Source organism: Perognathus longimembris, chromosome 16, assembly GCF_023159225.1.
Source record: "Perognathus longimembris pacificus isolate PPM17 chromosome 16, ASM2315922v1, whole genome shotgun sequence".
NCBI classification, from domain to species: domain Eukaryota; kingdom Metazoa; phylum Chordata; class Mammalia; order Rodentia; family Heteromyidae; genus Perognathus; species Perognathus longimembris.
Window position 1 is genome coordinate 58,822,528 of NC_063176.1, and position 71,662 is coordinate 58,894,189.

General features: G+C 43.4%; 2 protein-coding genes across 7 annotated transcripts; one reads left to right on the forward strand and one right to left on the reverse strand.

Annotated features, from left to right (window-relative positions):
* Positions 1 to 1,022: 1,022 nt before the first annotated feature.
* On the reverse strand, positions 1,023 to 33,711 carry Pigg (phosphatidylinositol glycan anchor biosynthesis class G). 6 transcript variants are annotated; one of them, XM_048363901.1, is made up of 13 exons: positions 33,455 to 33,711; positions 31,946 to 32,151; positions 30,957 to 31,166; positions 29,488 to 29,676; positions 28,332 to 28,473; positions 18,906 to 19,118; positions 15,631 to 15,848; positions 14,865 to 15,146; positions 12,501 to 12,955; positions 11,793 to 11,984; positions 8,325 to 8,634; positions 5,125 to 5,288; positions 1,023 to 1,550 (listed from the first exon to the last, which is right to left on the reverse strand). In XM_048363901.1, the coding sequence occupies exons 1-13, from the start codon at positions 33,603 to 33,605 to the stop codon at positions 1,310 to 1,312; spliced, it is 2,973 nt and encodes a 990-aa protein (XP_048219858.1). In that variant the 5' UTR covers positions 33,606 to 33,711; the 3' UTR covers positions 1,023 to 1,309. The 6 variants fall into 6 exon arrangements, 5 of the variants coding, with proteins under 5 accessions (XP_048219858.1, XP_048219859.1, XP_048219860.1 ...); XM_048363902.1 differs by having other exon boundaries at positions 33,268 to 33,598; XR_007213514.1 differs by lacking the exon at positions 8,325 to 8,634 and having other exon boundaries at positions 1,422 to 1,550.
* Positions 33,712 to 39,118: 5,407 nt separating this feature from the next.
* Positions 39,119 to 51,479, forward strand: LOC125364395 (zinc finger protein 717-like). The gene is made up of 5 exons (XM_048363906.1): positions 39,119 to 40,079; positions 46,550 to 46,676; positions 46,896 to 46,988; positions 48,570 to 48,659; positions 49,699 to 51,479. The coding sequence occupies exons 1-5, from the start codon at positions 40,023 to 40,025 to the stop codon at positions 51,132 to 51,134; spliced, it is 1,803 nt and encodes a 600-aa protein (XP_048219863.1). The 5' UTR covers positions 39,119 to 40,022; the 3' UTR covers positions 51,135 to 51,479.
* Positions 51,480 to 71,662: the final 20,183 nt, after the last annotated feature.

The following is a 71,662-nucleotide window of genomic DNA, read 5'->3' on the forward strand; positions in this document are numbered from 1 at the left end:
ATTTGAAGTCAGGCATGACAGCACACACTTGTAATCCCAGCACTGGGGAAGCAGAGACAGAAGGATGTCAGTTTGACCTAGCCTGGGAAACATAGTGAGATTGTATCTTTTTTTTTTTTTTTTTCCAGTACTGGGACTTGGAATCTGGACTTTGTGCTCATTTGACTTTCTTTGCTCAAGGCAAGTACTCTGAGATTTTATCTTAAAAAGAGAGGGAGAAGTATCATTTGTCAAGTTTTTGTGTTGTATCAAAACTGAGTATCTGGCTGGTACTGGTGGCTTATACCTCAAGCATTCTATCATTTGAACTATATCCCCAGCCCAGGCTACTTTTAAATGAAGACTTTTTTTTCTTTGTCCTGCTCCTGGAGCTTGAATTCAGGGCCTGGATGCTGTCCTTGACCTTTTTTTCCTTTTCTCAAGGCTCTTACCACCTGAGCCACAACACTACTTCCAGCTTTTTGGTCATTAATTAGAGACAAGATTCTCAGACTTTCCTGCCTGGTCTGGCTTCAAACCACAATCCCAGGCTCTCAGGCTTCTGAGTTGCTGGGATTATAATAGGTTAGAGCCATTGGCACCTGGCCACTTCCAGCTTTTTGCTAGTTAACCGGAGGTGAGTCTCAAGGAATCTTTTGCCTGGGCTGGCTAGCTTGGAACCATCATGATCCTCAACTCAGCTTCCTGAGTGAGTAGCTAGCATTACAAGTATGAGCCATCAGGGCCTGGCTAAATAAATGCTTTTATTAAAAAATGATTTTTCTTTTTCATTTCAAATGCCATCAGTACTTCTAGACACAATCCATATTAAACTGAAGAGCCCTAGGGCTGTCAGTGGTATTTAGGGACTGAGCTGTAAAACAGATCCTGGTAGATGTGCTTCTTCCACAGGCTCCTGGGCTCTTTGAGATTCATACATACCAGTACAAAGGCCAGAATCTTAATATACAAATTCATAACTTACCCAGAAGAGATGAAAAGTTCAGAAGTTTCTGGAATGATTGTCAACACAGAAAATATGATACAGTATACTTTAAAGTAATCTTTTATTAAACTGCTTACTATTTAGTCTAAATTCCAGTGCAACTGAATCTTTTCATCAACTTCATAAGCTTCAATGTTTTTTTTTCCCCCCAGAACTTGACATGGCAGATTTTTCTTTTCTTTGTAGGTCGAGACTGGGACTTGAACTCCGTACCAGACACTTTCACTCACTGGCGAGTGCTCTACCAACTGAGCCATGTCTCCAACCCAGGGGCAGATTTTCAGTACTCAAATCCATGACTAAAACAAGAACTGTAGAAACACATCAGCTACAGGTGTCTGTCTTCAGGCAAACCCTTGTGGGGCCAGACTGGTCCATGGCAGTAAATAGAACACAGAGGGCAGCTGTAATGAGCAGATGCATCCCCTCATACAGAAGCTTTGGAGAAAATACACTCCATATGAATAAGTGATAGCGCAGGGATGTCACCAGAATGATATACGTGGCAACTGGAACAGAGCAAATCAGTGCATAGCAGAAGCACGCACAACGTAGTGCTGAGCCACTGTGAATAAAGCAGAAAACATACATCAGCACACACAACAAGAACATACATCACCGGTACTTTTACTTTGAAAATGATTGTGACACTTGGCTTCTGGATCACAGAGGAAATTGGGTGGGGCAGGAGACGCCTGTAATCCTGGCTACTTGGGAGGCTAAGGCAGGAAGACAGGAAGTTTGAGGCCAGTTTGGGAAATTCAGTGAGACCTTGTCATAAAATAATAGAACTAAAATAAAATAAAAATAATAGTAATTTTAAAAAAGGGCTGGGGAAACCAGCTCTGTGGTAGCGCACTTGCCTAGCATGTGTGAGATCCTGGGTTTAATCCCTGGCTGAAATGTTGTCAACTCACTTAAAAACATGCTTTTACTGCCAGAACCTTTAGCTTTTTGGTGGCAGAAGGAGTAGGGATTAGCATAACTTCAGTTGGTCTATCTCATCCACAGATCAATTTCAGCCAATTCCTGTCCTCAGAAAGCTTACATTCCAGCTAGAAAAATGAAGTTATTGTCCTTAAAAAGCTAAGTGTCAAGCCGGGCACCAGTGGTTCACGCATATAATCTTAGCCTACTGAGGAGGCTGAGATCTAAGGATCACAGTTCAAAATCAGGCTGGGCAGGAAACTCCATGAAACTCTCATTTCCAGTAAACTACTCAAAAATCTGAAAATGGAGCTGTGGCTCCACTTTTGCTAGCCTTGAGCAAAAAAGCCCAGGGACAGTGCCCAGGCTCTGAATTTAAGCCCCAGGACTGGCACACACACACACAAAAAGCTGTCAGCGGGAAGAGATTTGTCTGTCTCTGTGACCCTCATGTGAGTCCTGCAGAGCAGGACATCTCATTCCATGGATGGGGCTCTCAGTTTTCTTAGTCTAGCTTGACATCCTCCTAGAGCTAACATCACCTTCACTCCTAACAAATGCAGAAACAGGGAGGAAATGCATGTCTAGTCTGGGGTTTGCTGGATCCAACACTGTCTAGATACATTCATAGAGATGTCATTTAGAGCTTAGAAAAGAATCTGGATCAGACATGAACTTGAGGACCTGTTATTCCGGAGATCTAGGCAAAACAGAACGTGGGATGAGACTGAGAAATTAAATTCTTTCCACAAAGGAGGTAATGGGACAATGCCAGAGGAGGAGCAGAGACAGAGATAACTCTAGCAGGTGATACAGATTCCAGAGGTCACCTAAGTTAGGGGGGGGCAGCATTTGCTGGTGGCCCAGCAGAAGGGCAATGACTGGTAAAAACATAGTCCTTTATTTGAATAAGAGATGCCATGACTAGTAACAGAGACTGTGCCATGATCGGTGCAAACACAAACCTTCCTTTGCTTAAGAGGATTGCTATGATTGCTGTAAAAGCCTTTGTCCTATCCCCTTTCTGGCTTGTATAACCAAGCTATATGGTTTACTTCTGTGAGCAGCTGGGAGACATTTCCTAAGCTGCTTGTTGGTGTTGTAAAAGCAGGTCTGATAAGAGTTCTCTTGAGTGGCTTTCCTTGCCACTCAAGATTGATTCTCATCATTAGTAGAAAGGCTGTACTGGAAACATGAACAGAAGAAGCAATGGTAAACCCAAAAGCAGCTGTGGGGCAGCTGTGCAGCAAAAGGAGCAGTGGAAGTGAAAGCAGTAGGGACTGTCAGCAAGAGAAAGATGGGGGCTGACTGTGGCTGTCGGGCCTGCCTGTGGCCACAGAAACATCTTCAGACAACCAGGTCCTCTAGCAGTGCACAGGAGAGGCTACAGCAGAGCTGATGGAAGTAAATGGAGAGTAAGTGACTGAGTAGTATCTGTCATCAGAATGGTCATTCTGGGACCTGAGCCCAAGAGCACTAGAGCTGAGATACTAACTCCTGTCATGGGCTGTCAATGCTCTAGGACCCAACCCCAGACTGCAAGAACTGTAATACTGTATTTATCTCCACCAAAAGCCAAGTGCATCAGGTCTTAACCCACAGTGTGGAAGCTCATGCTGCAGCACTAGCTGTCAAAGCACCTCAGGCCTGACACCCCTGTCCCCACTGCCAACCCTGAAAGCAGATGCTAGAGTACTCTACCTTCTGCTGTCTGCTATTAACTGCTGCTACTGCTTACAGAAAACAAAAAACCAAAGGCTTGGAATAAATGCAAGAGGTCTGGGACAATTTAGGTATGGTAAGAAGTGCACAGGCTCCAACAGATCTAGCAGTGGCATCAGTGGCTCTGTACCTCCAGACAACTGGCAGCTTCTCTATGTGATGCTTTATTTCCTCCAGTCATCAATAGTTTGTTTTTGCCAGTCCTGGGGCTTGGACTCAAGGCCTGAGCACTGTCCCTGGCTTCTTTTTTGCTCAAAGTTAGCACTCTACCACTTGAGCCACAGCGCCACTTCCAGCCTTTTCTGTTTATGTGGTGCTGAGGAATTGAACCCAGGGCTTCAAGCATGCAAGGAGAGTACTCTACTGCTAAGCCATATTCCCAGCCCCCAGTCATCAATATTTTACAGAAGGGAAAACCAGGTATAGATGATGCTAGCACCTTATCAGGCCTGGGAGGTACATAACTTAGTGTGGACCATGTACCATTTACTCTATGTCTGACTATGCCAGGCCAGTAGGTAACAGGGCCACCTGGAGAACAGAGATGGTAAAGTCCCTGCCCAAGAAGCCCCTTTTCATAGAGGAACAAGATATATAAATCAATGAGTAAAGAGGCATTGAATAGAGGGTGGGATGCTGCAGGAAAACTAGGCAAGGAGCACGGAAGCAAGCTGGACAGGCCTGGAGGGCTCCATCTGTTGAGAGGCACATCTGTTGAGGGTACCAAGAGAGGTGAGCTCATGAGCAAACTGGGTCCTGAAAGGGTTTTCCAGACTGATGGACAGGTAAGGTCCAAGACAGACTAGGGCAGGGGATGATGCTCACTTGTTCCTGAACTTAGCTGTCAGCTCCTACGGATGGATGGTAGCCCCAGGGGCTCACAGTGACTCAGAACCTGCATGGCTAACAGCTCCTTCTAGGGCCTGTCTGAGTATCTCCGCTAGGGTTTCTAGAAGCCAAACATGAGTACTTTTTATCTCCTTGGACCAAGAGGGGAAAAACTACGTTGACCCCCACTTCTCTGTGATTCTGCTACTTTTCCTAATCCTAATCATAGAAAAACTTCAGCTAGAAGGAGAGTACATTTCTTCTTGTGTAGTTTGAACTTGGTCCTGAATCTGGCACACATGGCCCATCAGACCAGGACACTCTATCTAGAATAAAGGACTCTTCATTAATTTTTACTTGTAGTTTATTTTTTGTTGGTTGTGGGGCTTGAACTCAGGGCCTAGGTGCTGTCCCCGAAGTCTTTTGCTCAAGATTAGAGGTCTGCCACTTTGAGACACAGCTCCACTTCGTTTTCTGGTAGGTAAATGGAGGTAAAGAGTCTCATGGACTTTCCTGTCTGGAATGGCTTTGAAGTGTGATCCTCAGATTTCAACCTCTTATGTAGCTACAACTAGAGGGATGAGACACTAGCACCCAGCAAGGTACTCTTTAAATCTGTCATTCTGCCATCAGATTTATGGTAAAAGACAAAGATACCTCACCTGCTTGTCTCTGAGCTCAGGAAGTGTGCTAAGTGGCTGGCCCATAGCACAGGTCCCACATATGTCCCGAACACTGTCAGGAATGTGGCTGGAACTTCCATGTAAGTGTCTAAGCCCACAAAGCCTGCTGAGACGTCAATGGTGGCGATGTTGTTAGAATTACCCTGGAATACAGGAAGACAAGCTGACAATCATGTGGCCCCAACCACTACTATGTTAGTGTGAAGCATGCACAAGAGTCAGATGATTATGACATTGTAAACCCATGGTCAGAGGCAGGCACCTGGCTCTTCCTTCCTATCACTGTGCTAGCCCTGGATCAATCACCTACCTAACTACTGTGTTACTCTAGACAAAGAAGTTATAAGAAGCACCCTCTCTGCAGAAAGATGCACATGCCAATCTCATGACCAGAAACTTCTCTCAAGTCAAGTGCAGCCATCTCTCCTTGAGGACCTCTGCTTGAGTAGTTCAGAGGGCTCTGGTAGGCAATTGCTTCATGGTCTGGACAAGGGGCAGGGACAAGGGCTGCCGATATAGCAAGTCCCATGGATGCTGCTGTGAATTACCTGGTTGAAAATAGTCAAGCTCTCATAGATTAGAAATTGCTCATTGAGGACTGACTTTTCTACTGATATCGAGAGACTGATTGATTACAACCAAACCCTGACAGTAAACTGAATGTGGGCGAGAAGGGCTGATGCCACACCTGTGCTGTGTGGTGGTATTTGGGGTTGAAGAAAAGGATCTCTGAAGATCCAGCCCACTGACTCTGGTCTGTCAGCTGCACACGCAAACTTTACTCTGATGCTTATTGGTCAGTTACACTCTGATGGCACATGAGTCATGTGATGACACAGGTCCAGCTAAAGCCTTTCTGGAAAACCATTTACACAAGGCTTGGCAGGGTGTTTACCATAAGGCCTGGCTCTGCAAGCTCAGTATCAATCCCATTCCTTTCTGCCCCTCCCTGTGGCAGATGTGGTTCAAGGGTACCTGTGGGGTCAGGCAGACATGACATCTACAATGCCACCTCTCTATATACCTCTATCTCTCTATTGCACCTTTGAATTCACATTTACCCCAGCCTTAGGCTTACCATAGAATTACCCTGAAATCACTATGCTCAGGACTCTCCTTTTCTCACTCAAGATCTTCTGGTGAAATGGTAGAGAGGCCATTAGAGTAAGGGAGGGCAGGGTACAGGGATGGGGTGCTGGTGAGGATGAAAGTAGGTTTGGCTCCTGAAGCTTGATGGCAGCCCCCACATAATATAGACCAGTAAAAATGGGACCAGGTGACTAAGCACATGCTGAGGCTTGAGTCACATTGACTTATCACCTTCAACCATGCTAACATGATACATTATTACTATACAGACTAGAGACTTAGCACATGAGGAGGCCAGCAACCAGAGTGGAGCATCCATATCTAATCCCCATGTTGTTGAGGAAATTCAGCACTAAAGGCAGAAACCAGTAGCAGCAAGGCCACAGTTCATCCCTCAGGAAAACTGACAGTGAAAGGAAAGGGAATCAACCTGAGGAAAGGGGCCTTTGGGAGCTGAAGGCTTGGGGGCTGGAGAAAGAGAGGGTACTAAGCACACAGCTCATTTGCATGAGGCCCCAGTCTTTGCTGATTTGGTGTCTGTCTGATCTCTAGCACCTAGATGGATCCCCACTACAACTAGACTACTGGCCATTTGCCTGACGGTACACAGTAATGCAAGTATGTATCACAAACTGATCTGCACTTTATCTTTTAACACATGGAAACGGGACCATTCCTTGTGGCAAAGTGAACTCCAGAAGTTATCTCTTTGCCTAGTATCAAAATGGCTTCTGACCCTACCAAAACCCAGGAGAAGGTCACTGTTTGCCATTCCCAGTTGCCAGAAAGGAAACTGAAACATAGCATGCACTTATCAAAGACCATCTGGTGGAAAATGCTGGATACCAGAGTCTAGGCTGGTAGCCACTTACCTTCTAATGATGCTTGTATGTTTGTGACTTCCACAGATACTAATAATTTATGAGGGAGTTGAGCGGGTCCATAGGGAGACCAGGGTGGAGACAGTGGAGAAGGTCAGGGAGAGCCTCAACAGGCTGAGCCTAGGGCCACATCAGTTTGGCCATGCTATTCAAGGGCTTAGATATTTCTTCTTTCTTTTGTGCTGGTGCTGAGGCTTGAACTCAGGGTCTGGGCACTGTCCCTGAGCTTCTTTTGCTCAAGGCTAGCACTCTACTACTTGAGCCAAAGCTCCACTTCTGGCTTCTTTTGGTAGTTTAGTGGAGATAAAGAGTCCTACAGACTTTCCTGCTGTCTTCAAACTGTAATCCTCAGATCTTAGGCTGAGTAGCTAGGATTACAGGCATGAGACACCAGTAGCTAACAGGATTTACATGTTTCTTGAACTTTACCTACCACTATTTGGCCTTGGGATCAGAAGGATAGACAAGGTAAGTCATGCAATTATGGGCTGTTCAAGGATAAGAATTCCAAGAGTAAAAAGGCTACTCTCTTCACCACAGCTGCAAAAGACCCTGGACCAGACAGGTGGAAAGGCTGGTGCACATGGAGAAGCATTCCCAAAGTTGGTAGTTACTCAGCTGGGAGTCCAGCTGAGAAGGGATCTATGGAGAGTTTCATTCTCTCTGTGGATACTGGTAGGAACTGAGTTTCTTCAAGGCCTACCACTGGTGCTAAGACATCTTCCTATGTACCATAAACGAGTCAGGTTTCCAGGCTTCTTGCAATGAGTCTTTAAACACTAGAGAGAAGTGGCAATCCTTTTGGCCCTGGGGAACTAGTAGCCACACAGGGATATCAGATAGCGGAGATAGCTCTGACAATGACATAAAGGTATAAGGGAACAAACTCTTATAGTCATAAAGAACATGGAATACTTGAAGCATTTCCTTAACTGCTTGAAATAAATCAATCTTCACCTCACCCTGCAGTGCAACAATCCATTGTCTCATGCACCAATCCACCCATACTGAGAATGTCTTTCTTAAATGACTAACTGGACTTGATCTCATTAAAAACACATGAGACTTAAGCATAATTCACGCTTACTCACAATTCTTTCCCTGAGCAAATACAACTTTCTAACTTAGGAAATTGTTTCAAAGAAATACTAAAAGGTAAATGATTGAAAAGTTAATAGCCTTCTACCCATGGTAATAATGAAAACCTACCTGGAAATAGAAGAATGCTTGGCCAAACCAATAATGCATTACAGTGACTTCGGCTGCATTATGTTTCAGGGGCTTCCAGATGAACTTAGTCATTACAGTCTGAATCAAGAGGCTAAATGCTAACACCGGAAGATTATGTGGCCTCAAGAGCAATGCTGCCAGAAGAACTAATCCAGTATATATCTCCCATAAGCCTGTAGTCTTGATTTTGAGGTCTGCAGCAATGACTTGAGATTTAAGCAAGTCTTTGGTACCCGTGAATAGAATGCCAAGGATAAAGACATAAACAAAACGAGCTTCAATAGTACCCCTAAAAAAAAAAAAAGCAAAACAAGTTAGATTCATATGTACAAGCTAGAAAAATAGAAATATGTATTTTCACATGTGAAAATGTACTTAGTTAGGGAGGACCTAAATGTGCCAGTGTAGCTAAATGAGCCACAGTGTACTCCTGCCGACAGCTGGCATCACAGCTCTTCACCTGTGGCGTTGAGGAGCACCCTGTGAGGCCAACAGGTGTATCCTTGAGTGTACTTTCCTAGTGGAGGTCTCTTTGAAGAAACCTTGCTAATATGGTCAAAACATCACTTAGTTACAGGACCAGAGCTATGCCCTGGCAGTATGCCAGGGAAATCATCTACCTGCTTTGCATAGTTAACATGAAAACAATTATGCTAGTATAAAACCCAACTGTCTGAAAATTCTGTAGGTGTGTATATGCTCACTGTGCTCACCAAGCACATTTGCAGCCAGAGAGATTTTTAAGAGGGTGTGACTATTCATAAGTGTGTACACGGACAACATGCAGTGGTCCAAATTGTTCAGTCTGGGCTCTCTAGTTTATTCTGGTTGCTTAGGGTAACTTAATTAACACCTCTGACAATGTATTTGGGAAAGGAACAGAAGGCAAAATCTACACCTCACACAATTATTCTAGGAAAAATGCACACTGTTTGCCACACAACAAATATTCAGTAAAATCGAAGTGCTATTATAAGTACTTTGGTACTTCATTTGAGTCTGTGAAGAGTACAATTCAGAATATATGCCCAAGAATTTTATCGTATAAAACACATATATTCCTAAAGCATATTTTAAACAGATGTTTTAAATGAATATTTTAAAAGACTGTCATCTAAAATAATGTTAAGTAAATTTTAAATGAGAAATCAACTTAATAATGTGTCTGTTTCGAAAAATGATTTATTTATTTTATTGGTTGTGGGGCTTGAACTCTGGGCTTGGGCCCTGCACCTGAACTCTTCAGCTCAAGGCTAGCACTCCACCACTTTGAGCCACAGTGCCATCTTCAGCTTTCTGGTGGTTAATTGGACAGACTTTCCTGCCCGGGCTGGCTTTGAACTGTTATTCTCAGATCTCAGCCTCCTGAGTAGCTAGGATTACAAGTGTGAACCACCAGTGCCCAGCTCAAAAAAAGATTTTTCCTATAGCTTATTTTCTTGTGTTTATAATTTAATTTAAAAAATTCCTTTCTTCAGTATGAACAGTTTGATTAATACAATGTGGGTGTTATGTACCATATGTGGTGCAGTGTGGCCCTGGCTGAGAAGCTAGAATCAGGTATTTGACACCCCAGGCCATGTGTCCTAATGTGAAAGCTAAGGACAGGACCACATGGTTCCAATAACGTAGAAACCAGCAAAGGTTGGAGCCACGAAAGACATTACGGGGAAAAAAAGACCCTATGCTCTGAACCAGGAGATGCTGCCAGGGTCACTGGATGGAGAACGGGAGGGAGAGCATCATCAGACATCTCCAATAAGTTCCCACTACTCATCCTTCAGTGCAAGCCATGACTGGGGTAAGAGAAAAAGAAAAGAGATATAGAAGGCAAAGGCTCTTATAATGCTAATTGAACCTAGAACCAAAGTAGATCACAATTATGTAGAGTTGGAGCCAGGATAGTTCCAGAACCTTGACAGATCCAGAACCAGGATGGATCCAGAATTGTAGCGCATCTGGAGTCTGGTGGATCTGGAACAAGGACATATTTAGGGTGAGAATGGTTGAAAAGTGGAAGAATTTTACTGACAGAAAGAACACATTGAGAAAAAAGGCACATGGGCTATTTTTTGGAATCTAACAAAGGATATGCTGCAGGAAAAGCAGGGAAAGCAAAGTAAGATGATCAGTCTTGAGAAGATGCTCAAATCAAGTCTGAGAGATAATGAGGAATTTGAGATATCATACTTAGAGATGTCCTCAAATATAGTATCAAACTATGACAACTGCCTTGGCTCATGCCCTAAAGCCAAGAGCCTGCTGGGCACTGAAGGCTCATGTCTGCCATCTTAGTTACTCAGGAGGCTGAGAGGTAAGGATCAAAGCTCAAAACCAGCCCAGGCAAGAAAGTCCATGAGACTCTTAACTCTAACCATCAAAAAGCCAAAAGTAGAATTGTGGCAAAAGGGATGGAGCACAAGCCTTGAGCAAAAAAGAGAGCTAAAGAACAGTGCCTGGGCTTTGAATCCAAGCTCCAGGAACAGCAGGTACACACACACACACAAATCAAACAGCCTCTGAGATGTCTCTACTGAATGTCCATTTTGCCTTTTTCTTGTTCCCCTGGCCTCCTACCAAAGTTGAAGGTCACCACATTGCTGTTACCTAAGGCAGGTACTGGACACCACTTCAACCCTAACTCCCCACAGCTGTCAGCAGCTGTTTCCTGGTATATTCCCAGTTCCCAGCTACATGGCCTAAGCCACAGCTCTTGGTTGTCACCTGGACCTTTGATTTGACTAGAAAAGCAGTATTTGCTCATTCTAGACATTCATAAGGTACAGAAATGAGTACTGGCTAAAAAAAAAAAAAAGGTACTGGTGGCTCAAACCTACAATCCTAGCTACTCTGGAGGCTCAGCTCTGAGGATCACAGTTTTGAAGCCAGTCCGGGCAGAAAAGTCCATGAGACTCTTATTCCAACTAAGGACCCAAAAAACCATAAATGGGTTGTGGCTTTGAGCAAAGATGCTCAGTAGGAGTATACAGGTCTTGAGTTCAAGCTCTAGGCCTGGCTGGCGCACATGCACATACATGCATGCACACAAAATCCTGCATGCACTTAAAATCCTGGGTCATAATCACCAATATTTTATCTCTTTAGTCTTTCATATCAGTTTGAAAAATAAAATACATTTGTCAAGATGGAGTCATCCAACAGTTCTAAAGCTTATTGTTCACCTTCTGTTCTCTGAAAACTCAAGTCTGACAGCAGTGAATGCCAGGGTGGAGCTTCAACGGAACTGCAAGTGTCACATCCCTATTGCTGCACTGTTTAAGGTTTTCTTAATCAGACTATCATAATTGCTAATAAAATCACCATTCACAAAAGCCAAATTCAGTTGTTCTAAAGACTGGTATGGTATTTGGGGGGGGGGCATCGAATTTTTTAGTACATAAAAGACTAAGATCTAAAAGCAGACCCTCATATCTCCAGTGTACTTACTTTGTAATGCCTTTGTTGTCTGGTTGCCATGGGAATAACACATTCCCTATGGCAGCCCTATAGCAGAAGACGCCCAATAGCCCCAGCGCCAGGGCTGCCTTGGACACAGTGGAACAGCCCCTTTGGACCAACACAAAGATCACAAGCAGGGAAAGGGTGGCCAGGCCTGAAAGCTGCATTTTGTGTTCAGAGCTGAAACAAGATGGAAAATACCAAAATGATGACAAAAAGGAATTGGTGATCTCTGAATCTATACTGATTTTTCTGGGAAGCAAAGAAAAAAATGTGGACTAGAGTCCTAAGTAAGTCTAATTCCTTACTCACGGATGCACTCAGAATCAGGGCAGTGTAGTACAAATAGTCCTGCCCCTGGTAGCCCTCATCTGCACCCTGGCCCATGCTGTTTCCTTACATATGCATCACCTTGCTTGGCTAGCCTCAACACAATTCACCTTTCAACACCTGGCCCATGCTGTTTCCTTACATATGCATCTGGCCCATGCTGTTTCCTTACATATGCATCACCTTGCTTGGCTAGCCTCAACACAATTCACCTTTCAACAATGGCTCATGATCTATGGTTTATCTTTCTATTTCTTCAGATCTCAAATATTATCCTATCCTTAATATGAAAACCAGCACTAAATGTAGAAAAAGGAAAACTTGATTTGTAACCATTCAGTCAGAGCGAGTCCAGCCCATGCTTACCTGGTGAGCCAATGGCCAAAATCAGGTCGGTGGGCCCCCTGCACACCTGTCTGGTTCAGGGATCGCAGTAACCGGCAGCAGATCAGCACCAGCCATGGACTTGCAAGCACTGTCCACTGCTTGTAGCTTCTAAATACTTTGGATGGGGAGGGCTCTTCACCCTCTCTGACAGGCTCAGGATCATCATAACTTGTGTTGTCCTGCAGTGTGAAAGTGGCACCCTCATATTGTTGTTCCATGTGGATGGGATGCTGAGACTCACAGTTGTCTCCCAGAAAGTAGCTCCTGCAAGATTCTTGGCTCAGAGTCAGGCACAGGGTGTTGACAAGGAAGTACCAGGTCTGGTGCTCCTCTTCTACAAAGCTGCTGGCTCCCAGGCTCAGGACATGCCCCACTGTGCCAAGCAGAAGAAGGTGGTCTACCTCTGACCATGCAGAGCCGGAGTAAGCTACATTCTATAAAGAGGAAATAGACAGAATGAGAATTAGTCTGAAAATTACACACATCTCCCTATATGTGCTAAAGTCCCTATTCACAGCAAAAATCCCGAGACAGATACATGCTGTTCCTCCTGTCTAGTGTCCATTGCCTACTCTGGATGAGCCTGTTTTGGGGACATAGCTCCTCTTCATATACACAGCAGACTGGGAGAGGGACGGGGGGCATGTCAAAATGCCCTTATGCAAGCCAGGGGGACATGGATACGGTATGTATCAGTGGTCCTTACCCTAGACTGCACATGAAAACTCAGTAGCAGAGAATGAAAATGGATAGACCCTTAAGTCAGTGATGGAGCCCAAAGAACTGGCCAGAAGCTCCTGGGCAAACTTTGATGTCCCCTTTTCCATGCCAGTTCCTTTCTCTTTGAAATTTTTAGTTTCCACTACAATGGTTACTTCTGTTGAAACAACAAAGGTGGTACTATCTCCCTTAAATTGTATTATGGCTTGAATATGAAATGTCCCACCAAAAACACACATAAAGTTCTAGTTACCAGCTTATGGTAATATTGAGAGGTGAGTGGATCAAGATGGCTCTACCCAGTCCTGGGGCTTGGACTCAAGACCTGGACGCTGTTCCTGAGCTTTTTTTGCTGAACACTAGCTTTCTATTACTTGAGGCTCATTCTGGCTTCTTGGTGGTTGGTTGGAGATACGAGTCTCTTGCGATTGTCTGCCTGGGCTGGCTTTGAACTGTGATCCTCAGGTTGCAGCCTTCCTAAGTACCTAGGATTATAAGTGTGAGCCACTGGTGCCCAGCTGGCACTAACCTCTTCATTAATGGGTCAATCCACAATGTGTTCAAGGCTGAATGTGCTATTAGCAGATAGGGCTTAGTCAGAGGGTCACTAGGGTTATATCTTGAAGGGTATCTATTGTCCCTAGGTCTTTCTGCTTCCTTACTACCATGAGTGGAACAGGTTTCCTCTGAGAAGCCTTTCCATCATGATGTTTCTGCCTTGCCACAGGCCCATAGGAATTGAGCCAGCTAACCATGGACTGAAACACTGCACTAAATTTTTTCTATTAAGTTGCTTATCTCAGGTATCTTATCATAGAGGTAAGTGTGAACTACTAACTTCAAACAGCTCAAGATGAGAAAGCAATTGCTGTCATTTATTTTTCTGATAACTATTGTGTGCAGCAAGGTACCCAGAGATAGCATGAACCTGGGTAGGCCCTAGAGATGCAAATGAGGACAAAGAAAATTCTTGGCACTATGGTAATAGTGAGTGTCAAGACCTGAACTCATTAGAGGCCCTATCATGAGGAGGAGTGCAGATGCTGCATGGTTGGGTACTGTAGTCACATAACAGGGTCCCCCAATGCAGGTTCTAGGCACTGTAGACCAGAGCTTATTTTACTGCAACCACCCATCTCCTCTTTACTACCCTGCCAGAACTACCAGGTAATGAATGAAAGTGCCAAGTAAAAGATGAAGACTTCCAAATATGCGTCTGGAAAAGAAAACTATACTTTGTGAGGCAGAACAGAGGAAAAGAACATCAAAGCTCCTTTGGAATCTCATATTTGTCAGTTGGCTGTCCTCAGCCACAACTAAGATGCCTTTTGTTTGGACTAAGGAGCCTATGCTTCTCATCTTCCATGACCTGCAGTTCTACCACCATCTCTGCTCTAGTCCAAGAGAACAACTGAGAACAAAGGCATGTGGCCTAACCACACATCAGAAAACAGAGACCAAGATGCTCAGAAACAGGTACAGGTTGCTAAAGTTCTTCCACCAATTCTTTGGTGTGTGGCCTTCCAGGAAGCTGTTTCGACTAATGTCTGACAAGTGAAAGATAATATAACAAATATTTCCAACACAGAAAGACTACCTCATATACCTAGGAGCCAGCCATACCTTCCTCAGCAGAGTTCCATTGATGACCGTCCTGGCAAGAGCAGACACGACTGCACAGAGCAGCATGGCAACTAGCACTATCACCCCCACTGCTGCCAGCCAGGGGAGACTGCAGAGGTAACATGAGTTCTCTGCTGAGGTGCAGACTACAACGTGAATGGCTGAAAGAACCAGGAATATCAGATAAAAGAGCAGAGAGAACACAGGAGACGACAGAGCAACATCCAGATCAGCTCTTCTGTGCAGCACCTGTGGGGTGCTGAGGAGAAGCAAGGTGAGGACCTAGAATAAAAACAGAAACCACGCATCAACAGTGTCTATGGATGGCCAAGTCGAGGGAAGCCACTTGAAATGAGCATCTCCTTTCTGTGTACACAGAAAGAATAGGGAAAACTACCCAAGCAAAGATTACCTATAGTTGCCTGCCAAAATTCAAAGCTTATTTTATTGTATGCAGCAATACCTGACACACACTTGACAGTAGTTTATGTTTTGTCACAAGCTAAGAAACACAATAGGATAGTTAAGAAAATTTGTGTTTTCTGTGTATAATAACACTGATTTTTTTTTTTTTTGAGATAGTGTTTTGTGTGAAGCCTAGGTTGGCCTCAAACTCAATCTTCCAGTTTTAGCTCCCAAGTACTGGGGTTACAGGCATGTGATACTACACCTGGCAGTAACACAAATACTACTGAAAAGTACTATTTTTGACTGAGTTACGAAAATCAATTTAATACCTGAGCCATTATTACATGAACATCCATACCTCCAAAACCACAACTGTCCCCACTGCCATCGAGTAGATGTCATATTGGGCCACTTGTGTGCTCAGGGACAGACTCAGGGTCTTCAGTGCACCCAGGTACTGCCTGAGCACCTTGGTCCCCAGGCCAATCAGAACATCTGAATTGTTTTCTTCCAAGTGCAACTTGACCCAGTTTCCATGTAACCTTTCTGCCATTTTAAACTGCTCGAATCCAGGATCTACCAGGACAAAAAAATTACACATACACACCATGGGCATACATAATTATAATCTAGAGTATCCAGTTATTCTTGGCACAAATTTTCATAACCTTTTCCTAATGCAGGCAGTATTGGACTTTGGGGAAGATAGCACCTGCATTAGAAATAAGGTATAGTGGATAAAGTGCATCTATCTACCACTAGCACTGCGAAAGCCTGGTTACTCAGCTCAAACAATGTGGACAGATGTATCTTACTAATGCTCAGCACAGATTCCCTTTCTATCTACTTCCCTCTCCTAGTCTTATCTTCTCCTCTCCATTCTTGATCTTTCTACTATTTCTTCATGCGAACTATAAAAACCGAAAGAATTGGTTTGTCTATACTGTCTTAGGCAAGAAACACAATACTGAGTAACTCCTACATGTTTCGGCTTGGATCTGATAGTACTCACAAAAATAAAAAGTCAATATGCATGGACATATGTAATCACATATTGTAAAAGAACACCATAAAGGAAAAGTAGATTAGAGTATAATGAGAGAGTCTTGGTAAGGAGAAGGAACTGATTGCGAGTGCGTAGAGGGCAAGGATGAGCTAATGAAGAATTCGCCAAGCACAAATTGGGAAAGAGTATGTATCCAGTCCCTGAAGATCAGTCTTGGAGTGCAAAAAGGATGCTCCTATCACAACTGAAAGCCAGATGGCAAGACCTGCCTGAATGTTGTAGAGGATTTGTAGGCCTTGTGGGATCTGAAATACATGTGGGACCTGAAATATACTGTGTCAGAATAGGTATATATTGTGCAGACAAAGGCCTCCTAGGGCTTCCCATCAACATTTCCTCATTCCAGCAGGCTCTTTTCCTACTCCCTTAGCATGGTTCTTGATTTCTTCTTCGGCCACATTTTTTAAGTAAGCAAAGAGTCTATGACTTAAAAAATATTTTTTGTTGGTGATTTTTGCAACAGGACATATTTACAATAACAAATGTGCCAAAAATATCAAGCCCATACAAGTTATTTATTTATTTATTTTTTTGGCCAGTCCTGGGCCTTGGACTCAGGGCCTGAGCACTATCCCTGGCTTCTTCCCGCTCAAGGCTAGAACTCTGCCACTTGAGCCACAGCGCCGCTTCTGGCCGTTTTCTGTATATGTAGTGCTGGGGAATCGATCCTAGGGCCTCGGGTATACCGAGGCAGGCACTCTTGCCACTAGGCTATATCCCCAGCCCCCATACAAGTTATTTTTGAAAGACAAAAACAAAAGTAACATCTGTGCCTGGGCTAGGCAGAAATGTGCATTGGCTAGGCCTCACCTCTAATGAAGAAGGCCCTGTACCTTGGTCCTTGGCTAAGCACTAAGTCCTCTGGTCCCTTATCACACATGCTCCCAGCCTACAGACTACAGCTGTCAGGGGGTGTCTTCTACATGTGACACCCATGGTGCTTGGCCCTTCTGGATGTTTCTCACACAACCTGCTGCATCAGATTAAGTGTTTGCTTAAACAAGCAATGCTTCCTTTAGATTCAGGGGCAAATGTGTTAGTTGGTGATGTGCTTGGGTATTCATGGAGTCCATAATCTGAATGATCGATAGAGGGTAACAAGGAAGCACATTCTTCACTAGGGACTCTTCTTATTAGCAGATAAACTCCCAATAGTATTGTTAGCTTAAAGATAAAATACCTGCTCTTGGTCCTCCATCTGCCCAGACTAGAGTCCATCTTCCTGTTCTCTCTAATGCCCTTATCTACGCCCATCCCAACTAGGCTTTTTTCTGACACTCCACATGAGCTGCTCCTATAGTCATTAATAACCACGTTGCCAAGATTCAGCAGTGAGTTCTCAATCTCTTACTTTATTTTACTAGTAGTCAACACAGCTCTTCACTCCCTCCTTACTGAAAGTCTTTTTCTTCATGGCTTCCTAAACCCTTTGCCCTGCTACTACCTTGCCTTGCCTTACAAACCTTTTTCCTGCTCTTGTTCTGGACTTACCCACCTTAGTGCATGGTCATTTACTCTTTCACTATTCAGCTGAAACACTGGAATTGTTCCTTAGGTCTTCCTTTGACTTATATTCCAGTGTGCCAACAACTCCTCTGCTTTGCTATTTCCAAACATATCCAATATGCAATCACTTTGGGGCTCCTCTGTTGTACAGGGCCCTCACTAGAGCACTATACTAGCCGGTCTCATTACAGCATAGAGAACAACTCTCTAAGGGAATCTGAGAGCCTTTGAGAATGCAGAAAATGCTACAGTGTCCCTTATACTTCACCAGGGACAAAAGTGAAAGCCCGTCTGGCAACTTTAGTTTTTTAAGGCCCCTCCACACCTCTGCCATCTCCTGTGCCTTCCCATAGCCACTTTGACAGCACCACTGCAGGGTGACTCTTGATTCTCAGCCTGCCATATGCCAATCTACTTGCAATCCTCTCTCTTCTCTGTCTGATCATTTCCTAGGGTCCTTCTTACCATCTATTACTATTTTTTTCTTCTCCCCCTGGAATATCTCATGAAGACATATAACTCCTGATGTTTTTATTTCCTGTGATTTTAATAGTCCCTGGGTCCCAAAGAAGAGTATTTATCGACAGCAAACATTTATGAAAGATTCCATGTAGTTAACTGCATCTGTGGAGTTGGTAAGACGACAGTTAAGAGTCTAAGAAAGGGGGCTGGGGATATGGCCTAGTGGCAAAGAGTGCTTGCCTCGTATACATGAAGCCCTGGGTCCAATTCCCCAGCAACACGTATATAGAAAACGGCCAGACACGACGCTGTGGCTCAAGTGGCAGAGTGCTAGCCTTGAGCAAAAAGAAGCCAGGGATAGTGCTTAGGCCCTGAGTCCATGCCCCAGGACTGGCAAAAATAAAATAAAATAAAATAAAGTTAAAGATATCTAAAAAAAAAAAAAAGAGTCTAAGAAAGCAGAAACACAATATATATAATTGAAGAGTAATGGCTCCAACATATGCCATGGCAAACTGCACACCCCAGAACACAACCAGAAAACATGAGCTTCAATGAGATGCAATTCTAACAGAAGTTGGAATTATTAACTGGCCTACCTTTCTCATAGGATGGTACATTCTCTTGCAACAGCTTGCTAAGCTGTACTGTATTTAAGTGAAGAAACCTAAGCTGTTCTCTTATTGGTTTTCCTTCTACAACTGGAAATAAAAGGCTTCCTACACTGTCCTTGGGAATTGGCAAACCAAGCCCTATTGCTAGTGTTGCAGCCAAGTCAGTCTGCTGGACGTGCTTTGTGTGTCGGATGTCCCCTAGAAAAAAGAAGATATTTCATTATTATTATTATTATTATTATTATTATTATTAATTATGTTGTCAGTTGTGGGGCTTGAACTCTGGGCCTGGGCAGTACCTGAGCTCTTCAGCTCAAAGCTAGCATTCTACCATTTGAGCCATCGTACTACTTCTGTTTCTTCTGGTTATTAATTGGAATCTCATGGACTTTCCTGCCGTGGCTGGCTTTGAACCGGGATCCTCAGACCTCAGCCTCTTGAGTAGCTAGGACTATGGACTTTCCTGCCTGGGCTGGCTTTGAACTGTGATCCTCAGACCTCAGCCTCCCCGAGTAGCTAGGATTATTGACATGAGCCACCAGCACCTGGCAAGAAGATACTTTAGGGGAAAAAAAAATGCTTCTAGAAGGTAGAAGATGGTAGTTATTGTGAAATGAGCCCCTATAGCAAATACAGGTCAAAATACCCATCTCTTCAAACCATCTGATGTAGATTCACACAGAAACAATATAGTGTCAATAGATTTAGTGAGTGTCCCATTCCTTTAAGTGGCTTATAGTATATGGAAAGCAAGTAAGGCAACTGATTATGAACAGGGTCATTGCTAAGAAAGGTCAGGCATGGAGGTGGCAAGTAGCCTATTAGAAGCCTAGTTACGAAGGAGGCAAGATGGCGCCGCCACAGTAGGGAGGCACCCCGACTCGCTCCAACTGAATAGTGAGCTGGGAACTCCAGCACCCAACACCCCATCAAGAACCCAGCAAAACAAGCAGCCAGAAGCAGTGGAGAAATGCAGGAAAACAAAAAGAAGCAAAACAGAAGAGCCAAAAACCTACACGGAGCCGGAGGATCTCTGGGGCACCCTCCCCCCACCAGCCCACCCTGGCCCGAACAGGGCCAGGCTGGGAAAGGGGACCCGGCGATCGGCAGACCGACTGCCGGGAGCGCAGAGTCCAGACAGCGGGACTTCACGGACACCAGAGAAAGTGCGGACCAAGACACATGGCGACGGTGGCGACGGCAAGGTCAGGTCCACACTGGGAATGGACATAAGCGGCTGGGGAACCCAGTGGTGCAGAAGAGGAGAGCCGGGGACGCCACCACGACCTTTCGCCATACCCGAAGGACCAACGGCGGCGTGGGACACACACACAATCCAGGACCAGTGAGTCCCCCATTACCCCCTCCCCCAACGGGAGACCAGCTATCAGAGACCCAAACCCTACAAAGAAGCTAGATCTTCCTCCCTCCCCCTCCCCACCCTGAGGGAACAAAGAACCCCCAAATCAGGCGGGAAGCTCCCATCAGGCGCTGGGAAGTCACAGGAGTCTAGCAGGGGAAGGGCGGAGCAGCCCCAAGGCCGCCGAGGAGCCGGAACTGGCCGAACTGGCCCTGCCCCCTTCCCAACAGGGGCTGGGGGACGGCCGGCAGTGCAAGCCCCACCCGAGGTGAGTGGACCTCGCGGACCTTTACAATTAAAATCACAGGTGCTGGTGGAAAATACCAGCACAGCAGGGACACCTGGGCCTGATCACGCCCCCTCTCTCACAGGGGAGGCGCAGGCTGAGGGCGCTAACCCGCACCTGGACAGTTGATCCCAATGGGCCCCACACATATCGCCCCCCCCCCCACAGCAGACTCGTGGGAGGGCGCAAGCAACCTGGGGTTCGCTCTGGTAGGCGTACCCCGGCTCAGGTGGACGGGGCCACAGCGGCAGTGCCCGTTGTAGTGGGCGCACAGCGCACAGGTGGGCGGGGCCCCCGGCGACAGCGCCCGCTCTGGTAGGCGTACCCCGATCAGGTGGGCGGGGCCACAGTGGCGCCTGCTCTGGTAGGCGCTCTGGTAGGAGGACTGAGCTCTCCATCGGCCCGTGCCCACTCAGTTTGGCGCATTTTGCACAAGTGGGTGGGCTGCACCCCAACACCACCGGCCCCGGAGCGGTCCACATAGGAAGACGAACTGCCTGAGAGGTGAGCTCCTCTGACCAAGATACAGAGTGGAAAAAAGAACCAAAGAAGAGATAAGCCTCCACGCTACGCTGAATTAGCGACCAACAAACCCCCAACAGGGGCACGCTAGGGTCAGCACAGCACAGCGGCAGGACACTGTCCCGCAGAGAAAGACACAGAACCTACTGGCCCCCAAGTGCAGGGAGAGTGACCACCTCAGCAACAACCGAGAAGGTCACGCTCACCCATTGGGAAGCAAGGTCCAACAGCCAAACCCAAACCCAGAGACAGGACACCAGGGCACAAGGCTCCCATTGACGGACCAGAGGGAGCCAGCACAAAACCAAACCAGGGAAGCCACCCACAGATCTCCAGATGCACAAATCACAAAGAAATATAACACAGTTCATCAAAGGGCAAGCCAACTAGCCAGCTCCAAAAAGCAGCACAACTGAAGAGGAGATGGAGAATAAAAAAGCAAATGAGGCCATGTTAACAGAAATGATGGAAAATGTTAGAAACGAAATCAGAAAACAATTCCAGGAGTTTAGAGTGGAAGTCTTGAAGGACATCCAGGAAGCCAAGAAAGAAATGGAAGCAAAAATGGATACAATGCAAACCTCCGTTAAAGAAGACCTTAACATCCTGAGAAGTGAAATGCATGAAAAAATAGATTTAAAATACAACTCTTTAAAGGAAGAAATTTCCAGGATCAGAGCTGATCTGACAACCATAAATAGCTCTCTGTCATCCATAAACTCCACAATTGAATCCACAGCACAAAGAATTGACCATTGGAATCCAGAATCTCTCGCTTGAACGATGAAGCAGCCGACAACAACCAGAAAATTACCACACTCCAAGAAACGGTGAAGCTTCAGGGCAGACTAATCCAGGAACTAATGGACAAAGAGATATAATCTGCGCATAATTGGAATAGAAGAAGGAGCCGAATACCAGAGCAGAGGGCTTCATCATATTTTCAATAAAGTTATTGCAGAAAACTTCCCCAATCTCACAAGGGACCCCATCCAGGTAACCGAAGCCTATAGGACACCTGGCAGGCCAGACCCGAGAAAAGCCACGCCAAGGCACATAATATTCAAGACTTCAGATCTCAGGAATAAAGAGCAAATTCTAAATGTAGCCAAAACGAAGAAAGAAATTTTCTACAATGGGAAGAGGATCTGAATAACAGCAGACCTCTCCACACAAACCTACCAAGCACGAAGTGAGTAGAAGAACAACATCCAAGTTCTATAGGCCAACAATATGCAAGCTAGGATTAAATATCCAGCGAAATTGGAGTTCACATTCGAAGGGAAAACCAGATCTTTCCATAGCAAAGAGGATCTAAAGGAGTATGTGAATAAAAAACCAGCCCTACAGTGAATTCTAAGAGGGGAATCCCAAGCAACAGAGATCGTACAGGACACACAGATAGAAACAGAAACAGAAAGAGCAGCTCACTAAAGACAAGGAAAAAAAAAAAAAGAGGAAAAAACAGCCCAACAAGAAAATGGAAGGAGAAAAAACACTCTTATCCTTGATCTCTTTGAATATAAATGGTATAAACTCTCGGAAAAAGAGGAGCAGACTGGCAGAATGGATCCGCAAACAAAAAGTTGCCATCTGTTGTCTACAAGAGACCCACCTTACAGCAAGGGACAAAACAGGCTCCAAATGAAAGGATGGAGCAAGATCTTCCAAGCAAACGCACCTACCAAAACGGCAGGTGTAGCCATCCTGATCTCAGACAAGCTGGACTTTTCATTAAAATCAACTCAAAAAGACAAAGAAGGACACTACATTTTAATACAAGGAAAAATCCAGAATCAAGACATCACGGTGATAAATGTATACTCACCGAACAAAAGAGGCCCCACATATGTCAAGCAAATTCTCACAGAATTACAGAACAAGATAGACGCAAACACAGTCATAGTGGGAGACCTAAATACCCCACAGATCCAACACCCAGAGGATCAGCAAGGGAGCTGAGGACCTAAGTAACACCACAGCCCAAATGGATCTGACAGATCTATACAGAATCTTCCACCCTACAGAGACCCAATACATCTTCTTCTCAGCAGCACATGGATCATACTCCAAAATAGACCATGTCATAGCCCACACAAAGAACCTCAGCAAATACAAAAGTATTCACATCATCCCATGTATTATATCTGATCACAGTGGATTAAAGGTAACCCTCAATAACAACGGTTACCACAGAGGCTATACATACTCTTGGAGGCTAAACCCCACACTGTTATCCAACACCTGGGCCACAGACCAAATTAAAGATGAAATCAACGAATTCATAAGCCACAATGACAATGAAAATACATCACAAAGAAACCTATGGGATACAGCTAAGGCAGTACTGAGGGGCAAGATCATTGCCCTCAGCACTCACATTAAAAGAATGGAAGCAGAGCAGGTGAATAATCTCACGATGAAACTAAAACAAGTGGAGAAACAAGAAATGACCGAATCTAAAATGACTAGGAGGAGAGAGATCACAAGATTAAAGAAGAGATAAATCTGATTGAAAATAGAAAGACCATTCAACAAATAAATAAGACTAAAAGCTGGTTCTTTGAGAAAATAAATAAAATTAACAGACCCCTCGCAAGACTTACAAAAAAAGAAGAGAAGAGATTCATGTACATAAAATCAGAGACTCCACCGGAAAAATTACAACAAGTACACACAATATTCAAACAATCATAAGGAACTATTTCCAGAACCTCTATTCAGTAAAAAACAATAATTTTACAGAAATGGATCAATTCTTAGAGAAGTATAAACTGCCCAAACTGAACCAAGAAGAAATAAGTCAACTAAATAAACCAATAACTTACAGTGAGATACAGGAGGTAATCAAGAACCTCCCAACAAAGAAAAGCCCAGGCCCAGATGGATTCACCAACGAATTCTACAAAACCTTTAGTGAGGAGCTAATACTCATACTCCTCAAACTCTTCCGTGAAATAGAAACAGAGGGAGAAATCCCAAGCTCATTCTATGAAGCTAATATCATATTCATTCCCAAACCAGGCAAAGACCCAACAAAAAAAGAGAACTACAGACCAATATCACTATTGAACACAGACACAAGGCTCCTCAATAAAATATTAGCTAACAGGATCCAGAAACTGATCAAGAAAATTATACATCATGACCAAATAGGCTTCATCCCACAGTCACAAGGATGGTTCAACATCCGTAAATCAATCAACGTAATTCACCACATAAACAGAACTAAAATAAAAAATCACATTATTATCCCAGTCGATGCCCAAAAAGCCTTTGACAAAATACAACATCCATACTTATTAAAAGCTTTAGAGAGAACAGGAATAGATGGAACATTCCTCAAAACTATAAAAGCCATATACAACAGACCAACTGCTAATGTTGTATTAAATGGGGAGAAACTAAAATCATTCCCCCTAAACTCAGGAACAAGACGAGGATGCCCACTCTCCCCACTTCTTTTCAACATAGTGCTGGAATCCCTAGCCATAGCAATAAGGCAAGAGGAGGACATCAAAGGGATCCACGTCGGCAAGGAAGAAATCAAGTTATCCCTGTTCGCAGATGACATGATCTTATATCTGAAGGACCCAAAAAACTCAGTCCCCAAACTCCTACACCTAATAAACCATTTTGGCAAAGTAGCAGGATACAAAATCAATCCACAAAAATCATCAGCTTTTCTGTACACCAGCAATATACAAACAGAAAAGGAAATTATGGAAACAATTCCATTTACAGTAGCCAAAAAAAGAATAAAGTACCTAGGGATCAACTTAACCAAGGACGTGACGGACCTATTTAATGAGAACTATAAAAATCTAATAAGGGAAATCAAAGAAGACACAAGGAGATGGAAAGACCTCCCATGCTCATGGGTAGGCAGAATCAATATAGTGAAAATGGCCATATTGCCCAAATTGTTATACAAATTCAATGCCATCCCTATCAAAATCCCAGTCACATTCTTCACGGAAATAGAGAAAGCAACCCATAAATTCATATGGAACAGCAAAAGACCTAGAATAGCCAAAGCAATTCTAGGCAAAAAAAGCAGTGCAGGCGGTATCACAATACCAGACTTCAAGCTCTACTACAGGGCCATCGTAACAAAAACAGCCTGGTACTGGTATAAAAACAGATCGGAAGACCAATGGATTAGAATAAAACCGCACTCTTACAGTCAGCTGATCTTCGACAAAGGAGCCAAAGACATACAATGGAATAAACAGAGCCTCTTCAACTACTGGTGCTGGGAGAACTGGGCAGCTATATGCAGAAAACTCAAAGTAGACCCTAGCCTATCACCATGCACCAAGAGCAACTCCAAATGGATCAAGGACCTCAATATCAGATCTGAATCCTTGCAACTACTGAAGGACAGAGTAGGAAAGATGCTAGAACTTATAGGCACAGGAAGGAACTTCCTGAATATAGTCCCAGGGGCACAACAAATAGGGGAGAGACTCGACAAATGGGACTACTACAAATTAAAAAGTTTCTGCACAGCTAAGGACATAGACACCAAACTAGAAAGACAGCCAACCATATGGGAAAGGATCTTTACCAGCACAGCAACAGACAAAGGCCTAATATCTGTCATCTACAGAGAACTCAAAAAACTAAGCCCCTCCAAGCCCAATAAACCAATTAGGAAATGGGCAAAGGAGCTAAAGAGAGACTTCACAAGAGAAGAAATTAAAATGGCAAAGAAACACATGAGGAAATGTTCAACATCCCTGGTAGTAAAGGAAATGCAAATAAAAACAACCCTGAGATATCACCTCACTCCAGTTAGAATGGCCTATACTCTGAACTCAGGCAACAACAAATGCTGGAGGGGTTGCGGGGAAAGAGGAACCCTTCTCCATTGTTGGTGGGAGTGCAAATTAGTACAACCACTTTGGAGAACAGTATGGAGGTTTCTCAAAAAGCTCAATATAGACCTACCCTATGACCCAGCCATACCACTCCTAGGCATCTATCCTAAACAGCAAGTCCCAAGATATCAAAAAGACATTTGTACTTCCATGTTTATCGCGGCACAATTCACAATAGCCAAAATATGAAAACTGCCCAGATGCCCCTCCACAGATGAATGGATCCAAAAAATATAGTACCTATACACAATGGAATACTACATAGCGATTAGGAATGGTGAAATATTGTTATTCGCAGGGAAATGGTCAGAACTCGAACAAATAATGTTGAGCGAGACAAGCCTAGAACACAGAAAACAAAGGGGCATGATCTCCCTGATATATGACTGTTAAGAAAGGGAGATGGAGAGACAGTAGAGACCAGGTCTGTAAAACCAAAAACTGCTTGTCAGGTGGTATTTCCCACAGGATTGGGGCAGAGACCCAACAGTATGTAACTAAAACCAAACAACTACTCAACATATAACGGTCAAAAATCGACCTCTCAGTGGAATACAATAGCTCAAAAGCTATGTATGTACGTTCATATAAGTCTACTGTTGACATATTGTCTAATGTCCACATTACATTTAAAGCCCTAGGTGAATTTTCTTGGGCTTGGCCTCGTGGCTACTGTATATGTTCTTGATAAATTGTATATTGTATATATGTCTACCTGACCTAGAGAAGGGAAAGAAAAAGAGGGCGTAAGATATCACAAGAAATATACACCCTGCCCTACTATGTAACTGTACCCTTTTTGCACAACACCTTGTCAAAAAAATTTGTGTTCAATTGATAAATAAATTAAAACAAAGAAAAAAAAAGCCTAGTCACTTTGATGATGCCTATTGTTAACTCTGAACAAAAATGAGGGTAAGATCTTCTGGATTCAGAATGTTCTAAGCTTTCCTTTCTGGCACATACCTATCCCTGACTAAGAAACTTGTCCCAGATCTCTCAGTGGCTTCAGAGAAGTAGCAGGTGCTTCTCCCAGTAGAGCAGAGTGAGGCTATATTCAGCTTAGGTGAGTGCAAACATCAGAAGGACAGATCTGATACTGCTACATGTCTACCGTGTGATAACGTAAGTGTCTCTTGTGTTATGTGCTAACTACCAAATCTACATGCTTTGGGGGAAGTATAGTAACAAGATCTAGACATAATTTTATAGTTGTGAATGTGAGCTACAATGTCAATACAAACTCAAGATCATCTTATTTTGCTGTGTCAAGAAACCTAACAGGTCCAAGATTAGTATGTACACCTACCTCCTATTAAGACATTGGTCCTCAAACACTTGAAAAACCTGGCTAACTTGGAGAAGCTGGTCAGACTCCAAGAACGAAGAAGGCAACACAGCCAGCAATGCTGTGTAGCCAGAAAACAGCAGAGCCAGCGGGTACCACTCTGGTCTGCTTTAAAGGATTCAGGAGGTACTGATATGAGGATGCAGTCAGCCATAGATTTGGCACTTTGGATATTAAAAATAGTTTCTACAGTGAATAGAAATGAAATAGTATGATTAAATCCATGACTTCACAGTAGTACATAAAAAGAAGTGGGTGCTGGTGGCTCAGGCCTGGAATCCTAGCTACTCAGGAGGCTGAGATCTGAGGATAACTGTTCAAAGCCAGCCTGGGCAGGAAAGTCTGTGAGACTCTTATCTCCAATTAACCTCCAGGAAACTGGAAGTGGCACTGTGGCTCAAAATGGTAGAGCACTAACCTTGAGCCGACAAGTTCAAGGACAGAGCCCAGGCCCAGAGTTCAAGCCCCACAATCAGGAAAAAAAGAAAAAAAAAAGATTATAATTAGAAGTAATACTCCATGATTTGAAACTGGCAGATTAAGTGGAACGAACAATCCGTCATTTATCACGTATCTCCTATATAAATAGTACCATTAGGAAACCAAAACACATATGGATGAATTTTCTTTACAGAATTATTCTGCTCTGGCATGAATGCATCACTTAAAATATTCATGAGATTGAATTTAATCACCAAAGTACCAACAGTATGAAGTAGTCTGTTGGCAAGTATTCAGTGCTGCCATAAGGGTGGGATATAGAGTTTGATCCATTTTGTCCTTTTTCCTCAGCCATATAAGAAAATAGCATCCCTTCCTTCTGGAGGACACACAATTAAGGCACCACTTCAGGAGGAGGCAGCAGCCCTTACCAGAGACCAACTCCAACTGGCAAAGCTGAGAAATGTATTTCTTTTCTTTATAAATTTCCCAGTCTGGGGCTGAAGTTTCTGTCCCTTGGAAATGGAGGACAAATGTGGTTATTCACATGCCAGCCATTCCTAATTCTTACCAGGTCTTCTTTCAAATGCAGAGCTGATTAAGATCAGAGGTGTGCTTACTTCCTCTTTGGAAGAGGCCCCATGGCTCCCTGACTCAGACATACCATGGTCACCACAGAGAACCAACAAATTAGGTGAGAGAGTCTCTCTCTCCTGGAAGGCAAAGGAAAACCTGTTAGCTATATTAGGATAGAAGAATGGATATAATCTTGATTAGACCGTATCATAGGGGAAAAAAGAATTGCACATAATTCAGAACACAACAGGGTTATGTTATGGCCTCTGATAGCAGGGTACTTATCATTGGTACTTCTAGATTATGAGAGTTTAGACCCAACTCTCCTTGCCTTATCTTTCTCATCTGTTGATGGAGATACTGCAAGATCTATCTTGCAGGATTATTTGTTAAAACAGTACTCAGCGAGGTGTTTGAGTTATGATATGTACAGGGCTTCTCTGCCCAGACCTCTGCTGACTGTCATAACAGCTGGGATCCACTTGACCCTTGCAGCTTCCCTTGGCACACAACTGCACAGACATATAAGTCTATCCCTTTCTCCAAGTCTACTCACACTGTACATATCCTCCAATAAGACTACTCTAAATATAGCCTCTTTGGAATAGGTATGTTGCTTCCTCCTGCCCATGTTTTTCTGTGGCACTAGCAGCTTTCTGGTATGCTTGAGTTCTTGCTTACTATGTTTTTATTTGCCTCTCCTGGTGAGAACATAAACTCCAAGAAGGACTGTTTGCCTAGGAACAGGAATCTACAAGATAACCCCAGGCTGCCAGGAAAATGGAGTGCGTCTGTGTGGCAACATCTGTAGCTCAAGCATGGCTGCCAGCTGCCAGACTGATAGAAGTGGTACTCCCTCAGGCAGTTACATTCCTCTTAGGAAATATTGGCAACATGAAACTCTTGTTGGGGATGGGGATATGGCCTAGTGGCAAGAGTGCTTGCCTCATATACACGAAGCCCTGGGTTCAATTCCCCAGCACCACATATAGAGAAAATGGCCAGATGTGGCACTGTGGCTCAAGTGGCAGAGTGCTAGCCTTGAGCAAAAAAGAAGTCAGGGACAGTGTTCAGGCCCTGAGTCCAAGCCCCAGGAAAAGAAAAAGAAATGAAACTCTTGTCACAATGTAACACATCACAGTAAGCCTCACCTTTGAGAGTAGTGAGGCGTGAATCTTCATCAGGATGCTGTCCATTTCACGAAGCTTGTGTCCAATCAGGGGGTTGTTGGGCCCAGAAATGTGGCCAATATGGTCTAGTCCTAGGTAGTGGAGGATTAAGATGTCCCAGTCTCCTCTTTTTAATACTCTATCCAAATGCCTTGTGACATTATTATCCACCTTTGGAGAAGAAAAGTACATATATATAGCTTTCCAATTTTCTCCAGATCTTCACTTCCCAAGGGAAAATCAACAGCCAAATCTAGGAGTTTATCTAAGATAACAGGACTCATAGGAACTGAAAAGACAAAATAACCAAACCAAAACAAACAGCAAAAATCCTGTTATTAAAAAATAAAAAAATGAGGGCTGGGGATATGGCCTAGTGGCAAGAGTGCTTGCCTTGTATACATGAGGCCCTGGGTTCAATTCCGCAGCACCACATATATAGAAAACGGCCAGAAGTGGCGCTGTGGCTCAAGTGGCAGAGTGCTAGCCTTGAGCAAAAAGAAGCCAGGGACAGTGCTCAGGCCCTGAGTCCAAGCCCCAGGACTGGCCAAAATAAATAAATAAATGTACATTAGCATTAGATTATGCATTCCCCCCCTCCCCCCAGCAGGTACAGGGCCCTGAACTCAGGATCACATGTTCTCATTCAGCCTTTTTGCTCATGGTTGGTGCTCTGGTATTTGAGCCATACCTACAAGTCCATTATTTTGCTGGCTTCCCACAGACTTTTCTTCCCCAGGCTGGCTTTGAACCACAATCCTCCACGTGTTAGCTTCCTGAGTAGCTTAGCTAGGATTATATGTGTGAGGTACCAGTTCCTGGCTCAGATTAAGCTTTTATGCCTACTGTTTTGTCTTGTTTTTTCAATGCCTCTAGTTTATGGACATTTCATACAAATAATTAAAATAAATAAGGGCTGTTCTGACAAGAAGTTTTTTTTCTGTGAAATCACTACTGGGCTTAATTAAAACTAAACAAATGAGCAAGTTAAACAGGCCCAAGTTGCTGTCAGGTAATGAAGGGCAAAGGATAGCCAGTTAGGTTAGCCAGCAGTCCTACAAAAAGACTATTCTTGGAGGCAAGAAACAACACTCAAACTCTTTTATATCTGAAAAAGACATGTCATGAAGATATTATCAGTTAAGCATCCCTTCATAGGGCCAGCAGACTGTTCAGCTGCAGACTTCACTTTCATAGCTACTCAGCTGTGTGGCCCTTCCTGAACCTCTTGTGACCTTGGTGCTTTGCATTTTGGGACCTGCAGATCTTGACTCACACATGCATCAGGGTTAATGCCTCCATTTGTAAATGATTATGTGTACAAATGATTCTATAGTCTCTCTGAACTACTCTATAAAGTAATGACACAAAAAATAACATTACTTCACAGCAGGAAATGGCAGTGCCATGTTCTTCTTAGGGTAACATATTTCTCTATTTTGAAGACTGACCTCGGTATAATCTGACACAAAGAATGAAGTTGTACCATCATATTCCATAAAATGCTTTGGGAATAATTTAACCCATGTTTCATCTCCATAAAAGATTATTCTCTTCCCAGCAGCTTTTGCCTGTCTTATCACATTGTCTTCCAGCAGCTCAGGAGAATTGAGGTTCCTGATGACATCAACAAAGCCAGGGAGGCTCCCCGTCATCAATGCCTGAAGGAAGAAACATTCATGTTAGACCATGGATCAAAAAATGCAGTATGGGAGGCAGGAATATCATGTGGCCCCAAAATTGTCCCCATAATCTAAACTGAACCCCACATCTATCACTGTGTATCCATGTTTTGGTTTTCAGTCATGAATTGATCACACTATAACTGTATATTTACTCCTTTGCTCATTTGTCTTTAATGGCTACGTACCTCCCTGGAGAATAAATCCCCAGTAAGGCAGAAATACCATTCATTGCATTCATTGCAATATGAGCACATGGTAGTTACACAATAAATATTTCTTAAGCCAATCCACAGTTTAACTTTTTCACTTACTCATAATTCTTGGGCAAAGCACCATTAATTTCAAAACCACTCTCATCAGGTTGACGTACTAAAGGAGTTGAGGCCAGATTATACTGGTTTGACCATTCACATATCAAAGTTTTAGGCACTTCATTAACTTACCTACATTTGTTTTCTTATGTATAATGACAAGACACTAAACTGCACAACCATATCTCCTTCCAGTGTTGGAACTAACCAAGTGATGACTAAAGAACGTTACCAAAGAGGAGGACATCTCTTGGGTTAGGCTGACCATGATAATCACATGAGCTCTGTCTGTTGAACAAGGTGCACAAATCCTGGAATTCAGTTGGGATAACTTTAGCATTGTACTGACCCAGATAAATGCAGAGTGTCAAACTAATTTCCACTTAGTTAAAAGTAGGTCTGCAAGTAGAAGAGCCAAACTATAAACCACTGAGTGAAATTTACCTTGATTCGAGGCATAGTAACTGTGGGTGGCTTTGCTTCAGCCACAAAACTGTGAGATGCTCCTTTTTCCACAAGGTAAGTTGTATAAGGCATATACTTCACACCCTTTGACCCAAACACAAAATCATCTCTCAAAGCATCGATAAGCACAATAACAGCTTTACTGAAGAGAGGTGGTGGTAGCTTGGTCCAGTTGGAACTGGTGCCTAAAGGTGTTCGAACACAGTACAAATGAATTTTAAATTTATTTATTGAACCAGTCCTGGGCTTGAACTTAGGGCCCTGGGAACTGTACCTGAGCTTCTTTTCCTCAAGGATAGCACTTTTTTTTTTTTTTTTGGTTCCCAGTCTTGGGCCTTGGACTCTGGGCCTGAGCTCTCTTATCACTCCAGCCACAGTGCCACTTCTGCCTTTTTCTATTTATGTGGTACTGAGGAATCGAACCTAGGGCTTCGAGCATGCTAAGCAAGCACTCTACCACTATGCCACATTGCCTGACCTAAAATTAAATTTTAAACAAGCACTTTCATAATCTATTTCTCAAGCACATATCCAGTCACACCTATGTATCCTAATCCAAAAGATGGCCTGTTTTTGATAGGTCCTGTAAGGGAAGGAAGAGGATTTTTGCTGTGAGTAGGCTTCGATGACTCTCAATAACATGTAGTGAACTGCTCTTAAGTGTGGTGAGTTCTGCCACAGGGAAATCCTTACAAGAGGGTCCTGGAATGGGACATTAAGAGAGCTTGACTTAAAAACATAGCCTTGGGGGCTGGGGATATAGCCTAGTGGCAAGAGTGCCTGCCTCGGATACACGAGGCCCTAGGTTCGATTCCCCAGCACCACATATACAGAAAACGGCCAGAAGCGGCGCTGTGGCTCAAGTGGCAGAGTGCTAGCCTTGAGAAGCCAGGGACAGTGCTTAGGCCCTGAGTCCAAGGCCCAGGACTGGCCAAAAAAAAAAAAAAAAACAAAAAAACCCATAGCCTTGCAGGTAGTGGTGAGGGAGGGGAGGGATGGATTGGCTTACAAGGTATTTACACGGCTATTGGGTGGACTTTGTCCTGAATCAGAAACTTTATCTCAGGTGTAGGGCAAGAGCCAAGAAGGGTTCTAATGCAGAATGGCCTTAACCACTGGGGATAAAAAAGGAGGGAAGTACCAGAGGAAAACGCCAAGGCTTGGTAGGAATTTCACCAGTTGTGTTTTACAGGGGGGAAAGGATGGGGGGAGGGGGGGTCGAGAACTTAGTGATACAAATGGTTAACAGGAAAGAGGAGGGGCCAATGGAGAGAGAGGCGGAGGCCAAATATGGAGCTTACTTTGTGACCTAGGTAGATCTGGTGGCTGTGGTTGCCACGAACTAGGAACACACACAAAACGTCTCTGGGACAGTACAAATGGTTTCTGGGAGTGGAGACAAAAATGGAAAACACTGAGGCCCTGGCAGAGCGTCCTTTGCGGAAGCGAGACCCAGGAAGCACAGCAGCTGGGGAGAGAGGTTCATACCGGCTGCGGGCTCGGGCGCCGGAGGCTCTAGTTTGTCCTCTGTCCTGGAGGAACGAACCGGCGCGGGGAAGAATCCCCGAAGGAAGATCGCGACTCCGACCACCTCAATTGCTACGCAAGTGGCGGCGAAGGCGCCGGAGCCCAACCGCATCTCGCCTACCGACTGCGCCGGGTTGCCAGGTCGCAACTGCACTCCACTTTCGAGAGCCGCCTCCACTCCAGCACGGCTTTGAAGGCTTGGCGCCCGCGCGCTTCCGGTTTGGGGCGCGCCGGAAATGCGCAAGGGGAGTGCGTCCCGTTCTTCCGTGGCCTCGCCCCCGGCGAACACAGTTCCGGTGCCCCCACGGAGAGTGAGCTCTGGCCTCCAGCCATCCCCCACGCCTGAGCTCCCGACCCCCGCTGTCCTCTACCACAGAGTCCCACGAGTTTGAAGCTCGGCCTTCGCCACGGGACTCTGGAAAGTTGCGCCCAGCTGGGCTGGTGAGAACTTTTAAGTCCTGGAGCACACCTTTCCCCCTGGAGTAATTGCTTGGTGGAGGCTGGGATGTAGAGGCCCAGCTCTTGACTCAGTGGGGGTTGGTTGGCTGTGAAAGCGGTCCTCCAGGGCCCTAGGATTAGTTGGAATCCAGTGCAGCTGTGCCCACAGATCTACCTTATCTTGTATTCCCCTGCCTTTCCAAGAGTCTTTATACTCTCTTAGATTCCACATATAAGTGAGATTATTTTGTTTTTTATCTTTCTGTGCCCAACCTATTTTGTTCAGCATGATATCCCTTAGGTGCATCTATGTTATAAACGCAAGACTTCCTTTTTGTATTGTGTGTGTGTGTGTGTGTGTGTGTGTGTGTGTGTGTGTGAGAGAGAGAGAGAGAGAGAGAGAGAGAGAGAGAGATCTACCTTGTTTCCATACCTTGATCATTGTAAATAATGCTGAAGTGAACATGGAGTGTCACTATATCCAGGTGAGGGTTTGTGAAAGTAGGGACTCTGGGGGCTGGGAATATGGCCTAGTGGCAAGAGTGCTTGCCTCATATACATGAAGCCCTGGGTTCAATTCCTCAGCACCATGTATACAGAAGAGGCGCTGTGGCTCAAGTGGCAGACTGCTAACTGTGAGCACAAAGAAGCCAGGACAGTGCTCAGGCCCTGAGTCCAAGCACCAGGCCTGGCCCCCCCCCAATAAAAAAGAGAGAGAGAGAGAAAGTAGGGACTTTTAGGGTCCTTGACTTTGATTATAAAATAAGAATTTTTGGACAAGTCCTAATGGTAAGAAAACTTCGCAGAGCTTTATTGAATAAGCAGGCAAGCAGACAAGAAACAGACAAGCAAAAAGGCATCACTCTATAATAGGGTATGGGTTTTCTCAAAGGGAGAAACACCGAGTTCTTTGACATTAGGGGCATTTATATGATAAAGTCAGTGTCTGACTTAAAGTTACACAAAGAATAGTGTTTATCTTGGCTCTTAATCACTCTTGGTGTTGAACTTTTACCACATGGAGGTAAAAGTCTCCAAGACTGACCTGTACTTTAAATATATGACCATTATGTTTGGGCATTCCCTTTAGGAAAAATAAGCCTGTCATAAAACATATTTATCCTTGAGATGATGGATGCATCCTGCCACAAAGTGTTCATTTGTGCCAGTTGGAACCATTTTTCCCCCCACGCATTTGTTTCTCCATGATACATGTCTTTGTTGTTTGTTTGCTTTTCACTAGTCGGCCTTGAACTCAGGGCTTGGGCACTGTCCCTGAGCCTCTTTGTGCTCAAGGATAGTGCTCTACCACTTGAGCCACAGTGCCACTTCTTGATTAGTCTGAGTAGTTTATTGGAGTTAAGAGTTTCACAGACTTTATTGCCTGGGCCAGCCTTGAACCACAATCATCAGATACTCACGTTCCCGTGTAGCAAGGATTACAAGTGCGAGCCACCTGCCACCCAGCAAGACATGTCTTTTTAAAATTATATTTCCCCTCAGTTTTTAGTGCAAACTAATTAGGGCCAGCAGGCAAGGTCAGATAGAGGAAGTTCTTGCTCTTTTTCGAGTGCTAATACTGAAACTTATGAAAGCGTGCAAGGGTTAAAACAAAGATGTGTTTCTATGTTTCTAAACACATTTTCTAAATTCCTAGCTGCTATTCACCAGGCCTTATTTTCCCGAATCTATCCTGCCTCTTTTTCCCCTAAAACAACTTTGGTTCCTTAATCTTATGGGAAGTTGATAGATGAAGATCAGTCTTCTGTATTTGCTTTTAGCTGAGTTTTTGAATTTTTGGCTTCTGTTTACCATGCTTCATTTCCCCTAATATCTCACACTTTTCAGTGGAGAGAAATCGTCCTTCATTTATTTTATCTCTAAATATTCTTCTTTGTATTATTATGAGTATAAACGTATATTTAACTTTCACTTATTATAATTTGTTTTTGACAATATTACTTGTATAAAGTGGTTTCACTGTGATATTTTCATATTCACATCCCCAGGAACTTTTCTTCCTTCCTTCCCTGTTTTCCCCTCATATATTTAGTCTAGATTCTAGGTATGAAAGAAGGAAAACGTGATATTCATCTTTCTGAGTCTGGTCTATTTGACTAACATGATGATCTTCTGTTTCATTCATTTTCCTGCAGATGGAATAATTTTGTTCTTTATTTGAATAATATTCCATTGTGTGCATATATACACCAAATTTTATTAATCTACTTATCACTTGATGGGCATGTAGGATGATTCCATGACACAGCTGTTGTGTATAAAGGCATAAGAAACAGATGCACAGGCATCTGTATGGCATGCTGAGTTAACCAGATATATGCCCAATGTGGTAGTTCAACGTTTAGTTTTTTGAAGAACTTATAAACTGATTTCATGGTGGCTGGATTAGTTTATATTCCCAGCAATAGTGGAAATATAATTTTCCCACTACATCCTTGCAAATTTTGATTTTTCCTTTAGGATAGCTGTTCTGACTAGTAAAGCTGGAATCTCAAAGTCGTTTTGGTTTGAATTACCTTTATGACTATCCTGGAGGCTGAACATTTCTTCATGTATTTTTGGCCATTTGTACTTCCTTTTTGGAGAACAGACGGAGTGGAAATCAATACCGTCCATTATTCTGGATCAGTACAGTGCTAAAGGAATTCCACAGACAAGATGGAACTGAAACCCATGATTTGTGCACCTTGATGAGTAGCCAGAGCTCATGACACATGTGAGCATTATGTCGGTGTAGACTCAAGGGTGTCCTCCTCCTTGGTAGTGTTCTTCAGTCAATACCAAGTTCCAACACTGGAAGGAGAAATGGTTGTCCAGTCTAGTCGGTTGACTTTATACATGAAGTTTTCTTGCTTAAAAACAAGATTATCTAACGCTCTGCACACTGAATTTTCTGGTTTAATGTCTCAGGAGATAAACCAGGTTTTCCAAGAAGCATTTCTTCTCACTCCCGCAGGTGGGAGAGAAAGGTCCCCACCTGCCCGAACCACCTAGGACCTAGGCTTTGGCACGGAGTAGGACCCATGGTCCACTGCCTCGGTCGGAGCCCCACGGACGGCGCCGCGTATTGTGGGAAATGTAGTCTTCCCTCGAGCACACTCACTTGGGACCTCTTCCGGGTTTCTTCTACGCATGCGCCTCCCCGCCCACTGCTGGCGTTTTCCGCCCTGAAATTAGGACTCTGGCTCGCTGCTGGCGGGTCTCTGAGGTAAGATGTGCGTTCTGAAGGTGGGTGGTGGGTGGCAGAGGCCCCTCCTTGCCTTGGCAGACCTTGGAAGCTGAACCGCGAGTGGATGGCAGGCTGGGGAGCCGGTGTGCAGGTGCGAACCGCGTGGGTTCCTCTGGTACCAGGTTCATGATGGCTTTGTCAGAGCGGGTGCTGCCAGAACCCCCGTTGTGCGGAGCGCCGGGGGGAGAGCCGGGGAGGCCCGCGGTTACAGTCCGGGACCGAGGAATTCTGCCGTTCACCTGCGCGGCGCCCTTCACCTTGCCCAGCTGGAAGATGAGCGCAGCCACAAGTCTAGTGAAGTTGTGAAGGGTGTGCTGGCCGAGTCTTGTTAGGTGGCAGTTGTCTTTGTGGGGTCCTGTGGTGTTTCTCCTGGGGACGTTTCTGGCTCCCTTCTGCACCTTGTAGCCTACTCAGCACTCCTGGCTGGAGTTCACACACGACCTCCTTTCTAAAGATAGCTCTCCAGGGCATTTTTGACTGCTGGGTGATGGTCTTCTATTCTTTGGAATTAAGCATAGTAAAGTTTGAAGGAGGGCGTCACATGAATAGGAATCTCCTCCCTGAAAGAACACGGCTTCTTAGGAACTCTGACTAGCCCTAAAGAGCAGAGGTAGAAAAGCCACTGCAAGGGAAGATCTAGTTAGCCTCCCCACCCCCCTCCCCTCTTCCTGTCTGGTGTGAGTCTTAGAGGTTCAACCCAGGGCCTAGGTACTGTCCAGACCTTTTCACTCAAGGCTGGAGCTCTACCACAGCTCCATTTCTGGCTTTTGGTGGTTAATTGGAGATTAAGAGTCTCATACATGTTCCTTCTCAGGCTGGCTTTATTATTATTTTTTGTTTGTTTTTGCCAGTTCCAGGGCTTGAACTCAGGGCCTGAGCAGTGTCCCTGAGCGTCTTTTGCTCAAGGTTAGAGCTCTACGACTCGAGTCACAGTACCACTTCTGGCTTTTTCTGTTATGTGGTGCTGAGGAATCGAACCCAGGACTTTTATGCATGCTAGGCAAGCATTCTACCACTAAGCTACCTCCCCAGTCCTCAGGCTGGCTTTGAACAGTAATCCTCAGATGTCAGCCTTCTGATTAGCTAGAATTACAGATGTGAGCCACTGGTGCCTGGCTCAAACATTGCTTTTTTTTTTTTTTAATGATTTCCACGGTCTTTACTAGCATCACTTGTTAAGAAAATGGAGGAGAAAGGAAGGAAACAGGCCGGACTCGATCTTCCACAGGTGAGGACTGTTTATTGAGATAGAGCAGCAAGGGACCACAGCCTTCCTGTGGGCTTGGAGACTGTGTGTAGGAGCTGGTTTTTATGAGGTCTGAGCAAGGAGGCAGAGGTTAATGAAAAAGCCATTAGGTTTTTCAGTTGGGCTCATGAGGGAATATTTACAGCCAGGTAGCCAGGTAGATTGCTCTGCTGAGGTCAGTCTGTACTTATCTTTAGTGGCTTGCCTGGTATCTGTATGTACATGGGAAAACAGGGTGGGCCTCAATCCTTCATATTCTGTCTTCAAATACATAGAAAGAATGGGCCTAGAGGGGAGAGGCAAGTCCTTCATCACTAATGTCACTGAAATCTACGTAGTTGATGTTCGTGATGATTTTCATCATTTGTACATGTTGGTGTAAAGTTTACTTCATTGTATTTTGTTTGTGTGTGTGCCAGTCGTGGAGCTTGAACTCAGTGCCCTGGGCACTGTCCCTGAGCTTCTTTTGCTCAAGGCTAGCACTATAACACTTTAGTCACAGCACCACTTGTGGCTTTTTCTGTTTATGTGATGCTGAGGAATCAAACCCAGGGCTTCATGCATGCTAGGCAAGCACTCTACCACTAAGCCACATTCCCAGCCTACTTCATTGTATTTTAAATTTCTCCTGCACATGATTTGGGTAAGAAACACACAGCTGTGAATGATACCAGCACTTACCTGTGTAGTAAATCCACTAACATATACTAGCAAGAGAACACAGACATTTCATTTGTTCTAAGTTTTTATCTTTAATTATTTGGTGGGAGGGGCTCAAATAGGCATTTTTAGTTAGTATTGTTTGAATAACAGATGAGGCTTTAATCATTTGGTTGCCTGATGGGGTGGTTGATTAGGATGGTGTCACTCATGTGACCAGGAATTTGTGCTGGCTTTTGACTACTCCCTGTATCTACAGGATAGTCAAGGTTCTTCACAGTATATTGTATTTATTAAGGCTAACACTAAATCTTTTCAACCCTGTGTTTATGTCATGTTACTGATGTCCGATTGGCCAAGTTAAGTTAAATGGTAATATCTGGGTCACTGTCCAAGGCCCCTCAGAGTACCTGGATACAGGAAGATGTGCCATTTGGGAACCATTATTGGAACAGTATACCACAATGAATATGTATTGGGTACATTTTTTCTATAAAATTGTTAGTGAAAAATACTGAGTTGTAACATACATACTTACCATGATATTTACCTATTCAAAAGCAAGAGGTATTGGAAACACTCAGTGGAGTCCTAGGTGATATTCTTGCATTAATAGGAAAATAGTTTATACACTTCCCAGTGTGTTTCTGTAATTCTAATTACAGTAAAGACATAATATGATTTGATTTAAATTATTCAGTTATTTCTTTAATATCAATTCTGTAGGTAATATTTATCCAAACAAATGGACTGTGGATACATCTTTTATAGGGACTGTGGTACCTACACTTAAGACATAAAGGTTCTTCTCCCACAGGAAAGCTTTTGTTCTTTTGCAGCTTATGTGTAGTGTTTTAAGCAGGAAGATCAAGGACAAAGCCACATTGGTTCTTTTCTGACTGTACTTCATTTGCCATTTGCCTTCTCTCCAGGACATGCTTCCAAAATCTTCTGTGCATTGCCAACGACCACAAAAATCAAATGGATCTCTCGTGAGTTGTGTTAATGTTCTTCAATTTGTTTTACATTGTATTTTATGAACTTTAGTGTGACTAAGAATTAAAATGGAAAAGGTGAAAAGTAAGATTCAGCCTCAGGGAAATGTTCATAAAGAAGATAAAGATGGTTTGTACATTTAGCAGATTGTAAAACTTTAGGACCAATCTAAGTTGGGTGCAGATTCATCTCAAATTTGTTTCTAGTTTTTCTGATGTGAAAAAAAGGCAAACTTGTTATATGATTCAGTAACACCTAGGAGGTGAGCATGCTAACTTCTCACAGACCATGAAGATTTCCTTAAACTCCCATCCTCATTAGTCATATTTAAATATCTTGATGATTTTTTTTTGGAGTTGCTGAAATATTGTGGTCATAGACAACTTTGAATGTTCTAAAGGACTGAGTAAGTCATATTTACTTAAATTACTCTCCATACATACCTCTTGTTTAAGTGTGTACTTGCATAGGGAGTGCAGTAGACTGCACAGAGTTGCAATTTCTGGCAAATATTTCCACTGCTCATTTTAGCCCACTCAATGAGGTCTTAGTTCATTTCTTCAAAAGCTCATTAGTCACCTAAAGTATAGTTAAAACCATGACTACTCTTCAGTCTCTATCTTACTTGAAACTCCAATAAGAAGTTGATGATAATGTCCTTAAGATGTTGTCCATGGTCTTCCTAGAAATCTCCCTCCCTCCCTCCCTCCTTGTTTATTCTCCCTCTCTCTCTTCCTTTTGTTTTTTCTCTTCTTTTCTTTCTTCTTTCGTTTTCCTCTCTCCAAGTGCTCTCTCCTAGCCCCAAATTTTCTTATTCTTCAGTTTTCCTTGGCTGAGGTGGTTTTCTGAAGTGACACCCTTTTACCCCTTATATAGATAGGAAAATCACTACTTCTGCCCTCTAATCCATAGTAAGAAAATGGATTTTTCCTCATTCTGTACTCCTTCTTAAGTCTAACCTCATTTGATGTTGTTTTGATTCTTCTTTTTTTTTTTTTTTAACTGGTTCTGGGGCTTGAACTGGGCCAGGGCACTGTCCCTGAGCTTTTATGCTGAAGGCTAGCACTCTACTACTTGAGGCACAGCTCAACTTTCAGCTTTTATTTCCTGCTGGCTTTGAACTAGGATCCTCAGATCTCAGCCTCCTGGGTAGCTAGGATTACAGGTGCCCAGCTTTTTTTTTTTTTTTTCTGAGATGGGGACTTGCTGTGTTGCCCTAATTGGTCTCTAACTCATAAACTCAAGTGACACTCCTACCTCAGCTTCCTACTATACCCAAATCTTCTGCGAGTACTGGATATCTTGAACTCAGAGGCATCATGTTTGGTCAGCTTGCTCATTTGTTGCTGGCACTATCACTTGAACCATGCCTCTGGCCTGTCTGCTAACTATTAATTGTAATTGTCTGCCCAGATTAGCTTCCAGACGTCAGCCTCTTTAGTAGGTAGGCTGACAGGCTTGAGCCACAGGTTCCAGGCTCCTTTTTTTTTTCTTTTTTTTTTTTTTTTTGCCAGTCCTGGGCCTTGGACTCAGGGCCTGAGCACTGTCCCTGGCTTCTTCCCGCTCAAGGCTAGCACTCTGCCACTTGAGCCACAGCGCCGCTTCTGGCCGTTTTCTGTATATGTGGTGCTGGGGAATCGAACCTAGGGCCTCGTGTATCTGAGGCAGGCACTCTTGCCACTAGGCCATATCCCCAGCCCTGTTTTTTTCTTAAATGTACATTTAGAATTTATAGTTAGATACTACAATAAAATGAGCCTGTTCCTAATTTATGTAGAAGTTAATATTCAACCTAAACTCAAGTAGTCTATGTTACAAACTAAGTACTATCTCTCATCTCTAATAACTGTAACTGTTTAACTGTGTTAGGTTTTCTTCATTAAGCAAGTCACAAGGCCAGCCCACATCTAAGGAGGAATTTGTTTTCTTCTCAAAGGTGGAGTAGTCACTTTTAATATACCCTAAATGCTAATGTTACAATAAATTTTGGTCCAGACTAATTCTAATTTCCCAGTTTTTTCAACTCATAGATTAATGGAGATATGTAATTTTAATGTATTTCTAACTTATGGCTTTCTTTTTCTTGGTGATTTCTACATTACATTCTCTGTGGTTGGAAAATACACATGGTAAGGTTTGTCTAAAGATTCATTTTTAGGGCTGGGGATTTAGCTCAGCGGAAGAGTGCCTATCTGGCAAGCGCAAGGCCCCGAGTTCAGTCCTTAGCTCTGGGGAAAAGAAAAAAAAAACTATAAAAAAAAAGCTATAAAAGATTTATTTTTACTCTCAGTGTGTTTGTCCTGGTAAATGTAACACACAGTGCTTTTGTAAATAGCTGTTAGGTCAAGATAGTGTGTTATCCATGTGTGTCTTCTTGTTGGTTGTTCTATCATTTTTTTTGGCCAGTCCTGGGCCTTGGACTCAGGGCCTGAGCACTGTCCCTGGCTTCTTCCCGCTCAAGGCTAGCACTCTGCCACTTGAGCCACAGCGCCGCTTCTGGCCGTTTTTTCTGTATATGTGGTGCTGGGGAATCGAACCTAGGGCCTCGTGTATCCGAGGCAGGCACTCTTGCCACTAGGCTATCTCCCCAGCCCTGTTCTATCATTTATTAAGAGGAGTATTTTCTGGTTGTAATTGTGGATTTATTATTATTATTTTTTTATCTTCAATTCTGTGGCTTTTGTTGCAAATCTTTAGGATTTTTTTTGTTCTGTTTTTTCGCTGGCCATGGGACTTGAATTCAGGGCCTGGGCACTGGTCCTAAGCATTTTTGTGCAAGGGTAGCACTCTGCCACTTTACCTAAAGCTCCACTTCCAGCTTTTGTAGTTAATTGGAGTCTCATGGACTTTCCTGCCTGAGCTGGCTTTGAACCATGATCTTCAGATCTCAGTCTCCTAAGTAGGATTATAGGTGTAAGCCACTGATGCCCAGTGAGACCTTGCTTTTAAGTATATAGCTTGTATTATCCTGTCTTTTTTTTTTTTTTTTTTTTGGCCAGTCCTGGGCCTTGGACTTAGGGCCTGAGCACTGTCCCTGGCTTCTTTTTGCTCAAGGCTAGCACTCTGCCTCTTGAGCCACAGTGCCACTTCTGGCCATTTTCTATATATGTGGTGCTGGGGTATCGAACCCAGGGCTTCATGTATACGAGGCAAGCACCCTTGCCACTAGGCCATATTCCCAGCCCCTCCTGTCATTTTTAATAGTCTGTATCAGTGGTCATACAGTCTGTTTTGATGTTTTTCTTATAGTATCTCTATTTGAGCTTTTCATTGTTGGGTTTTGCTTATGGTATCTTTGTATTTATTCTGTGTCTTTGTGTAGATGTCATCATATTGAGTTTTTTTTTCTTTTGGTCAAGTCATACAGTACCTTATGTATTTACTTCATTTACAATAAAATACTAATGTGGTTTGATTTAGGACTGCTGTTTTGCTACTGTGTGTCTTATCTGATATTTATTTTCTATGTTCTATCTGTATTGGTTGACCAAATATTTCTAGTATAGTCATCTGTGTGTATCCATAAGGGATGGTTCCAGGAACCCTTACAGGTAGGAAAATTTGTAGATACTTAAGTTCCTTATATTGCATTGTGTTTGCATATAGTCTGTAGACATCCTTCTATACACTTTAGATTGCCTCTAAATTACCTTGAATACTTAGTATAATCTAAATACTATGTAAATAGTCTGGCAGTCTGACTGCCTCATAAAAGAGAAACCAAGGAATTATGTACAGAGGAAAGGTTGAAGCATGGAGTTTCAGATGAAGCTAAACCTGCAGGCAACTTGTTCTTGTGCTCCCATCTCTATAATGGCAAGAAAATAAATTTCTTTCCCAGTCTGAGTCTTTTTTATGGCAACTATAAGAAACTAACATGTTGCACGTCATTGCATTATAATTACTCTAAGAGTTTGCAATATTTTTAGGGTACTGTCATACTGCATCATAAAGTATAGGTACTTATTGATGGAATAGTTACTTTTATAATCTTGATCTTGTATAGTATTTTCTTTGTTTTTTTTTAAAGTGGGATTGAGGCTTTGAACTCAGGGCCTCATACTTGCCAGGCAAGTACCCTACCACTTGAACCATCTCCCTAGTCCATGTACTTTTTGGTTGTTGTTGGTTTTGGGGCTTTAACTCTGGGCCTGGGCACTGTACCTGAGCTCTTCAGCTCAAGGCTATTGTTCTACCACTTTGAGCCACAGTGCCACTTCCAGTTTTCTGGTGGTTAATTGGAGATAGGATTCTCACAGATGTACCTGCCAGGGCTGGTTTTGAACCATGACCCTCAGCTCCCTGAGTAGCTAGGGTTATAGGTGTGAGCCACCAGCACCTGGCTCTATACCTTTCTGTTTGTAATACATATATGTTTTTACATATTGAATCTTTATGCATTATGAATCATCTATATGTGTTGGGGTCCAGCCTTTGGACTTGATGGGGGATGGGCATTGGGAGCGCTCCGGAGATGCCGCCCTTTCTCCAGCCTGGGGAATGCGGAAGCAGGCCACAATTCTCTGGGTCTGGAACCAGAAGAACTGGCTTTGCGAACAGCCCCCAAACTTTCTCGCCAGCCCATGCGCCCCCAGTCTCCCTGGCCTGACGCTTTCCAAGTGACGTTAGCTCATGAGGGAGTCATATGGCAAGCTCGTAGCCTATCATCAGCGTCCTGGCCGATCGCCTTCTCTCGTCCCCTCCTACCACATTAGTCTTTGCCCTGCCCTAATAAATCAGATTGCTCTCGAAGCGTCTCCGAGGTCCGCATACGCCTGGCTTTCTTTACGGGTAAGGAGGTGGGCAAGGCGATCTCGTTCGGCCACGCGCACTTGAGGTCCATGCTGAGCCCCCCACTCCACCCGGGCTTTACCTGCGGGTCGGGTGACCAGGGGAGAGGGTGAGAAAGGGAGCTGTAAGAAGTGTAGCAGAGCCTTGATCCCTGCGCCAGGGGGTGCTGTAATTTTTGCTTTAAATAATCATTTAAAAGAGATTATATAAAATGAATGTTATATTTAGTCCTTTCTTCTTTTCTAGGATCCAGGTCCTATCTGTACATTTAAGTTAGCATCTTTCATCATTCTCTTGGAGCCCAGTAATTTCCTGTAGCACTCTTGAAGTAATGTGTGCCATTAATGAATTATCTTTGCCTTAAAATACCTTCCATCTGAATTTGTAGACTACTTCCTCTGACAGAGGATTGTGAATTGAAGGCTATTTTCTTTCAACACCACAGACATTTCCTTTTGTGTAATGAGGAGTCAGCCTTTCTGTCTGGTATTGTCAAGCATGGTGGTTGGCTATTCTTCATTTGTAGTGAGACTCAGTATGGGAGTAAAAAACTCCTTTGTGCCCTCTGCATAACAGATTAGTACCAAACTTTGCTCCAACTTCTTTTATCTTCCTCTGGTTTTTGGAATTACTTAGTTTCTCATTCTTACTTTTCTGTGTCCTGCTGTTGGTGACCATATTTCACATTGCTTTCTTGTTCTCTGTCTTTCCCTTACATCATTCCATGAAGGATTGTTTAAATGCAAATCCAGTCAGTATTATTCGCCTCTCATCTATGTTCTGCACTGTAGGAGATGGGTGATGCTAGAAATTCTTTATTATTTCTAAAGGAAGTATTGGGGCCTATAGAAACTTACTAACAACAATGAGCACATCAAATTTTTATTGCGGAAACTAAGTTAAGTTGTAAATGTGCCAAATCATTCCTTTTAACAGTGGATTGTGCTTTTTGTAGGTCTGCTAATGTGTCTTTGGGATTTCCTGAGTGGGCTTGCTGTTCATGAGAACACATTTATGTAGAAGATTTAGACAGTCTTTTCAGTGATGCACAACATGAAAATGCAGGAAAAAATTTTCTACTTCTTTGTTACCCTGATTTTTAACTAAACAAGCTTAACACACTATTTCAAACACCAATTTGTAGTTAATGTTGTCATGGCACTTCATTAGCTCCTTAGAAGATAATTTTAAATTTATTTTTTAATACTAGCATTGGGGCCTGAACTCTGGATCCTATGCACTTGCTTGGCTTTTTCACTCAAGGCTGGATCTCCTCCACTTGATCGATACCTCCACTTCTGGCTTTAAATGTTAAATTGGAGACTAGAGTTTCACAGATTTTCCTGCCTGAGTGGGTGTAAAACTGTGATTCGCATATCTCTGCCTCCTGAATTTCTAGTTCACTGACATGAACCCAGCTTAGAAATGAACTTTTATCACATGTCTATTGCTAGCATCAAAGACATTTACTGATATATAAGGGAAACTTTAGTAATTGAAAAATTAGTATAGAGGCAGATCTTTCTGCCTTGATTTGTGTTTCTTCCACTGTATAAATAACAGAGCAAGCTCCAACCATTTTGTTAGACCTAAGCATACATACATACAGATAAATTAAATCCCAGACTTGGTGTCCTCTTCACTGAGGCCTAATGTTTGAAATGTCTCTTTACAGGGATTGGTGTCATTTGAGGATGTGGCTGTGGACTTCAGCTGGGAGGAGTGGCAAGACCTGGATGATGCTCAAAGGACCCTTTATAGGGAAGTGATGCTGGAGACTTATAGCAGCCTAGTGTCCTTGGGTGAGCAAAAGTCACATTAACTCACAGGAGCAGGTGCTTTTTTCTTAGTGCATATATGAGCACTTGTCAGGTTCAATACTATTTAGATATAAGATTCCAGTGCATGGAATATAACAAAAAGTTCAAATGGTTGCACAACTCTTGAAGCCATCCTGATATCATTCTTCAAGGAGCAAGTCAGTAGTTTGGCCAAAGTGGTATACTGTTTCCCTTTACCAGGGCACTGTGTTTCTAAACCTGAGGCGATTATTAAGCTGGAACAAGGAGCAGAGCCATGGATAGGAGAAGAACCCTCATATCAGAGCTTTGCAGGTGAGTCAATCCATTCTGAGTAGGGAGGTCTGGAAAAGCAGAGCCTGTGTGGTTGTGTTGAGTTATTCTTGGCAGTGTCTCCAGCTTCTGCAGCTTAGGGCAGATGCTCTCATGCACTGCACAGCTGCAGTATTCAGTCTACAAGATTGCTCCTGGGTAAATCTACCTTCCTCATTTTTCTTTAAGTCTAAGGTTCCAGTCACTTTCTGGCTCTTAGACTTTCTTCTTGTTAGCTTTTCTTTTTCTTTCTTTTTTTAACCAGTCCTGGGGCTTGGACTCAGGACCTGAGCACTGTCCCTGGCTTCTTTTGCTCAAGGCTAGCACTCTGCCACTTGATCCACAGTGCCACTTCTGGCCATTTTCTGAATATGTGATGCTGGGGAATTGAACCCAGGGCTTCATGTATATGAGCAAGCACTCTTGCAACTAGGCCATAATCCCAGCCTTTATTTTCTTTAAAAAAAAAAAAATCTTTTATTTATTTTGTGCCAGTCCTGGGTCTTGAACTCAGGGCCTGGGTACAGTCCTTAAGCTTTTTTGCTCAATCCTAGTGCTTTACCACTTGAGTCAAAGCCCCACTTCTGTTTTTTTTCCCCCTCCCCCCCGGGTGTGTGTGTGAGGGAAGAGTCATTAACTGGAGATAAGAATCACATAGACTTTCCTACCTGGATGGCTTTGAACTGGTATTCTCCGCTCTCAGCCTCCTGAGTTGCTAGGATTACAGGTATAAGCCACTGGTGCCTGGGTTTTGTTTTTGTATATTTTCAGTTTCCTTTTTTCCTTTCATTCTTCAGGCCTTTTCTTTTTCCAGGCATTTATTAAAAGTACTTGAATTCTTTCATTGCTTTTTTTTTTTTTTTTTTTTTGCCAGTCCTGGGGCTTGGACTCAGGGCCTGAGCACTGTCCCTGGCTTCTTCTTGCTCAAGGCTAGCACTCTGCCACTTGAGCCACAGCGCCACTTCTGGCCATTTTCTGTATATGTGGTGCTGGGGAATCGAACCTAGGGCCTCATGTATACGAGGCAAGCACTCTTGCCACTAGGCCATATCCCCAGCCCCTCTTTCATTGCTTTTTATTTGGGCATTTCACAGGTGATGGTATTTTCATGGTTGTGTAGATAACAACATAAGTCAAATGAATGCATTTAAAAAAAAAAAGAACTTTTAGTATTTGGAGAAAGAAGCCAAAATGTTCACTTGTGAGATAAGATCCATTTTACCCAGATGAGATAGAGAAAAAATTGGGTATTACCCTAGAGGAGTACTAAGGGGAGGAAATTTCAGAGAGATTATTTACTTAGGGATAGCTTAATTTTAAGGTGATGCTTTTCCAAATTTGACATATAATATATAGGTGGATATATAATCTAGAAAGTATGCAGTTGGATATATGACTTTGGAAGGCATAGTTTAAAGCTAGTATTTAAAATCAAAAGCTAGTATTTATAGAGAAGGTCTTCCATGAGTTGATGAGAAATGAGAAAATAGGTTTAGGAGTAGCAATGCATACCAGCATATCTGAGATCATCAAACCAAGGAGAACCCAGCACAGGCAAAAGTTCTACATTGTTCCCATTAACAGGGCACTGTGTTCCTAAACCTGAACTGATTGTTAAACTGGAGCAAGTGGCAGAGCCACAGGTGGGAGAAGCCCCAGACCAGAATTTCACAGGTGAGTCAGTGCATCCTGGACAGGGATGTTGGAAAGAGAAGATCCCTGCTGGTGTGGCCATGTTGAGCTGTTCTCAGCAATGTCCCAGCTCTCTGGTTCCTGGGAGTATCAGAACTAAGATGTCTTGGTCTCAAAACCAAGTGAACCAAGAATTCATGTGGAGACATTCTGAATTCTGTGTGGAAGTATAGTTAAAGTTAACATTTTTTCTTTCTCTTTGTGGAAGTCAGTCTGAAAAAAAAAAAATAAGAAAATGTACTGGGAACTGAGGGAACCACAAGCGATGTTGGGTTCAGATACTCCAGAACAAGGGCTTCTGAACCAAAGCTTTTAGACAAGAGAATATGGCAACTCAGAGTGGTGGGCTGGTGTCTCATTTGTTTGCTGTGATTCTGAGAGGAAAAAGTGTCAGAATAGGAATTTGAAAGACACTTTGTCTAAGATGGAGAAGTATGGACTTGAAAATTCCCATGGATACCTTACAGCAATACTTAAGAAGAAGTGAGAACTGCACAACTAAAGGTATAAATTCTCACTCTTACAAACCATTCCTGCTTAGTTGACATGCAGAGGGCACTATTATATAGTCTTATGGACTTAGATCCTAGAAAATGTTAATGTTTTCCAAGCTAAAGGTTGAGAAGACAAGCGGCGCAAATTACCCATAGTTTTTAAGAAAACAAAACAAAATAAAATAAAGAACTAAAGGAAAACAAATAGCAGATGTTAAGTACTTACTTAAAATATAGCCAGTAATTGAGTATTTTGACTAAATATTTTACCTGATATTAAAAGAGGAAAAAAATATTAAAGAAGCAGGGAAAACCATGATTTTACATGTAAAATATCACCTTGTTAATTAACTCATTAGGGAGAAACACATATCATTTTCATAAATCAACTCCTAGCATTGCTATTTAAAAATCTTTAGGTAGTAGGATGGGAGAAAATTTCTTTACCTTTACATGATTATTCCTTAAAAAAATGCTTGGATGTCATTTATGTGTTTTTTTTTTTTTCTTCTTGTCAATCATTTTAGATGTCCAGCAAGTGGATGACCAGATTGAGATATGCCAGGACAGTCCAGACAGACATCTGTGGCAAGTTGTAATTACCAGCAGCAACACAGTGGAGGAAAGAGTTAGATTAGGAAAAACTTGTAATTTGAGCTCAAACCATAAATCAGAGCTGATAATGAATAATGGGAACTACTTAGGGTTTAGGACTGGAGAATTTCTTGTTTATCAGAACATGCTTCTCCATAGTGAGCCTGATGAGATGCATGTTGGGGAGAAGCCTGTTGCCTCTCATGTATTTGAACAATCCCTGAGACATTCTAAGCATCTTAGTCAGCATCATGAGAGTCCACCTGGGCAGCAGAATTTTGATTATGGTGGAGAAGGGAAGGTATTAAACTCAGAGACCATATTCTTTATACAGAAGAGGTTTTGTGTGGGAGAGCCATCCTATAAGTACAGCGAATATAGGGAAGCCTATGACAAGCCTGCTCTCATTGTCCAAGAAATAACTCAGGTAGGGCAGAAAACATTTGAATGTGCTGCATGTGGGAAAACATTCTACATAAAATCTATACTCAAAACACATCAGAAAATCCACAGAGAGAATTCCTGTATATGTAGTGAATGTGAGAAATCCTTTGTTAAGAAAGTATACTTTACAAAACAACAAAGAAAGCATATAGATGAGAAGCCCTATGAGTATAACAAATGTATAAAATCTTTCTGTCAGAAGTCAAATCTCACTGTACAACTTCGAACTCTCAAAAGTGAAAAACCTCATGAATGTAATGAATGTAGCAAATCTTTTTATCGCAAATCAGACCTCACTGTACACCAGAGAACTCACACAGGAGAGAAACCTTATGAATGTAATGAATGTAGAAAATCTTTCAACCAGAAGTCAAATCTCAGCAGGCATCAGAGAACGCACACAGGAGAGAAGCCTTATGAATGTAACAAATGTGGAAAGTCTTTCAATCAGAAGTCAGATCTTATTTTACATCAGAGAACTCACACAGGAGAGAAACCACATGAATGTAATGAATGTACGAAATCTTTCTATAAGAAGTCAGACCTCACTGTGCATCAGAGAACACACACAGGAGAGAAACCCTATGAATGTAATGACTGTAGAAAAACGTTCTATCAGAAATCAAAACTTACTATACACCAGAGAACACATACAGGAGAGAAACCCTATGAATGTAATGAATGTGGGAAGTCTTTCTATCAGAAATCAGACCTCACTGTACATCAGAGAACACATACAGGAGAGAAGCCTTATGAGTGTAATAAATGTAGGAAATCTTTCTACCAGAAGTCAGTCCTCACTGTGCATCAGAGAACACACACAGGAGAGAAACCCTATGAATGTGATAACTGCAGGAAAACCTTTTGCCAGAAGTCACATCTCAGCAGGCATCAGAGAACGCAACATAAAGCAGAAACCCTGTGAATGTAAATAATGTAGGAAGTCTTTCAACCGTAAGTCAAATTTCAGCAAGCATCAGGGGAATCGAAACACACAGGAAAGAAACCCCCTGTAGGAAAACTTTGTGTTGGAAATCTCATTTCACCAAACAGGGACATGGAAGAGGTGAGCCAGGTGTTCTCTAAAACCATTTTCTTCTCTTGGTCAAACACTGAGTCCACATTTCTCAGCCTCTCATGATCTCAAATGGGGCAATGTGTACCTGAACATTATCCAGAGGATTTGAACTCAAGTGATAGGCATTATTTCCAGTCCTGTGAACAGATGACTATCTGATTCTCTGGTTAGGAAAGTGAGGTTGTGGATGTCTGTCTTTTTTTTTTTTTTTTTTTTGCCAGTCCTGGGCCTTGGACTCAGGGCCTGAGCACTGTCCCTGGCTTCTTCCCGCTCAAGGCTAGCACTCTGCCACTTGAGCCACAGCGCCGCTTCTGGCCGTTTTCTGTATATGTGGTGCTGGGGAATCGAACCTAGGGCCTCGTGTATCCGAGGCAGGCACTCTTGCCGCTAGGCTATATCCCCAGCCCGATGTCTGTCTTTTATAATAGCAGTCAATAGTTTATTTTGTGACTCTTTCTCAGAAATAACGGCTCTAGCCCTTAGGGACTGGAGTCCGATGATCCCCAAGGTGGTTCTGGGAGTTATACGTGGGAGAAGACTGTCATGATTTGAATTAAGGAAATGAGGGCCTAGATTTCATCATTGCCACCCTAAAATCTCCCTTTGTATTTTAATGGGAAATAAAATCTACTTGTTAGGTCATTGTGTGTGTGATCTGTGTACTATAACACAAGTAGCCTACTGTTGTGTGTGTGTGTGTGTGTGTGTGTGTGAGAGAGAGAGAGCGAGAGCAAGAGCACGCATGCATGTGCATGCTGGTCCTGGGGCTTGAAATCAGAGCCTAGGTGTTGTCCCCAGCATTTTTGCTCAAGGGTAGCATGCTTCCACTTGAGCCACTGCTCTGCTTCCAAGTTTTTGCTGTTTAATTGGAGATAAAGGTCTATGGACTTTCTTGCCCAAGCTGGCTCAGAACTGTAATCCTCAGATCTTAGCCTTCTGAGAAGCTAGTATTACAGGTGTGAGCCAGCAGTGGCTGGACAGGTTAGTTTTCAAATGTGGATGGTCTGAGAAGCATTATCATTCCATGTTTAGTAGAAAACATACAAAGGAGTGAAACTCATCACCTTTTGTCTCCAATTCAGTTCATGTAAGAATAAGAGACCACTACAGAAGAAAAACATTTGGGGATGTTTTTGTCAGGTAGGACAGCTCATTAAACATTAAGAGTAAATTTTTATAGCTATCATTGACACTTTCAATAGAATTTATATAGTAGAATGTATAATGAACAGTAAATTATCAAAATTGCTAATGTAGACAACTAGAAGGGTTAAATGTTATTGAGCATGTAAAGCAGTTGACAACATAGCAGTGTTTTTCTGCTAGTGACTTTGTCTTCCAGGCTGCATTTGGCATTTTGGGGACAATTTGGGTTATACTAACCAGGGGACAGATGGTCCCTGCAAGTATGTAGAGGGTATGGGTGATTGGTCAGTGTTCAGGTTTTTTGCTTACTGGAATCAAGTGCAACTTTTAGCTTAAATTCAATGACCATTAGGACTTCTCACAGTTTGTTAAAAGTATCAGATATTACTTCATGGATGGCTGGTAATGAATTCTGAATCATTCCAATCACTGGGCTTAAATTTAATCTATTGTGGTCAATGTGTTTGTGTGCTTATAAGTGGTTTCCATAGAACATTCTCTGGTCATGCCATGCTGTCAGGTGGTTTCTTCATTAGTGCTGGGTAAGCATACATTGCCCTGGTCACATTGATGAGAGCAGCTTTATAGAAGCTAGCACTGACTTTATTGATACCCAAGCCACAGATGCCCACTGGGAAACTCCAGGGTGGCCAGCACCTCCATAGGGTGGCATTGCCTTCAATGAAAATAAAGCCCACTTGAGGATTTGGTGTCTGGTTAGCCAGAGAAGGAAGTGCAGATGGCTGCCTTAGCAGGACTTGGTTCTAGCTCCCTCCGTAGGTGGGGCTCAGTAGCAGAGGCACATGGAGCTTCCTAGTTTCCTTTGCAATGGTGAAAACCTGGGAGAAGCAGAAAACAGTGGAAGGACCACAGCACAAACTGCCTGACCCCAGTGCTCCCTGGTGGAATTCAGTAGCCCAGACTATGGGAATGGTAAGCTAGTCTTGTGGTAGAGACTGGAAACTTTCTGAGTGCTAAAGATAGGATGAATGTTTCCTGGGCTTGCTGGATGGGCAATAAGCCAGGTGCTTTGCAGCTTCAGGGGGAGGTTTTGCAGCAAAGCCGTGAGAGCTGTGGGCTGGGCTCAGGTGACAACTTGTCTACAAAGCCTGATACAGGAAGCAACTCAGGCAAGGATGTGTCACCTTGAAGTATAATGATGCCTCAGGTCCCAGGATACCTTTCCTCTTTGAGGTCAAGCAGGTGAGCTCATCAGTCTACCATTGCCTTGCCGTCTGAGGAATAGGACCAGTCTCTCCATTACCCAGATGAGGCCTTGCAAGCAGGCTTGTCCTGCACTTCAGTGAGTCAAGGACCTCCCCCACCCCCATTGCTCTCACGTCCACATTTGGATAGAAGCTCTCCTGGCCCCTTTTCTTCCAGTATGCCTCATTGTCAAAAGACAGTTTGCAGGTACCTGGCTTCATTTGACCTGGTGTCAGGAGTCCAGGGCAGCGGCCATCTGGGTCTGTGTAGCTGGGGAGAAAATGGGCTACAGAGAAGGGACAAAAGAGCCACCCTTCCCCAGTTGTGGATTTGCAACCCCAGATAAATCTCAAATCTGTGTGAGTGAGCACAAACAGTGGACACCACTGAATTGTCTATTTAGGGACCCACCAAGGCAGAGGAGCAATTGGGCAACAAAACCTCTCAGTCTACACTACAAGTAATAATTGTATTTGACATCTTCTTTATGCTTAAGTATGTTTATTAACATGTGAAATAAAGTATGCCTTGTTTTATAACCTGTGTTTTACACAGTATATTGTATGTGGCTATCTGGGTCAGTAACAATTTAATTCTACCCACAATATGTGGAGGGTTCACATGGAATGGGCTGATCTCTCGTTCTTTTTTGTTTAATTTGCATGTGTGTGACGGTACTGTTGCTTGACCTCAGTCTGAGCACTGTCTCTTAGCTTTTGTGTTCACTGCTAGTGCTCTACCACTTGAGCCACAGCTCTACTTCATCCTTTAGGTGGTTAATTGGAGGTAAGTCTCACAAACTTTCCTGTTTGGGCTGTTTTGAAACTGTGATCCTCAGATCTCAGCCTCTTGAGTAGCTAGGATTTCAGGGGTGAGCCACCTGAATCCAGGATTCTGGAGGCCTGTGGACCTCAATGTGTCTCACACAGTGATTTAGAAAGAACAGAGTATGGGCTTGGAATGTGGCTTAGTGGTAGAGTGCTTGCCTAGCATGCGTGAAGCCCTGGGTTCAATTCCTCAGTACCACATAACCAGAAAAAGCAGTGTTGTGGCTCAAGTGGTAGATTGCTAGTGGTAGATTGCAAAAGAAGCTCAAGGAGGGCTGGGAGTATGGCTTAGCGGTATAGAGCTTGCCTTGCATACATAAAGCCCTGGGTTTGATGCCTCAGTACCATATAAACAGAAAAAAAAAAAAAGCTGGAAGTGGTGCTGTGGCCCAAGTGGTAGAATGTTAGCCTTGAGCAAAAAGAAGCTAGGGACAGTGCTCAGGCCCTGAGTCCAAGCCCCAGGACTGGCCAAAAGAAGGAGGAGGAGGAGGGGAAGGGGGAGGTGTAGGAGGAGGAGGAGGAGGAGGAGGAGGAGGAGGAGGAGGAGGAGGAGGAGGAGGAGGAGGAGGAGGAAAGAAGCAGCAGCAGCTCAGGGACAGTGCCCAGGCCCTGAGTTCAAGTCCCCAAACTGGCAAAGAAAATAAAGAACAGAGCAGGTGCATGGGACAAGGGAGTTATAAATGAACCTGTGGTACTTCTGGCTCAGTTTGACTGCTCAGATGTTATCTGGTGGGTCAGGAATATGGCTTATTGGTAAAGTGCTTGCCTTGTATACATGAAGCCCTGGGTTTTATTCCTCAGCACCATATGTAAAGAAAAGGCTAGAAGTGGTCCTGTGGCTCAAGTGGTAGAGTGCTAGCCTTGAGCAAAAAGAAGCCAGGGACAGTGCTCAGGCTCTGAGTCCAAGCCCCAGGACTGGCAGGGGAAATAAAAAAAAAAAAGATGTTATTTGGCCACTTGCCCCCTCCTCCCCCCCCCCACCCCGCTTTTGTGAAGGGATAGGTGGGAAGGGGGCAGTAAGACACTTGGACATGATCTGTTGAGTTGGGAGTCTCTGACTCCAGCCCTGTTCCCCTTCCTATACCTGGTTAGAAATTTGGAAACCAAGGCTGCCTGCCTTGAGGTGGGTGTTCTGGGAAGCCCAGGGGCACATGCCAGCCTATGTGGGCTTGGGAACCCTGAAACTGGAAGGGCAAGTATAGCAGAGCCTGTACTTGGGCTAGTGGCAGGGTCCAGAGCCTGGGCTTCAGTGCACATCAAAGATGATGAGCACAGTACCCCATCAACCTGGCTTGAAATTCCAGTAGTCACCTCATTACTACTGCCTCAGTCTTCCCACCTATAAAAAAGGAAATTACACCACTGGACTACAGGATGAATGGTGAATAAAGAAAACAGGAATAAATATCTTCAGTATGCATCCTGGCACAAACTTACCACTGTACTCATAACCTCAATTATGGAATTGTAACTCCTGTATACAACTAAGTTGACAGTTGATTTTTTGGTAAAAGCTAAAATATTTAATAAAAACAAAATCATGTAAAATATATAAGGAAAATATTGTATACTTAGTGTAATATATAAAAAGAAACAGTGGCAGCACCAAAGCTGGGTGGTTGACACCAGCCACTTCACATGACTCTTTGTGGACTGAAGCACTGGCCTGCATGATTGTCTCCTTGGTGGGTGACTGCTAACCTTCTGTTGTATGCAAAACGGGACTGTTCCTTGAATATGGGGCTCCCAACATGAGTAACACCATTATTGCTTGACCTGTTCTGCTGTGCCTTGTTCAGGAGCTCATGCCAGAAAACAAATGACCTCCTATAAATTTTATTAAACATATTTACTATTTTAGTAAACTCAAAAGACAAGGGAAATATTCAAATTAACTGAATGGGTAAATGATCAGCATAGATGCTTTCACCAAGGATAGCATAAATGGCTAAGGAGAACAAAAGCTTTGATCATCAAGACATTATAGTACGACAATGAAAATTTTATCCTATCACTTGTATCTGATCAGAAAAATAGATTTACAGTAAATTTGCTTAAGTATGTTGTAAACTACTTACTGTAGTGCACATCTGAGTGAACTGATAAGCTTAGCTAAATGCTGATGGCTCAGATGCAGGGAAGTTGAAATAAAGACCCAGCTTCCTCAGAGAGTTCTTGGTCCCAGGTTTTGACCTGAAAGAGGGGAGGGACGCCTCCTTCCCAGGGCCAGCAAGGGACCAGCAGCCATGGGCAGAATGGTATCCTGAGTCCCGAAGACAAACACCCTATGTCACCCAAAGAAATTTTGTCAGTGTCACAAAATCTAAGTCTTCTAGGGGCAGAAAGAGGAAAATATGGAGACACTGGTGCAGGGAGGGAGAATTGGGACCCTCCTTGGGACAGGCCTAGGCTGGGCGGGAAGGCTGCAGGTGGGACTCCTCTTCCTCAGGCTCGAACAGGAGCCTCAGGATGGTCTGGAGGGGCTGTGGGGTTTTGGACATTTGCCCAGGGCAACTGTTGCCCAATGAGTGATGAGAAAATCATCACCCCACTAAACAGAGAACAGTGGTGCTGCTGGATGACCATCCTGGTGCCTGCAAGCTGAGGGGGGACCTCCGCAGCTCCTGCTCTGTCACCTTGCATGGTGGAGGCTTGGCCTCTTCCTTGGGGTGGGGATGGGGGAAGGGTGGTGATCACCTTCCCTGCAGGGCTCTCCCCAATCTTTTTTCTTGAGGGACTGGCTGACCCAGACACCTCCTGCAGGGGTGTCCTTTCCTGGGGACTTGCTGACGGGCATACCTTCCTCCCAGGGCTGTCCTTCCCTGGGGATTCACTGACCCAGCAGACCTCCCTCCCAGGGGTCTGTAGGGATAGGGTTGTGATTGCCCCTGTACTGTGTCATCCTGTTTATAGGCCCTGTACTCTTCCCTATGGTAGTATGGCAACTGCTAGGGTGACCCAGACCCTTGGGTGGTCTGGTTCTGTGTGGATCACCTCTCCAGAGCAGTACAGTGATGGAGGGCTTGGTCTGTGGAGAACATTTGGTGGAGTTGCTGGTACACCAAGGGACCAGTTTTCTTTTTTATGGTGTTATGCCCAGATTTTGGGTCCCCAAAGACCACCAAGGAGCTGATTCTGATGCAAACGCAAGTCTATTGCAAGCTGGAGCCTGGACTCTCAACCGCCACTGACATAGTGGATGTGGATTGAGACCCCTGATCTTCATATAAGCAGGGTTTTTATTGTGATTACTACAGGGGCAGGGAATTTCCAACTTGGCAAATACTTGATTCGATGGCATTTAGTAAGCAAGTCTTGTCCTATTTCTATTGGCTATCTCCCTTTCAGTTATCTATTTTAGCTTTGATATCGGGAACTGGCCTTGATATCAGGAACTGACATCAGGTGGTCACATAGCAGTGATGCAGGGGGTTAATGCATGGGGTAGAGCAAGTCACAAATGGGTTAAGCAAGCCGTTTACAGAAGCAGAATTCTGCGGTCAGGCTGACCTAGTACCAACTTTATTTTAACAATTGCTACCGTGTTTTCCCATTACCAAGCTTGAGTGGGCTAAAACAATCCAGTACTCAATCATAAGTAAACCAACTTGACAGTTACCATGGCATTTCTACTACTATTATGGTTATTTCTATAGTCTATGACTATGATCATTTTTTACTGTATTTTACCATGGTTGCTACCTAGGTACAGAGGGGAACAAGGGCTCCCTATATTATTAAATGTCACACTACAAAAAACTAGTTTCACGGAGTCCAGTCCTCTAGCATGGAGTCATCACCAGGGTTTAGAAGCTGTTATAATTTTAACACTAAAACTTATATTTAGTCACTCAGGTTCTCAGATTAGCCCTTACAGTGGCAGGGCCTCATGTGCCTCCACAGATGTATCCTGACTTTGTTTCTTGTCCTGTGTATATACTGGGATAAGTATCCACTTTCTGTTGCTGCTTCTAGAAGGTCGAGGGCAGCTCTTCATTCAGGATCTTCCTTGTCTTTGGCACCTGTAAACGTTTGCACACAGGTGCAGACTACTGAGCTAGGGCTGGAGAGCCGAGAGGGACTTGAAGGGACTCCAGTTCCTGGGCTGAGACTAGGCTGACGTCTTGGGGATATAGAGTCTTGTGGGTATGGGTGACTCTTCAGCCGTGAATTTGGATATGAAAAGAGCTTCCAAGAGAAGAGCAAGCTGCTGTTGTCAGAGTGGGTCCTAGCATGCTTCCTGAATCCTTACCTGCACCCTGTCATCTGCTTCATGCCTGGGCAGGGGCTGATAGAGCCTCTCTACAGCCTGCCAGGAACACCTGGCCAGGAACCTGGGAGGCCATCACACTGCTTACCTATAGCCAGTGCACCCTGGCATTCCTCGGGCCTGGATGAGGAGGAAGGCACTGGGCCTGCCCGCCCAGGGGTTCCTGAGCTCAGAGGGCTTCATCCAGGAAGCACACACCATCCTTCCAAGTCTTCTCACTGTGTGCCTTTATGTCCTGTCACTTGTGGGTTATTCTCCATGCCTTTTATTTCACTCCCATATTCATTCACTTAACTAAAATATTTCCTTGAGCACTTACTACCTTGTAGCTTTTATGCTAGACATAAGAGAGAAAAAATAACAGTCAGGAGAATGAAGTTTCATTCCTCATGAAGCTCATATTCTAGTTGGGGGACAGGGGAGAGAAAAGTTTTCCACCAGCCAAACATAACCTGCTGAGATATAAGCAGAGTGTGTTCACAGAAAGCTACCCAGAGCGGCTGGGAATGTGGCCTAGTGGTAGAGTGCTTGCCTAGCTTGCACGAAGCCCTGGGATCCATTCCTCAGCACCACATAAACAGAAAAAGCCAGAAGTGGCGCTGTGGCCCAAGTGGTAGAGCACTAGCTTTGAGCATAATAAGCCAGGGACAGTGCTCAGGCCCTGAGTCCAAGTCTCAGGACTGGCAAAATAAAAAAAGCTACCGGAGGCACAGACCCATTATAGACTGACCTGTTGTAATCTAGACTAGCACACAATGTTATTACAATGTTGAAGAAGTCAGCTTCTCCCTGTAATACTTACTATAAACCTATAGGAATTAAGAGTGGTGTTGGGGAAATAATGCACATCAATAAATGGGATGTCATATATAATTCACAAGTAGAATCATGCAAACAGTCAAAGGGCCAAAATAAAAGAGGACAAAAGGTAGCCTATTTGTTATAATTGGATGAATAATGTGGAAGAATGAACAGAGACAATAGTGTTCTTCAGCCAATTAATTCAGTGTTAAATAAGGGTGTTTCCCATTGTGGATATCTGTAAGGTGAGCAAGAGCAACACATTTTACCTTTTTATGTGCTGATCCTAAGCTTGAACTCTGGGCCTGAGCAAACTCTCCCTTAAGGCTGGCACGTGGGGCATGGTTCCAGTTCCAGCTTTCTTGGTGATTAGCTGGAGATAAGAGTCGACTTTCCTGCCCAGACTACTTTCCACCTCAATCCTCAATCCTCAATCCTTAGGCTATTGAGAAGTTAGGATTACAGATGTGATTGCAAGCAGCCAAACGCAACTGAGCACATTTCATTTGGAATGATTTAGGTGCTCTCTTACAAAAGGAATCCCATATCCCCATTCATTAAATCCTGAAAGAACATATACCCATCAAATGCAAGTGCATTAAAATAATCTCCATTCCCAAGTGCACACACATATTGCTTAATCCCCCTTCACAGAACCATTAAATCCCTATTAATTACATTGTATCTCTGGAGCAGAGTATAGTGCTGAGAAGCCCTCCCAAGCCAACATTCTTCCTCCGTCTTATGTTTGTTTTGATTCTGCAGTGAAGAATGTGGTGCTTATATAAAAGGCTTTATAATTCTTCAGTCCTCTCAATCGACTTTGCTTAGGTATGTCTGTATTTTTGTCTTTGTTTATAAATAACCCCTGGTGATGTCCTTGCGCTCTTGTGCTTAAGACTAGCTCTCTACCGCTTTGGCCACAGCTCCATTTCCAGCTTTTGGCTGGTTACTCGGAGACAACAGTGTCAAGGACTGCGATGGATGATTTGGGATCGAGATCCTGGATCTCAGCTTCCAGAGGAGCCGGGATTACGGGAGGGAGGCGCCCAGGGGGCCGAGTCTCCCTTCTCCATCTTGAAGGGGGCGGCGGGCGGCGGCGCGGCTGTCCAATCGTGGGCTCGTGCGTCATGAGGGGCGGGGCTCCGCGCTCCCCGCCCCGGGTCTTTTTCTCTGGCCTCGCGCGCCCCGCGGGCCTCGCTTTTCCGCCGTGAACTTCCGTCTGCTATGTCCTCCGGCGCCGCCGGTGCCGCCGGTGCCGCCGAGAAGACCGGGGAGGCCCTTAGAGGCCCTGGAGCGCGAGAAATGGTGAGTGGGGCCCTGCTTCCAGGTTGGCGGATGTTGACTGGCTGGTCTCAGAACCGGCGGAGGCCGGCCCGGGCCTCTCCGTTTCCGCACGCCCAGCCCACAGCTGGCCCACCGCTCTCCGTCCCGACGGGCCTCCGCGCACGTGGCCGACCGGATGTCCCGGGGGACCGGGGTTGCCTGTTTCCCGCCCTGCCCCCGCTCTCAGTTCCGGCCTGTTCCACGCGGCTGCCAGAGCGGCCCTGCGTCCCCGCAGGCCTCTGCCTTTCTCCACACCGTGTTACCCAGCACGAGAAGCTTCAATTCCAAGACGGGTCTGTAATCCTAGCTACTCAGCAGGCTGAGACCTGAGGCTCCCGGTTCAAAGCCAGCCCGGGCAGGAAAACTAAAAAGCTTTTAGTGGCGCACTGGATGTAGAGCGAGCGCCCAGAGGCTCAGAGTCTACGCCCAGGCCTACAGTTAAAGACCCAGGACTGGCAAAAAAAAAAAAAAAAAAAAAAAAGTTGTGATTCCAGTGAGATCCACTTGGTCACTTTTCACATTTGCAGCTCATTCTTGTGTGGTGTGGCGTCTGAAACGTACTGCCAAGCTCAAGGTCGTTTATCTCTGTTACCTTTCAGACATTCTGAATTGCACATTCCACATCTGCCTTCCTGATCCATTTGGAGTCCAGATTAATTTGAATGTAGACGGGCAGGAGGAGGTCCATTAGCGCTTGTTGAGAAGACCGCACTTTTTTTCATTATTGCGTTTCCCTTGCTTTTTTTTGTCAACGATAAATGTACTATTTTTGTTGTCTTTTTGGGGTTTTCTTTTTTTTTTTTTTTTAATTTTTTTGCCAGTCCTGGGCCCTGAACTCAGGGCCTGAGCACTGTCCCTGGCTTCTTTTTGCTCAAGGCTAGCACTCTGCCACTTGAGCCACAGCGCCACTTCTGGCTGTTTTTGGTATATGTGGTGCTAGGGAATTGAACCCAGGGCTTCATGCATGCTAGGCAAGAACTCTACCCCTAAGCCACATTCCCAGCCCCGGATCTCAGCCTTTTGAGTAGCTAGGAATATAAACATGAGTCACCAGTATCTGGCTCTATTTTTGGAAGCTTGGCTTTAGTTACACCCAAATATAACTAATATATATAGTTGAGGATTTTTGCATTTGTCATTCTGTCGTTTTCTGTAATGACCACTTAGTTTAACTAGTAGGGTAGTGTGCTTCATTGTGATTTTGTGTGTGCGCGCGTGTGTGTGCGCATACATGCGCACTACCAGTCCTGGGGCTTGAACTCAGGGTCTGGTGCTGTCCCTGAGCTTTTGTGCTCATGGTTTGAGCCACAGATTCCCTCTTGTTTTTTCGTGGTTCCTTTCCTAGCCGAGCTGGCTAGGATTACAGGTGTGAGCCACCAGCATCCTGCTTGTCACATATTCTTGTTTCCTTGTGATAACATAGATGGTCCCACATTCACTCATTTCAGGTGCTGATGATACTTTGTGTTTTAAGAACTGTGAACATTCCTTGAATGGAAAATGTCCTAGGAAAAAATTCTCATGTAGTTTTGTACAATCTCAATAGAAATTTCTTTTTTTGTTTTTAATTTGGTTGGTCATGGGGTTGAACCGTGGGCCTAGTCGCTGTCCTTGAGCTCTTCAGTCACCATAAATTTCAAGGCAAGATTTTTGTTTCCTGTAAAACAGAGCATGCTTTGTAAGAGAATGTGTTTTAATTGACTTAGTGCATTTCTTTTGTCTCCTAATGTCTTTTGTGTAAAGATGACATGCCAGTTAAAAATGAAAGTATATCTTGCACATAGAAAAAACTGTGAATTTTAAAAACTGGAGGAAAATTCTTAAAGTTTCACCTTACAATTCATGAAATACATGACAACTACTAGTAATGCAGAAAGACAACATATATTTTCATGTATTATATAATGACTGCCAAGTGCTTTTGTTCAGATGTTTCAGAATGGTGCTGTGTTTTGTGAGGCATTTGTTGAGAAGATTTCATAGTAGAGGGTGGTACTGTGGCCTGAATTAACTTAAGTAGTGACCCTGTTGGACAATTAAACTGGAATAAATGCCTGTGGCTTCAAATTGCATGTCAAAGGGTGATTTTATTTTATTTTATTTTATTTTTTGTCTCTTCTTTTTTGGTACTGGGGATCGAACCCAGGATGTCGCACTTGCTAGGCAAGTGCTTTGCCACTGAGCTACATCTCAGCCTTCAAAGGGTGATTTTATACCATTGTTTGGAAATCCTACTTGATTTCCTCTCTCCTAAGGCTCCTATCTTGTATGGAGTCAGTTTATGGTATTTCAGGATGTTTTTCTTTTTTTTGCCAGTCCTGGGCCTTGGACTCAGGGCCTGAGCACCATCCCTGGCTTCTTCCCGCTCAAGGCTAGCACTCTGCCACCTGAGCCACAGCGCCCCTTCTGGCCATTTTCCATATATGTGGTGCTGGGGAATCGAACCGAGAGCACTCTTGCCACTAGGCCATATTCCCAGCCCCAGGATGTTTTTCATATTAAAGAATTTTTCCAAGTTACTAGTTTTCTCTTTCAACTTGTTTATTCTTCCTGATCTTACCACAAAACTAATCAATGAGAAAGTATTCCTCCAAAGATTCACAGTGCCTTTCCTGAGATTCTGAATGAGCCAAACTTGCCATTGCTATGTCCTGTTCCCCCCCCCCCCACTGCTTACTAAGTATGATATCAAAACTTTTCTGTTTTTAAAAAAGCTTTGGTCCAGATCCTGGGACTTGAAATCAGCACCCGGTGTTTTCCCTGTTGCTCAAGGCTGACATGCCTAACATGTGAGTGACAGTTCTACCTCCATCCTTTTGGTGCTTAACTTGCTGCCTGGGCTGGCTTTGAACTGTAATCAAACTCCTTAGTATTTTGGATTACAGGCATGAGCCACTAGTGTCTGGCAAAATTTTTCCTTTTTCTTTTTATTTAATGAAAAAATATTGTTATTATAGAGGTGATATACGGTACTTACAGTTACATATGTCAAGGTAATAAGTACCTTTTTTTTTTTTGTCAATCATGGGGCTTGAACTCAGGGCCTGAGTGTTGTCCCTGAGCTCTTCAGGTTAAGGTTAGTGCTCTATCACCGTGAGCCACAGTACCACTTTCAGTTTTCTGGCGGTTAATTGGATATAAGAGTCTCACATACTTTCCTGCTTGGACTGGCACTGAATCAAATCCTCAGATCTTACCCTCCTGAGTAGCTAGGATTACATGCATGAGTCACTGGTGCTGCACAGTACATCTTTTTTTGGACAATATGACCCCTTTCCTTGTTCTCTCTTAGTTTTTCCTTCTAGTCCCTACCCACAGTTTATGTACTTCATTTTTAACATAGTATCTAGTGAGTACCACTGCTGCACTTAAATTTATCTTTAAACATTTATTAGTTTAAATTAATTGTATAAAGGATCTTCATATTGGCATGGTATTTACAACATACATATAATGTTCTTTGATCAAATTCACCCCATCTGTGCTTTTTCCTAGCCAGTTTTGTTAGCATTTCCCTAGCCTCAGGTCCTCAGCTCCTCCCACTAGCCCCAGATCCACCCATACCTAGTGGGCCACTCCTACTTACTACCTAACTACTTCCCCTTTACCCCCAGAGAAGCTGCCACCTGGATAAGGTGCAGACGCCATGTAGCTCCCTCTTCCGTGGGAACTATGGCCCCACTAATAAACCTCCTTATGAACCTTCTTCTCCTGCCTGTGATTATCTCCGCATGGTCCTCTAGGATGGCTGAGACCTATGCTTTCATTGTTGCTGAACCCAGGATAGGTTCCCCAGTGGATTTGCTCCCCCATTTCTGTGGGGTCCAAGTTGCCCCCGGGACCTATTCTGCTGTCCTAAGCCCACCCAGATGACCACTGAGGTAACTTCTGACTGAGTGCTCTACTTCCATCCACAACAACAATGACAGATTTGAAACTGACCAGGGTGAGTGACCATTAGCCGGGAGCTTGGATTTTCCATAAGGCCACTGGGCCACCACAAATCTTGTCTCCAAGTTTCAAGCCCTACTCCCAGGGAAGGCCACTGGGCCGCTGACCTTAAGCCACTGGGCTAGGTCAAGGGGATCAGCAATTGTAGCTGGGAGCTTGCATTTTCCATAAGGCCACTGGGCCACCGTAAATCTTGGCTCCAACTTCTGAACCCTATTTATTCCCAGGGAAGGCCACTGGGCCGCTGACCTTAAGCCACTGGGCTAGGTCAAGGCAATCAGCAATTGTGGGTGTTTGGAGTCAACTGATCTCTAGTTCAGCTCCGCTGGTCACTCATCAAGTGGGGAACAGTCTAAAACGCTTCAGGACAAATTTGGACTTACATAACTTCTATGAGTGCTCGGGCAGATGGAGTTCCCTCTCTCTCCCTCTCTCTGTCTTTCTGCCTCTCTCTATGCATGCCTGCCTGCCTGTGATGGGCTGGTACTAGCTTCCAAAGGTACCAATATTTGTTTAACATCTGCTTTGATTGATGTTTGTTAAGCTTGGAGATTTGGTTAAATTCTGTTTGTTGTTGGCTAAATACTCTTTTCTCTAGCATTGACCACGTGATGGACAATTGGTTTTAGCAAGCGCCATCTTCGTTCCATCAAGGTTCCAATAATTATCTCCGCTTGGTCCTCTGGGATGGCTGGGACTTATGCTTGCAAGTTTCCCTCCACCATCTGCTTTTTAACTGTTTTTGCTGGGCTTCATTATGCTATTTCTTTATACATATATAGTGTCCCTCTCCATTCGCCCTCCCTGCTTATTTCCCCTTCCATACATGTCTACTTTTATACTCATGTCATGTTTCTCAGTGGTAAGCACTATGCCACTCAGCAATATCCAAGTCCCAAGTTCACACTTGTAGAGCATGAGTTTATAAGGACTGGCAGTGTCATGACTGCTAATAGGAATTTTCTTATGCACCTCAGGTGGCAGGACTTTGTTATAACAGGTTCTAGTGATCCTCTCCATAAAGAATTTAGGGTTAGCAGCACATGTTATTTACTGGGACTATTAATGAGAGGAACATATACTTTGTATCCATAGTAAGGTAATATGTGTGCTTTAAAAGACAAGATACATGAAAATCTTTAGACTTTTTTACATGTATATAACGTGTATCCTCTACATCTTCTTTCCTCACTAGTTCTAGCCCTAGAACTATATGGGAATAGCTAGTCAATAAGTATTTGGAGACCACAGAATCATTTATGAATTGTAGATTTATACTACTGTAAGCCTTACCTGTTCTGTACATGTATTTGGAATGTTTTAGGAGTCTTTCAGCTTCAAGGATGTGTCTGTGAAATTCACCAAGGAGGAGTGGGCTTTGCTGAATCATTCTCAAAAGAGTTTCTACAGAGATGTAATGCTGGAAACCTTTAGCAACTTCAACTGTATAGGTAAGAATATCATCCTTTCAGACAGGCTTTGGTGGCTCACTCCAGTAATTGTACCTACTTAGGAAGCTAAGATGTGAGGACTGTGGTTCATACATAGCCAGCCTGGCAGGAAAGTTCATGAGACTTTATCTGCGGTTAACCACCACAAAAGTCAGAAGTGAAAGTTGCCTCAAGTAGCCCTGAGTGGAAAAGCCTAGCAAGAGCGTTAGGCCAGCCTAGCAAGAGCATTAGGCCCTATGTTCCATTAAGGGCACTCATGCATACATACACACTATCTTCTCTTTATTATGTAGACAACAGATTTGGAATGTGGATAAGGAAAAATTCGGTGACTATTTCAGTCATGGGTACAATGTATGGAACCTAGAAATTAGTATTACTCTTGTATAATTTATAATTGATGACATTTTTTGGGTTACATTTAGGTACAAAATGGACAGACCTGAACAGGAATGATCAGCACAAAAATCCTCAGAAAAATCTCAGGTAATTCACATGCATAAAAGGAAGCATTGTTGGTGCTAGGAATGTGTCTCAGTTGTACAGTGCTTTCCTAGTATGCATGAAGTCCTGGGTTTGATTCCTTGTTACCATATTTAGAGAGAAAGCTGGAAGTGGCTCAAGTTGTAGGGTATTAGCTTTGAGCAAATGAATCTCAGGAACATTGCCAGGGTCCTGAGTTCAAGCTCCAGGTCTGGCAAAAAAAAAAAAAGCTAATGTCTTTTGATGAAGTCTTATGTATCATGACATTTTAAAAAGAAGCAAAAGGCTGGGTGCTATAGTACTAGCTACTCAGGAGGCTGAGATCTTAGTGGTGGAATGCTAGTCTTGAGTAGATAAAGCTCGGGAACAGTTCCCAGGTCCTGTGTTCAAGCTCCAGGGCTGGCACCCTCAATGTAGAAAGAAAAGGAAAGAAAACAAATGAGCACAGCTTTTAACTCTTAGAAAAAATTATCAAAAAATATTTAAATGTAACAGAAATTAAATTTTGCCCAACACTTCACTTGCAAACAATACTAAAAAAAGTGAAGTGGGGCTGGGGATATGGCCTAGTGGCAAGAGTGCCTGCCTCATATACATGAGGCCCTGGGTTCGATTCCCCAGCACCACATATACAGAAAATGGCCAGAAGTGGCGCTGTGGCTCAAGTGGCAGAGTGCTAGCCTTGAGCAAAAAGAAGCCAGGGACAGTGCTCAGTCTCTGAGTCCAAGCCCCAGGACTGGCCAAAACAAAAAAAAGATTAAAAAAAAAAAGTGAAGTGATGATAGCTCCATGGATTCCATGTTGCTGAGTAACTAAAAGATTTATTTCCAGACTATTCCTATATAGCAGAAAAATACACCTTACCTTATTTGGGGAGCAGTGTTATGTTTAGGAGCTCACTAGTAATGTCTTTTTTTTTTTTTTTAAATAAAAGCTATATGGCAGATAGACTCTAGTTTGTGTGGAGATACTTTCACCTGATTCTAAATCTTTTTTTTTTTTTTTTTTTTTTTGCCATTCCTGGGGCTTGGACTCAGGGCCTGAGCACTGTCCTTGGCTTCTTTTTGCTCAAGGCTAGCACTCTGCCACTTGAGCCACAGCGCCACTTCTGGATGTTTTCGGTATATATGGTGCTAGAGAATTGAACCCAGGGCTTCATGCATGGGAGGCAAGCATTCTTGCCACTAGGCCATATTCCCAGCCCCTCTAAAAATTAATATAAGTGATGAAATTTCCATGTGAGTACAAGCATGTGAAAATACTGTGTGAAGATTTTCATGGCTTGGTGCTGGTGGCTTACGCCTGTAATTCTAGCTACTGAGACAGTTGAGATCTGAGGATCATAGTTTAAAGTCAGTCTGGGTAGGAAATTCTGTGAGACTCTTACTCTTAAGCAAAAAAGGTCACGGATGGGGCTGAGCTCAGGCCCCATGACTGACAAAAAATTTTTTCATGTTTAATTCATTTTTTTAATAGGCATGTAATATCTCAATCTGGATACAAATATGAGCATAAAGAATACAGAGATAAACAGTATAAATGTAAAAAATGTGGGGAAGCATTTATTTCTCACACAAGTGTTCAACGACACATGGCATCTCACAATGTAACTGGACCTTATGAATGTAAGGTATGTCTGAAAACCTTTGATACCTCCAGTCCGTTTCAGATACATGGTCAGATGCACCAAGCAGAATCACAGTATAAATGCCAGCCAAGCAAGGAGTTTTTTGCTTGTCATAGTTCACCTCAACTGTACGAGAATAATCAGAAGCAGAGTGGTAAACGTCTCAGTTGTCCTAATGTTCTTAAAGTACATGAAAAAACTCACATTGCAGGAAAACCCTACAAATGTATACAGTGTGGAAAAGCCTTCAGACATGCCAGTTACTTTCGAGAACATAAGAGAACACATAGTGGTAATCCCTATCAATGTAAACAATGTGGCAAAAGTCTCAGTTGTCCTAATGCTCTTAAAGTACATGAAAAAACTCACATTGCAGGAAAACCCTACAAATGTATACAGTGTGGAAAAGCCTTCAGACATGCCAGTTACCTTCGAGAACATAAGAGAACACATAGTGGTAATCCCTATCAATGTAAACAATGTGGCAAAAGTCTCAGTTGTCCTACGGCTCTTAAAGTACATGAAAAAATTCACATTGCAGGAAAACCCTATGAATGTAAACAGTGTGGAAAAGCCTTCAGAGCTGCCAGTTACTATCGAAAACATGAGAGAACACATAGTGATAATCCCTATGAATGTAAACAATGTGGCAAAACTTTGTCTAGTTCTTATGGTCTTAGAGTACATAAAAGATCTCATACTGGAGAAAAGCCCTATGAATGTAAACAGTGTGGTGAATCCTTCCAATATATGTTTTACCTTCAAGCACATGAACGTGTTCATGCTAACTTAGGTGCCTATGGATGTAAGCAGTGTGGGAAGACCTACAAGTACCTGAAAAGCCTTCAATACCATGAAAAGAAACATACTGAAGTGAAATCCACATGTAAACATTGTGGCAAAATAGTCAGTTCTAGTTACCTTCAAATACATGAAAGAATTCATACTGGAGAAAGTCCTTATAAATGTATGCAATGTGGTAAAGTTCTTTCTACTTCGCGGTCTCTTAGAAGACATGAAAAAACTCATACTGGAGAAAAACCCTATGAATGTAAACAATGTGGCAAAACTTTGTCTAGTTCTTATGGTCTTCAAGTACATGAAATATCTCATACTGGAGAAAAACCCTATGAATGTAAACAGTGTGGAAAAGCCTTCAGACATGCCAGTTACTTTCGAGAACATAAGAGAACACATAGTGGTAATCCCTATCAATGTAAACAATGTGGCAAAAGTCTCAGTTGTCCTACGGCTCTTAAAGTACATGAAAAAACTCACATTGCAGGAAAACCCTACAAATGTATACAGTGTGGAAAAGCCTTCAGACATGCCAGTTACCTTCGAGAACATAAGAGAACACATAGTGGTAATCCCTATCAATGTAAACAATGTGGCAAAAGTCTCAGTTGTCCTAATGCTCTTAAAGTACATGAAAAAATTCACATTGCAGGAAAACCCTATGAATGTAAACAGTGTGGAAAAGCCTTCAGAAACGCCAGTTACTTTCGAGAACATGAGAGGACACATAGTGATAATCCCTATGAATGTAAACAATGTGGCAAAACTTTGTCTAGTAATAATGGTCTTAGAGTACATAAAAGATCTCATACTGGAGAAAAGCCCTATGAATGTAAACAGTGTAGTGAATCCTTCCAAGATATGTTTTACCTTCAAGCACGTGAATGTGTTCATGCTAACTTAGGTGCCTATGGATGTAAGCAGTGTGGGAAGACCTACAAGTACCTGAAAAGCCTTCAATACCATGAAAAGAAACATACTGAAGTGAAATCCACATGTAAACATTGTGGCAAAATAGTCAGTTCTAGTTACCTTCAAATACATGAAAGAATTCATACTGGAGAAAGTCCTTATAAATGTATGCAATGTGGTAAAGTTCTTACTACTTCGCGGTCTCTTAGAAGACATGAAAAAACTCATACTGGAGAAAAACCCTATGAATGTAAACAGTGTGGAAAAGCCTTCAGACATGCCAGTTACCTTCGAGAACATAAGAGAACACATAGTGGTAATCCCTATCAATGTAAACAATGTGGCAAAAGTCTCAGTTGTCCTAATGCTCTTAAAGTACATGAAAAAACTCACATTGCAGGAAAACCCTATGAATGTAAACAGTGTGGGAAAGCCTTCAGAAAAGCCAGTTACTTTCGAGAACATGAAAGAACACATAGTGATAATCCCTATGAATGTAAACAATGTGGCAAAATTTTGTCCAGTTCTTATGGTCTTAGAGTACATAAAAGATCTCATACTGGAGAAAAGCCCTATGAATGTAAACAGTGTGGTGAATCCTTCCAATATATGTTTCACCTTCAAGCACATGAACGTGTTCATGCTAACTTAGGTGCCTATGGATGTAAGCAGTGTGGGAAGACCTACAAGTACCTGAAAAGCCTTCAATACCATGAAAAGAAACATACTGAAGTGAAATCCACATGTAAACATTGTGGCAAAATAGTCAGTTCTAGTTACCTTCAAATACATGAAAGAACTCATACTGGAGAAAGTCCTTATAAATGTATGTGATGTGGTAAAGTTCTTTCTACTTCGCTGTCTCTTAGAAGACATGAAAAAACTCATACTGGAGAAAAACCTTATGAATGTAAACAGTGTGGAAAAGCCTTCAGATATAACAGTCAACTCCATGTCCATGAGAGAACACATAATGGAGAAGCACCCTATGAATGTAAACAATGGAAAAACGTTTAGTTTCCTCAGCTACGTTTGGGTATTTGAAAGTGATTCTGGAGAAAAAAACCTATCAGTGTAAACAATGTGGGAACTCTAAAGAGACTGGTGAGTAAATGAATACATAGTAAAGAAAAGCCCAGGTGACACTGACTCATACCGGTAATCTTGGCTATACAGGAAGCTGAGCTCTGAGGATTGGGGCTCAAAGCTAATCCAAGCAGAATAGTTCACAGATAGAACAGATCATCTAAACTCAGAGATAAATGGTGTATGTTTTCTCTGATGTGGAAGCTGGGTCTAATATATATAATTAAATGATTAATTCTATGTTACTGTAGGCATTCATACAGAGTGATCAAAGAATACTTTTAGTAGAGGAACACAAAATCATAATACCTATGTTCCTCTGACCATACAAAATGTTTATGAAAATGAGCTCTAGGAAATGGAAGGCAGGTTATTTTCCTTGTTGCCCCCCCACCCTTTTTGTATTGTGTGTCTGTCTTAGGAGGAGGTAAGGGAGTGCACAGAAATGGAGGGACAAAGGGTGAACAAATGTAGCAGTGGTACTCACTAGA

Excerpts from the sequence above, each read along its gene's own strand:
- Pigg (XM_048363901.1), bottom strand. The coding sequence starts at position 33,605 with ATGCGGTTGGGCTCCGGCGCCTTCGCCGCCACTTGCGTAGCAATTGAG. Across the intron at positions 32,152-33,454 it reads GGCGCCCGAGCCCGCAGCCG|GCACCAGTTCCAACTGGACC; the intron begins GTATGAACCTCT and ends GAACACCTTTAG. Across the intron at positions 28,474-29,487 it reads ACGCCTCACTACTCTCAAAG|GAGAGAGAGACTCTCTCACC; the intron begins GTGAGGCTTACT and ends TTTGCCTTCCAG.
- LOC125364395 (XM_048363906.1), top strand. The coding sequence starts at position 40,023 with ATGCTTCCAAAATCTTCTGTGCATTGCCAACGACCACAAAAATCAAAT. Across the intron at positions 46,677-46,895 it reads TAGCAGCCTAGTGTCCTTGG|GGCACTGTGTTTCTAAACCT; the intron begins GTGAGCAAAAGT and ends TCCCTTTACCAG. Across the intron at positions 48,660-49,698 it reads CCCAGACCAGAATTTCACAG|ATGTCCAGCAAGTGGATGAC; the intron begins GTGAGTCAGTGC and ends CAATCATTTTAG.